Source organism: Triticum urartu, chromosome 1A (assembly GCF_056163025.1).
Source record: "Triticum urartu cultivar PI428250 chromosome 1A, HENAU_Tu73, whole genome shotgun sequence".
NCBI classification, from domain to species: Eukaryota; Viridiplantae; Streptophyta; class Magnoliopsida; order Poales; family Poaceae; genus Triticum; species Triticum urartu.
In genome coordinates, this window is record NC_141873.1 from 526,239,484 (window position 1) to 526,311,572 (window position 72,089).

The 72,089-nt window shown below is 45.6% G+C and overlaps 2 protein-coding genes across 5 annotated transcripts; one reads left to right on the forward strand and one right to left on the reverse strand.

Moving 5' to 3' along the window:
* Positions 1 to 11,021: 11,021 nt before the first annotated feature.
* LOC125537436 (protein IQ-domain 26-like) lies at positions 11,022 to 14,191 on the reverse strand. 4 transcript variants are annotated; one of them, XM_048700764.2, is made up of 5 exons: positions 13,197 to 13,707; positions 13,030 to 13,092; positions 12,622 to 12,926; positions 11,978 to 12,154; positions 11,022 to 11,851 (listed from the first exon to the last, which is right to left on the reverse strand). In XM_048700764.2, exons 3-5 carry the CDS (start codon positions 12,898 to 12,900, stop codon positions 11,258 to 11,260), a joined length of 1,050 nt encoding a protein of 349 aa, XP_048556721.2. In that variant the 5' UTR covers positions 12,901 to 12,926; positions 13,030 to 13,092; positions 13,197 to 13,707; the 3' UTR covers positions 11,022 to 11,257. The 4 variants fall into 4 exon arrangements, with proteins under 4 accessions (XP_048556721.2, XP_048556718.2, XP_048556719.2 ...); XM_048700761.2 differs by lacking the exons at positions 13,030 to 13,092; positions 13,197 to 13,707 and adding an exon at positions 13,748 to 14,191; XM_048700762.2 differs by lacking the exon at positions 13,030 to 13,092.
* Positions 14,192 to 16,525: 2,334 nt separating this feature from the next.
* Positions 16,526 to 17,185, forward strand: LOC147992202 (uncharacterized). The gene has a single exon (XM_087538963.1). It carries the CDS (start codon positions 16,526 to 16,528, stop codon positions 17,183 to 17,185), a length of 660 nt encoding a protein of 219 aa, XP_087395089.1.
* Positions 17,186 to 72,089: the final 54,904 nt, after the last annotated feature.

The following is a 72,089-nucleotide window of genomic DNA, read 5'->3' on the forward strand; positions in this document are numbered from 1 at the left end:
ATTTTTCAGTGATTCTTTTTTATTATGTTTAATATTAGTGTGTTTTATCATTATATTCAATTTGGTAATGCTTAGGTTATTTAAAAAATGAAATGCCTTTTGTAACGGATGAGTTTTCGTCCGAAACCCTGATACTTCGAAAGAGATTGTCCATTTTGTACACGAAGTGCATCTAGTTTTTGCGGTAACCCTCTCTACTTTTTTGCACATGCTATGTGGGTGAAATTATGATACCATGCCAACTTTCAACCTTTTCTGAGTTCATTTGAAATGCTTTTAAATTTTAGGGTCATTTAGCTTAAAAAAATCAGTAAAGGCATGAAAGAATTTGTTTGCACATAAAATTTCTTCGCGTTTCAAATGCCAAAACACATAACTACCCTAACTATTATAGAGATTCCCTCCTGGGTGTGAAACACAGAAGAAAGTGATGATAGTGAAGCCGATCACATCCCAGATCTTTGGGTGTGAAACTTTTTCTTCGCGTGTGTCCCTTTGTGCCGTAACCATGGAAAATCTTCATCATTTAACGGGATGCTCGGGTCAAAATTCACTGTGAATGGAGCAATTTCATCAAAAATTTCATAATCTTCTGACATGTCTGTCTTGTCATCTACTCCCACGATGTTTCTCTTCCCAGAAAGAACTATGTGCCACTTTGACTCATCATACGATGCATTCGCTTCCTTATCTTTTCTTTTTCTTGGCTTGGTAGACATGTCCTTCACATAGAAAACATGTGCCACATCATTGGCTAGGACGAATGGTTCGTCTGCATACGCAAGATTGTTGAGATCCACTGTTGTCATTCCTTACTGCGGGTCTTCCGTTACCCCGCCTCGTGTCATATTGACCCATTTGCACCGAAACAAAGGGACCTTCAAACCACGTCGATAGTCAAGTTCCCATATGTCCTGTATATAACCATAATATGTTTCCTTTCCTGTCTTGGTTTCTGCATCAAAGCGGACACCACTGTTTTGGTTGGTGCTCTTCTTATCTTGGGCGATCGTGTAAAATGTATTACCATTTATCTCGTACCCTTTGAAAGTCATTATATTCGAAGATGGTAACTGGGACAGCAAGTACAGGTCATCTTCAATAGAGGTGTCATGCATGGTACGTGTCTGCAACCAGCTGGCGAAACTCCTGGTTTGTTCACGTGTAATCCAGTCATCAGACCGCTCCGGGTGTTTGGAGCGTAGCAAATTCTTGTGTTCATCCATATACGGAGCCACCAAGGCAGAATTCTGTAGAACTGTGTAGTGTGCTTCATTGAGAGAATGTCCGTCCATACATATTATTTGTTCCCCTCCTAGCGTGCCTTTGTTGGGGAACGTAGCAGAATTTTAAAATTTTCTACGCATCATCAAGATCAATCTATGGAGTCATCTAGCAACGAGGGAGAGAGGAGTGCATCTACATACCCTTGTAGATCACGAGCGGAAGCGTTCAAGAGAACGGGGTTGATGGAGTCATACTCGTCGTGATCCAAATCACCGAAGATCCTAGCGCCGAACGGACGGCACCTCCGTGTTCAACACACGTACGGAGCGAGGACGTCTCCCGCGCCTTGATCCAGCAAGGAGGAGGGAGAGGTTGAGGAAGAAGGCTCCAACAGCAGCACGACGGCGTGGTGGTGATGAAGCTGCAGTACTCCGGCAGGGCTTCGCCAAGCACTTATGGAGGAGGAGAGGTGTTGGGGAGGGGAGGGGCTGCGCCTTGGATGTTGTGTGCAACCCTCCCCTCACCCCTCTATTTATAGGGGAAGGGGGAAGGGGGCTAGCCCCCTCTAGATGAGATCTAGAGGGGGGGGGGGGGGGGCGGCGGCCAAGGGGAGGGGGGCTTGCCCCCCAAGCAAGGGGGCGCCCCCCTTAGGGTTTCCCCCAAACCCTAGGCCCATGGGCCCTAGGGGGGTGGCGCCCCAGCCCATTTGGGCTGTTTCCCTTCTCCATACAGCCCATAAGGCCCTCCGGAAGAGGTGGCCCCTCCCGGTGGACCCCCGGAACCCCTCCGGTGGCCTCGGTACAATACCGATATGCCCCCAAACCTTTCCGGTGAACGTATGACAACTTCCCATATATAAATCTTTACCTACGGACCATTACGGAACTCCTCGCGACGTCCGGGATCTCATCCGGGACTCCGAACAACATTCGGTAATCACATACAAGTCTTCCTAACAGCCCTAGCGTCACCAAACCTTAAGTGTGTAGACCCTATGGGTTCGGGAGACATGCAGACATGACCGAGACGACTCTCCGGTCAATAACCAACAGCGGGATCTGGATACCCATGTTGGCTCCCACATGCTCCACGATGATCTCATCGGATGAACCACGATGTCGAGGATTCAATCAATCCGTATACAATTCCCTTTGTCAATCGGTACGTTACTTGCCCGAGACTCGATCGTCGGTATCCCAATACCTTGTTCAGTCTCGTTACCGGCAAGTCACTTTACTCGTACCGTAATGCATGATCCCGTGATCAACCACTTGATCACATTGAGCTCATTATGATGATGCATTACCGAGTGGGCCCAGAGATACCTCTCCGTCATACGGAGTGACAAATCCCAGTCTCGATTCGTGCCAACCCAACAGACACTTTTGGAGATACCTGTAATGTACCTTTATAGTCACCCAGTTACGTTGTGACGTTTGGCACACCCAAGGCACTCCTACGGTATCCGGGAGTTGCACAATCTCATGGTCTAAGGAAACGATACTTGACATTCAGAAAAGCTACAGCAAACGAACTACATGATCTTTGAGCTATGCTTAGGATTGGGTCTTGTCCATCACATCATTCTCCTAATGATGTGATCCCGTTATCAATGACATCCAGTGTCCATAGTCAGGAAACCATGTCTATCTTTTGATCAACAAGCTAGTCAACTAGAGGCTCACTAGGGACGTGTTGTGGTCTATGTATTCACACATGTATTACGATTTCGGGATAACACAATTATAGCATGAACAATAGACAATTATCATGAACAAAGAAATATAATAATAACCATTTTATTATTGCCTCTAGGGCATATTTCCAACAGCCTTTTCCATCCAGTCTGCCCTTATGCCGCGATTCAGGAACACCAATCGGCTTAAGGTCAGGAATAAAGTCAATACAAAACTCAATGACCTCCTCATTTTTATGGCCCTTGGAGATGCTTCCTTCTGGCCTAGCATGGTTATGAACATATTTCTTTAAGACTCCCATGAACCTCTCAAAGGGGAACATATTGTGTAGAAATACAGGACCCAAAACGTTAATCTCTTTGCATAGGTGAACTAGGACATGCGTCATGATGTTGAAGAAGGATGGTGGGAACACCAACTCGAAACTGACAAGACATTGCACCAAATCATTCTCTAACCTTGGTATGATTTCTGGATCGATTACCTTCTGAGAGATTGCATTGAGAAATGCACATAGCTTCACAATGGCTAATCGAACGTTTTCCGGTAGAAGCCCCCTCCATGCAACCGAAAGCAGTTGCGTCATAATCACGTGGCAGTCATGAGACTTTAGGTTCTGGAACTTTTTCTCCGCCATGTTTATTATTCCCTTTATATTCGACGAGAAGCCAGACGGTACCTTAATACTAAGCAGGCATTCAAAGAAGATTTCCTTCTCTTCTTTGGTAAGAGCGTAGCTTGCATGACCCTGATGTATGCCGTCTTTTCCGTGCATACGTTGCTGGTCCTCCCGTGCCTCAGGTGCATCTTTTGTCTTCCCATACACACCCAAGAAGCCAAGTAGGGTCACACAAAGATTCTTTGTCACGTGCATCACGTCGATTGCGGAGCGGACCTCTAGGTCTTTCCAATAGGGTAGGTCCTAAAATATAAATTTCTTCTTCCACATGGGTGCGCGTCCGTCAGCGTCATTCGGAACAGGTTGTCCACCAGGACCATTTCCAAAGACCACCTTCAAATCCTTGACCATATCATGTACATCAGCACCAGTACGGTAGCGAGGCTTCGTCCGGTGATCCGCATCACCTTTAAAATGCTTGCCTTTCTTTCTTACGGGATGCCTGCTCGAAAGAAACCGACGATGTCCCAGGTACACATTCTTCTTACAATTAGCCAAATATATACTGTCGGTATCGTCCAAATAGTGCGTGCATGCGCGGTATCCCTTGTTTGTCTGTCCTGAAAGGTTACTGAGAGCAGGCCAATCATTGATGGTCACGAACAGCAACGCCTTTAGGTCAAATTCTTCCCCCATGTGCTCATCCCACGCACGTACACCTGTTCCATTCCACAGTTGTAAGAGTTCTTCAACTAATGGCCTTAGGTACACAGCAATGTCGTTGCCGGGTTGCTTAGGGCCTTGGATGAACACTGGCATCATAATTAACTTCCGCTTCATGCACAACCAAGGAGGAAGGTTATACAAACATAGAGTCACAGGCCAGGTGCTATGGTTGCTGCTCTGCTCCCCAAAAGGATTAATGCCATCTGCGCTTAGACCAAACCATACGTTCCTTGCGTCATCTGCAAACTCCTTCCCGTACTTTCTTTCGATTTTTCTCCACTGCGACCCGTCAGCGGGTACTCTCAACTTTTCGTCTTTCTTACGGTCTTCTCTGTGCCATCGCATCGCCTTGGAATGCTCTTTGTTTTGGAACAAACGTTTCAACCATGGTATTATAGGAGCATACCACATCACATTGGCAGGAATCTTCTTCCTGCGGCGCTCGCCCTCGACATCACCAGGGTCATCGCGGCTGGTCTTATAGCGCAATGCACCGCATACCGGGCAAGCGTTCAAATCCTCGTACTCACCGCGGTAGAGGATGCAATCATTAGGACATGCATGTATCTTCTGCACCTCTAACCCTAGAGGGCAGACAGCCTTCTTTGCTTGGTACGTACTCTCGGGCAATTCGTTGTCCTTTGGAAGCATATCCTTTATCATTACCAACAACTTTCCAAATCCCTTGTCAGATACACCATTCTCTGCCTTCCATTGCAGCAATTCCAGTGTGGTGCCCAGCTTTTTCTTGTCACCTACGCAATTCGGGTACAACAATTTTTTGTGATCCTCTAACATGCGCTGCAACTTCTTCTTCTCCAAATCACTTGCGCAGTTTCTCTTTGCATCGGCAATGGCCCGACCTAGATCATCAACAGGCTCATCCGATGCCTCTTCTTCAGCTTCTTCCCGCATTGCCGGCTCAGCTTCTTCCCGCATTACCGGCTCAGCTTCTTCCCTCATTGTTGTATCATCGTATTCAGGGAACCCATGGCCAGGATACCTATCATCGTCCTCTTCTTCTTCATTGTCTTCCATCATAACCCCTCTTTCTCCATGCTTGGTCCAAACATTATAGTGGGGCATGAAACCGGACTCAAACAGGTGGACGTGAATGGTTCTTGACGTAGAGTAATTGCGACCGTTCTTACAGCCAGCACATGGACAATGCATAAAACCATCCGCTCGCTTGTTTGCCTCAGTCGCAAGCAGAAAAGTACGCATGCCATTAATGAACTCGGGAGAGCATCGGTCATCGTACATCCATTGCCGGCTCATCTTCAATACACAGCACCGAAAACATCAAATTAATACAATACATAAAGTTCATACATAAAGATCATACAACACTTAAATGCAACAAACAAATAACTCTCTAGCTAAAGAATTTAAATGCAACAACAAATGCGATCAAGATCGCAACTAAGGTAACAATTGATCCAACAGCATAATGATACCAAGCCTCACTATGAATGGCATATTTTCTAATCTTTCTAATCTTCAAGCGCATTTTCTCCATCTTAATCTTGTGATCATCGACGACATCGGCAACATGCAACTCCAATTCCATCTTCCCCCCTCAATTCTTTTCAATTTTTCCTTCAAATCCTCGTTTTCTCTTTCAACTAAATTTAACCTCTCGACAATAGGGTCAGTTGGAATTTCGGGTTCAACTACCTCCTACATACAAATATCTATGTCAACTTGATGGGCATAATTTGTCATAAACACGAAATGCAATGAATAGTTTAAAAAAAGAATATACCACATCCGAATCATAACCCGGACGAGGGCCGACGGGGACGGATATCAAAACCATGGCACTATGCATAACAAACAACGTATGGGTAAGATAATTATACGAGTAACTATATATCCAAATCACACAAACATCATTTTTTTTATATAAAACTTCATGAACAAGAGGCTCACCACAAGGTGGTGCCGGCGACGGGACGTTGCGAGCGATCGACGGTGGTTACGACGAAGATTTAGAAGGTACTAAGTAAACCACACCTACATATGCAAAACTAAGTGTTATTTTTGACCTCAAATTGCATATAAATCAAATACTAGCACATATATATAATTCCTCCCAAATTACTAAACTCAAAAATCAATCACTATATAAAGCATTGCATGAGCTAATCTAGCAATGAGAGATGAAAGGAAAAAGTTGCTAACCTTTGTGATCATTTGAATGGATGGGGGCCTTCAAATCTTGGGCAAAATGTGTGATGAGCTTGAGAGGAAGAGGGAAAAGAACAGAGAGGAGAGGGGAAAGGGGAAGAACAGAGCGAGCTCGGATGGACGAAGGGTCTATGTAGGACGACCTTTAGTACCGGTTCGTGATACGACCCGGTACTAAAGGTGCTGGAGGGGCCCCGGACTGACAACATCCTGCCACCACTCACTTTAGTACCGGTTCGTGGCACGAGCCGGTGCTAAAGGTTCGCCACGAACCGGTACTAATGAGAGCGGTCCGGCTAGCCGTTGGAACCGGCACTAATGTACAGATTAGTGCCGGCTCAAATTCAAACCGGCACTAATGTGCTTCACGTTTGACCCTTTTTCTACTAGTGACATTAAGCCCAAGCGGCAGTGTTAGCAGCAGCGGGTCCATCTCAGACCAGCCCAGCCCAGACGAACTAAGCCCATATAGACACCACATCTTTGTGGGCCTCGGTACATTGATTACAACCATCATGATTGCCGAGAGTGCGCACTTTGTTGTCATGTGATCGTGGAATCACTAATTGAGAAGTACTCCCTTTAAAGATCACTGCCACCTTCTCAGAATCTGACAAATGGCGGGTTGCATGTGCACTGGATATGCGCCACTTGTCGTAACCAGTGAGTTTTCTCTTTTGTCGTTGATCCATTTATTCAAAAAGTTTTATCTCTTAAACTGTCGTCCAAATCTCGAACTGTTTTCACCGTTGGATTCCTCGCATCGAGATCTTCAAAACTAGATCCTAGGTTGATAGGTTTTAACAAACCTTTTTTCATGAAAAAAATGGACCGGGAGCACGTTTTTCCCCTTTTTGAAAGTCGTTTCTCGAGAGACACGACCATGGCCGTGCCTTTTGCGGAAGCAAAATCGTGCCTCCCGCGGGAGCAAATCCGTGTCTCTCGCGGATGAAAAAAAAGAAAGCACATTTTTTCGTGAAAAAAAATCAATTTTTTTGTCTAAAAGCTATGAAAGACTGATGAGATATCAAAAAGCCGAAAAAAATCATCAAAAAGGCAAAAACGCGTGCGAAAAAATAAAATAAAAATAAAAATTGGAGGAATCGCCCAGAGAGCGACACATGGCGGTGGCTGAGAGCGCGCCAAGTGGTGCGCTCTCAACCCACCCGAAGTGACCCTTGGGGAGGCTGGAGTGCTCCCTGACCCATTTAGTTTTCACATTTTTCCCATGGTTCGCTCTATCGCATTTGGGAAAAAAAAGGAAAAAATGAAATAATTCACAAAAAAATGAAGAATATCATGAATTCAAAGAAGTTCACTGATTTTGAAAAAAAACCGTAAACTTGAAAAGGAGTTCAAAGAATTTTAAAAAGTTCATTTAATATTTAAAAAAATCATCTTATTTGAAAAAAGTTCGTCAAACTTTAAAAAAATCATCAAATTTGTAAAAATGTTTATCAATAGTAGAACAATTTCATCAAATTTGAAAAAAAATCATCTAACTAGAAAAAAATCATCGAATTTTAAACAAACTCCACCCCATAATAGTGTTAACTTTATGTTCTGCAAATCACATTTTTTATAATTTATCTAGGTATGTATCGGGCCCAACCATTGGTGCATTTTTTTATTTGAACCTAAAGGACATTGATCTTGGAATTGTGAGATAGTATGAAGTCTCTGTGTGTGTTTGCTTTATGCCCCAGCTAGCCCCACCAATTTATTGGCATGACCAAAGCTAGGGCATGACCAAAAAATTGGCAAGTTAACCTTGTTTGGTTTAGATCCATTGTACCTACCATTTTTTTTTGGCAAAATCAGTGAAGCCGCCATTTGATTTGCTACCAAGTAAACATAACAAAGTTTGGGACTTACGATTGATCCATGCTTCCTTTTATCCATAGCCGGTCAAAAAAATGTGACACATAACCTTTTTAATCAGCTACAATACACTGAATAAACGAAAATTGGCATGCAAAAGCTCAAATGTATGTTACATTTGTCACACAAAAGAATACTCTTTTTTGAGATAAAATTCCCGTTTTTCCAGGATTAGTTTTTTAAAGGGTTTCAGAAGTAGTTTTTATTTAGGACATTCAGGGTTAGTTTTTTTAAGGCAAATTCTGGATTAGTTTTTTAAAAGGGCTGCTCTGGGCCGTAATAATAATAAACAAATTAGGGTCGGGGTTTGCACCGGATTATAGTAGTCGATCTAAACAACCGATGCTAATTTGTTTGGTAAGTACTACATATGTTGCTGCATGCACCTGCCGGTTAGTTGAGCCAAAAAAAGGAGTATGTATCACCTAAAGATTAGGAAATTGGTGAGATATGCGGACCAATAAATATGTTTTGAGAGTAAATCGTTAGTTAATCGTTGCAATAATTAAGCGGGTCCCATGGAGAGAGCGGGCGAGGGAGTTGCCAATTTTTTCGCGCAGCTTTTCCGTGCCATCAACTCGCCCTCGCTTTGGCAAGAATCGTACTGGTCGGTCGTGGGCGCGTGGGACGAGCGAAAATTTTGGTTACCATCCAAACGGACACCAATTTCTGTGGGCTTTGCCAAATTTTTGGTATGGTTGCTATTGGTTGCAATCTAAACACATCCTCTCTGTAGCTCTCTGGATGCCCGCATGTGCAGAGTGTTCGCTGGTTCTTGAAGAGGATGAGGATCATGAGAATATCGGACGCCAGTGGTCTCGGTTAGATTCTTGTCTACCTCTTTACTACGAATGACAACTTATATAGATCATGGAAAAAATTTAAATGGCGTGGCAATTTTTATTATTTTATATCATGGTAATTTCTATGTGCGATTTTTAAGTCATGACATAGAAACACATAGAACACAACAATTTAATTATTAATATCATGGAATGATTTTATTTTAAATGGCATGGCAACTTTATTCTTTTATTTTTTATGATGACAATATTATTTACGTGTCTTTTTATAGAAAATTTTAAAAATATGACATGGCAAATTTCCTGACTTTTTCACTTAAAATATCTTCTTTGCACATTTTTTCTATTTTTATATATACAAAGAAAATGGCGAATGGGCCTGGAAGAATGGAAAAGGCCCGCCTGGAGAAAAAGCGGACCTGCAGTGAACCAAAAACTTTCACTCGAGGGGGACGCTCCCGAACTCAAATGCTCCTTGATGAACAGTAAAGCCAAAGAACTAGTAAAAAAATGGAAGCATTCTGAATATTTTCTTTGGCAAGCTTTGACAAATGTTTTGTTTGCTTGCAGCAAAAGAAGTAAGAGATACCACCACGGTACGGCGTATTTACTTGCTCTGCGTCGTCCGTCCATGCAGATGCAGAGCCAGCCACACTGACTGACTGACTGACCGACTGACAAGGTCAAGCGAAGCTGAAGCTTGCACGCTCACGCTACGTACGCAGGCAGTCCGCGAGACCGCGGGGGCACGGACAAAGAGATCCCCCTCCCTCCCAGCTCGTACACGCGGGCGAGTGCAGTATAATAACTACACATACATGCAAAGTACGTACGTACGCCAGAGGCAGAGAGAGACGACGCCCGTCTTGTGTCAAAAAGCGGCCTCGCAGATACAGATCCAGATCCGGCAGCGGCGAGTAAAAACAAATCCGCGAGCCCATCTGTCTCTCCGTCCGATCCATCGATCAATCTCTCTGGACTGGAGCCGTCTGCTCCGACCCAAAAACTGACAGCTGCGACCCGTGTCCTCTTCAACTTGAGCTTCAATCCATCAGGGGCTCAGCGCTCGGGCATCTCTGGAGATCCGAATCCGGCGAGGACGACAGGTAGTAAAAAATTTCGCAGCAGGTAAAGCTGCGAACAAGCGTTGTGGCCTCGGCCCTGCTTTACCTCGCGCGTAATCCGGCGCTGTAATCTGAACCTCCACACTCTGCCGAGATGCACGCAGCGCAACCGATCTGCAGCGACGTGATCAGTGATCAGCAATGAACATATACGTGTCAATGCTATTTTTTCTGCCTGCGATGGCCACCGAACGCGTGCTATTGTACGCACGTACTCCCCGTCTTGGGCAAGCTACGATGGTGGGAAACTGGCGCCCTGCACCGTATGTGTCCTTCCCGTCGGTCACATTGACGCCCGCAGAGAGAGATTCTGGGGACGAAAGGGACGCGCTGGATCGTCCGGAATTGCGCCAGCATTGATGCACCTCGCCAAGCTTCCTCTTCTCTACCACCCCACCACCTCAACATCAAGGGACAGCCCGGCCATCTGGTACTACTGCCATTTCCAGCAGAGGCACGGCACGGCAACATTTAAGCCAAAGCGGTGCGCTTCAGTGGCGCTGCAGTTCTCTAGTGCAGTGCAGTGCGTACTCCAAACAACCACAAGAAACCTTTGGCTTCACTGCCAGTATCCATTAACTCCCTTCGTCCCAGCTTCCATGTCTTCTGCACTACCCCCTCTGTTTTCTAGAGGGGGGGACGTCGGTGTCACCATTGATACATCGAGGCTGGCAGTGGCGGGACAGAGCAGAGCAGAGACGAGGGTGGTGGGGTTCATGAGCTTTGGCGCGGCCTCGTTTTCCCCCAAATGGTCTCGCGGAAGCAGAACGGATTTTATTCCCATTCTCTCTGGCATGCCATGCTCGCTCCACCGAGCTGCTACAATGGCGGTTAACATCGGATGACCATGACGATGATGATGTGCCGTGCCATCAACTACAACTACTGCTAAGCATTTTGTTAATCCTGAATGATACTCCTACTAACTATATACCGAGACGACGATGTTAATGGCTTCCACGCCCTGATTAGTAGCGCGCCGGGCGATCATCACCAGAGCTGGTCGAGGTAGTAGTCCCTGGTCACCTCGTCGCTCATCTCGGAGTAGTCCTCCACGCGGCTGCACGCCTCCGAGCTCTTGAAGCTGAAGCTGTCCTGCGACTGCGGCGCCGCCTTCCTCGACCCGCCGCGCGCCAGGCCCGGGGCCAAGGCGGCGGCGGGGTTGTTGTTGCCGTGCCGCTGCCTCGGCGCGCTCTGGCACCGGCCCCTCGCCACGGACGACGCCGTCTCCGCCATGTACCGCGGGCTGCTCGACTCCCGCCCGCCCCCGCACGAGGGCCGGCCTTTCGCCGGCGAGCCGCCGGGCACGATGGCCGGGAGGCGGGGCGTGTTCTGCGTCGTCTTGGGCTGCTGCGGCTCCAGCTCCCGCAGCTGCAGCCGCGACGGCGGCTTGCAGAAGTAGGCGAGCGGCGAGGACGGCGGCGGCGCCTGCGGGTCGGCGGCCGCGTACCGGCCCGCGATCCGGGACGACCGGCACCGCAGCTGGCACGTGTCCATCTCCACGATCCGGGGGCTGCGGTCGTCCCCGGCGCCGCCCTCCGACAGCCTCCGGCGGTGCACCACAGGCACCGACGTTTTCCGCTCCTACGCAACAACAACAAACAATCATCAAGCGTCAAATTTTCAGCTTCATTTTCATTCGCCAGACGAAATGCGGTTCATCACCAGAAGAAGAATCACGATGCGCGGCGGGAAGGGATTCTGACGGACCTGCTCGATGGACCTCCGGGAGGAGGAGAGGTTCTTGAGGGCCTGCGAGGAGGCCTGCAGCCTCATGAGCGCCTGCAGCCGGTGCAGCGTCGTGGCCGCCTGCTTCCGCACCAGGTAGCCGCGCACCAGCGCTTGCAGCTTCACCAGCGACTTGAGGGCGCGGAGAGCCTTCCTGGCCTGCCGGTCGCGGTAGTACAAATTTCAAATCTTTGACACATTTCTTTAGTGTTTGATAGGTTTAATAAGTGCGATGATGACGAGTGCACCGACTAGGCTTGTGTCACGACGTGCAGAACTGTGGGAATAAACATAAATAAATTCGAAGCGGCAGCAGGAGCAGCAGATTAATAAACAATGAGCAGTTGCTAACGAGAAGGCAGCAACCATCGGATGCAACGGGACGCACAGTGAAGTCAAATCTGCTGCCCAATGCAGATGCAGAGGAATCTACCAATATCCCTTTCACCTATTCATCTATGCATTCCATCGCCGTTTACAACTGTTAATCTTTCAAGAGATGATGCAGATGAAATGCCTGAAAATTGGCCTAGCTTCAAACGTGTGTTCATCACAAAATTCAGCTTGATGTTTGTGTGAGAGAAAAGGAAAAGAGAAATGCGAGAGAAGCATGGACAGGGTCGTACCAGGTAGCCCCTGAAGGCCTTCTGGATCAAGACGGCGGCTTCCGTCTCCGTCTCGCGCGCCTGGCCGCAGCCGCACGGCCTGGCCTGGGAGAGCTCGCCGGCGACGACGGCGGTGACGGAAGGCCTGCGGCTGGCGTCGGCGACGCTGCTCCTGGCCTTGGCGAAGCTCCACCTCCTCCTCTCGATCGGCGGCACGGCGGCGCTCGGCTCCTTGGCCCCTTCCTTCTTGCCGCCGCCGCCGGTGAGCACCTTCTTGAGCCACCGCATGGCCCGCCCCATGGCGCGACGACCGATCCTATTACTACCTGCGCGAAGAACGACGCGTCAAGAACTCAAGATTCGGCAAATAAAACACAAAATCGTACGACGAACTGCAAGAACAGAGGAGACGACAGCCATGGCGTCGACCTGCGGGTGAGTTGAGACAGCGTGCGTAAACAAGAAGCCGGAAGCTACGGGAGCAAGTTGAAACTGAAACGGGGAGAAGGTTGAGGAAGAAAGCAAAAGCATTCACCGAACCGCCCCAAAAGATAAGTTTCTGTCTCTTTCTCGTCGGAAGGTAAAAGAGGCGAAACCTTTTAGAGAGGCGCGCGGCGAGGAAGAGGAGGCCGAACAGAAAAGAGCCAGCGGCGTAGCGCCAAGGCAGCGGCAGCGGCAGCGGCGGAGTTTGTGGGTGGGTGGGAGATGGCAGTCGGATCAGTGAAAGGAAGCGAGGGGCAGCGTCGCCTGTGGCCACCTACGTGAAGCCCGGAAGAGGAAACCTTTTCCCCCGGACGAGCTTTTCAGGCAAGCAATGCCACCCACCCACCCCCAGCCCCAACGAACGAACAGTGAAAAAACAGGAAGCAGAGAAGGAGCGAAGAAGAGAAGCGCAGCGGCGTGCGGCGGGGAAGGTGGGTAGGAGAAGGGAACGCACGCGTGTTCTCGCTCGCCTCGCCTGTGGGCTGTGGCATGTGATGACCGCGCACAAGCAGCAACAGGGAGGGGCGTGAAAAAGATTCCCCCGGCTTGTCTACGACGAGGCCGGGCGCAAGGCAACAAGCTAGGCCAGCGTCCCACGGGCACGAGCAAAACGAGACGCGAGAAGAAACCAACGGCGGTGGGGAAATCATCACTTGTATCTCACCTCGCCTGCCTCAAAACTCTCGTCGCCGCTGCGGCGGTGGGGGTGGCAGCGGTCGTCGTCGTCGTCCCGCTCCCGCTCGCGGGGCTGGCTGGCGCGGCTTTTGGGGCGGGCGGGTGCGGCCAGCAGCTCACGCCAAGATCCCGATCCTGCGAATGATTATATTTCCGGCGGGGCTTGCCGCTAGAGTGGATGGGATAGGGTGGGTACACGGGACGAGATCGTGGAGCCGTATCGCCTAGCTAGTGCCTGCCGCCCTGCGCTGGTACCCAGACGAGAGGACGCGCGGGCTTTAGCTCGTCTCCAGTTCCCACTTCCAGCCCTCCCCGTGCCTATGCATATGCCTACGCCGGGAGGGCCCGCGGCGGGGAAAAGCGTGATGTGACGCCGACCGCTCACGGTGGCGCTCTCGCTCACCCGGCCGGCCGCCGGTACACTGACCGCGTACCGGTGGTACTGGAGTGCTACGGGTAGGAGGCACCGATCCGGTCAGATTAATGTTTTGGGGCTGGCTCCTTCCTTTTACTGTCGAGGACTAGCTGTAGCTACGCGCCTGGACCAGCTTGGGCTTGATGCTTGTCTAGCACAACCAACACGGCCCGTACGAGGAATATCTATACAAACTGTAGCTACTGCCTGCACAAGTAACAGTAGTAACCTTTTCTCAAAAAAAAGAAGTAACAGTAGTAACCCTTCTAAAAAAAAAGGTAACAGTAGTAACCCACCGTACTCAAATTTAACAATTGCCGTGGATATTGGCGTCGGTGGGAAACTGTCACGGGAACTACAGTGGCGGACCCCAAGGCCGGCTCCGCTACAGCCCAGCCCAGGCCCAAGCGGGAGAGGAGGCCCAGCTCGCGCGTCACCGGACCGACCTGGAGCAGGTGAACCATATATATATATATATATATATATATCAGGAGTGGGTGTGAGTTAGGGTATCGTTGGATCAGAAAACTGGCGGCGCCATTGGGCGATGTATCCTTCCTCCCCCCCCCCCCCCCCAGACTCTAAATCCCAATCCCCTTCTTGCTGATTCGACCTCTTAGCTACTTATCTGTACTCTGAACTTGGCAATTGAGAGATAGATCGAGAGATTTCTACCCAGGACCGTATCATCTGGTATTCAGAGCCTCAAATTCCCACCCAAAATTTTTTCTTCCGCCGCTGCCGATCTGGAGAAGAAGAAGACTCGCAGCCTCAAGCAGATCATGGCGGATCTAGACTTCCAGAAGCAGATGGAGGAGGCTGCCAAGGAGAGGAGCAGCATCGCGCAGGCGCTGCTCGGGATCCAGCGCTCCCTCGACAAGATTGAGCCAGCGGTGTGGCAGATGGAGCCGTTGCTGCAATCTCTCGAGCCGGTGGTCAACGATCTGTCGGCCTGGCATCCTGGGGTGGATGCGGCTGTCGGGCGTCTCCAAGAAGATCTGGGGAAATTCGCGCGCAGCTCGCCAAGATCGCGCTCGGTGCGAACGCATCGGGGAAGGCGCCGGGTCACTCATCCTCGACGACGGCAGACGCGCCGTTGCTCGACTCCGGCGCAGGTGGTGACGACCATGGGCAGATTGGCCGCCGCTATGCAACACCAAATCGGGTCCTGCCGCTTGGGGAACCAATCCTCCAGGCGCCGGTCCCGACCAATGGTACTTTTCGGACACCCTTTCCCTCCGTTCCTATTCCAAATCCATATGAACAGGGCAACACCAGTGGGTTCTCTGGTGGTAGATCGGGCACTACTAGGGTTGAATGCCCGGAGTTTAATGGGGACAATCCCACGGGGTGGAAAATTCGTTGTGAAGCATGTTTTAGGATAGGGGCAGTGGATCCTTCGGTCTGGGTAGATACAGCTGTGGTCAATTTAACTGGAGCAGCAGCCTTGTGGTTAGAGTGGTCTCAGGCTCATGTTAAATTCACTAGTTGGGATCCTTTTGTTGCATCTGTCTTAGACAAATTTGGCAGGTCTGAGTTCCAACAACTCCTTCGCAAATTTTCTCGGCTTAAGCAGCATGGGACGGTGTTAGAATATGCAGAGCAGTTCAATGTGGTGATGCATAGTTTACTGGCTCACCACGGGTCATGGGATCCGCTGTTTTTCACCACTCATTTCTTGGAAGGGTTGCAACATGATATTAAAATAGTTGTTATGCTTCATCGTCCGCGAGATTTGGATACTGCTGTCGCTCTTGCTGAATTACAGGAAGAGGTGGTGGAGCTAACGCGACAAGAGAATGAGGCAGTGGCAGCGGCTCGCGGAGCGGCTACAAGTGCTCGCACTGGGCGCTTTTCAGCGCGGCCTCCTCTGCCAGTGGTGTTGCCCTCGATCCCGAGCACTTCAAAAAGCGCAACCCTCTCGCCAGGGACACCTCCGACCGATGGAAGACGAAGTCCAGAATCGGCACGTATTCCCATCGCCAGCGCCTTAGTGGACGACAAACTCCGGACACTGCGGGCTTATCGCAAGGCACGCGGGCTCTGCTTCACGTGCGGTGAACGCTAGGGCCAGGTCATGTGTGCACCGTTACGGTTCCTTTGCATGTTGTGGAGGAACTGGTGGGTCTGCTGACACCACCAACAACGCCAGAGTCGCCGGGGTCTCAGGGAACTTCGGAAGATGATCTTTGCCTCTTGTCTGCGGCTGCCATTGCGGGGACAGAAGCACCTAAGGCTTTCAGAATGCTGGGCAAGATGAATGGCAAGACCTTGCTGATGCTGGTTGATTCGGGTTCTTCGCATAGCTTCATCAACTCAGAGATTGCCAGCGATTGGCCTGGAGTGTAGCCTATGGCCAAGAAACTGAGAGTGAAGGTGGCTGATGGTGCAGTGACCACTTGTGACGCTGAGTTACCAGATTGTGAGTACCAAATTCAAGGGCATCAGTTCCGATCAACTTTCAAACTATTTCCATTGGGTAGTTATGATGTGATTTTGGGAATGGACTGGCAGGAATCTCGAGGGCTCATGACTGTCAACTGGGGCAGCAAGTATATGGTTTTTCAACATCAGGGCCAGTTTATCCAGTTGCACGGAGTTTCAGCCTCGGTTCAGGAATGTCCACCGATCTCAACGGTTGAGTTGCAGCTTCTGCAGGCTCAGGAATCAGTGCTGCGAGTGGTGCAGTTGTGTTCAGTTAAAGAGGATGCTGAGGCTGCCGAAATTCCAAAGGCGGTGACAGCTTTATTGGAGGAATTTGCAGAACTGTTCGAAGATCCTCGAGGATTGCCACCCCAATGGTCCTTCGATCATACAATCGATTTGCTGCCTGGGGCGACACCGGTCAACATCAGACCCTATCGATACAACCCGACGCAAAAGGATGAGATCGAAGCGCAAGTGGCCGACATGTTGAAACAAGGGATCATTCAAGTCAGCCGTAGCCCCTTCGCATCCCCTGTGCTCTTGGTGCAGAAAAAAGATGGGGAGCATCGATTTCCGCCATCTTAATGCTATCACTATCAAGAATAGGTAGCCCCTACCCGTGATTGATGAGCTTTTGGATGAATTGCAAGGAGCCAAGTGGTTCACAAGTCTGGATTTGCGCTTAGGCTATCATCAGATCCACATGAGACCTTCGGATGAAGCAAAAACAGCCTTTCAAACGCATCACAGCCATTTTGAGTTCAAGGTGATGCCATACGGTGTGACAGGGGGACCAGCAACTTTCCAAGGTGGGATGAATATCATGTTGAAGCCGTACTTGCGAAAAGGGGTTCTAGTCTTCATTGACGACATTTTAATGTACAACATCACCTTGGAAGAACACATTCAGCTTATGCGATCAGTGTTTCAGACTCTGAAAGAGAACCAAATGAAAGTGAAGCGAAGCAAGTGTGTGTTTGCCTACAAGCAACTGCGGTACCTGGGGCATGTCATCAGTGAAGATGGGGTGAGAACAGACCCAACTAACGTCGATAAGGTGCGATATTGGCCAATCCCACAATCAGCCAAAGAGGTGCGCCAATTCCTTGGCTTGGCTGGGTATTACCGGAAGTTTGTGAGGCACTTTGGCATTATAAGTCGACCTCTAACGGAGTTGCTTAAGAAAGGGGTGGTCTTTCAATGGACACCACAACATGAAGAGTCCTTCCAAGCACTGAAAACGACACTGACTACTGCACCGGTCCTTGCACTGCCCAACTTTTCAAAACCCTTTGTGGTCGAAACTGATGCTTCGGACCGTGGAATTGGTGCAGTTCTAATGCAGGATCACCACTCAATTGCGTTCTTAAGCAAGACCCTGGGGCCAAAACTGCGATCTCTCTCCACCTATGAAAAAGAAAGTTTGGCAGTGCTCATGGCAGTTGAACGATGGCGACCATATCTGTTGACCAATGGGTTTGTCATTCGAACGGACCACCGCAGCCTTGCCTGCATGGATGAGCAGCGGCTGACTATCCCATGGCAACAAAAGGCGATGATGAAGTTACTTGGGCTGCACTACCGAATTGAGTATCGGAAAGGAGCTCTGAATTAGGCAACGGATGCACTATCACGTCATCCAGATGCACTTGCATGCGCCATCTCAGTCTGTGTGCCGCGGTGGCTAGATGAGGTAAAGCAGGGTTATGCCCAGGACTCAAAATGCACCAACATGTTATCTTCTGCAAAGGCAGGAACAACTCTGGTTGGCCCCTTTAAAGTGCAGGATGGCCTTATTCACTATAAAGGGCGTGTGTGGATAGGTAACAACACATCAGTCCAGCAGAGAATACTGCAGGAGCTCCACTCTGGTGCCTTGGGAGGGCATTCGGGAATACAAGCAACTTACAGCCGTGTCAAACAGCACTTCGCATGGCCGCAGTTCAAGAGGACGGTGAAGGCCTACATATCGGAGTGTTCAGTGTGTAAATAGGCAAAACCAGAGCATGTGAAATACCCGGGCTTACTGCAGCCGTTACCTGTACCTAACCAAGCATGGGAGATGGTCACCTTGGATTTTGTTGAAGGACTGCTGATACGTCTCTGTCGTATCTACTTTTCCAAACACTTCTACCCTTGTTTTGGACTCTAACTTGTATGATTTGAATGGAACTAACCCGGACTGACGCTGTTTTCAGTAGAATTGCCATGGTGTTGTTTTATGTGCAGAAAACAAATATTCTCGGAATGACCTGAAACTCCACGGAACATCTTAGAAAAAATAATAAAAAATCCTCGCCAAAGATGAAGACCAGGGGGCCCACACCCTGTCCATGAGGGTGGGGGGCGCCCCCCTACCTCATGGGCCCCCTGGATGCCCTCCGACGCCAACTCCAACTCTATATATTTGCTTTCGGAGAGAAAAAAATAAAGGGGAAGAATTCATCGCGTTTTACGATACGGAGCCGCCGCCAAGCCCTAAAACCTCTCGGGAGGGCTGATCTGGAGTTCGTTCGGGGCTCCGGAGAGGGGGATTCGTCGCCGTCGTCATCATCAACCATCCTCCATCACCAATTTCATGATGCTCACCGCCGTGCGTGAGTAATTCCATTGTAGGCTTGCTGGACGGTGATGGGTTGGATGAGATTTATCATGTAATCGAGTTAGTTTTGTTAGGGTTTGATCCCTAGTATCCATTATGTTCTGAGATTGATGTTGCTATGACTTTGCTATGCTTAATGCTTGTCACTAGGGCCCGAGTGCCATGATTTCAGATCTGAACCTATTATGTTTTCATGAATATATGTGAGTTCTTGATCCTATCTTGCAAGTCTATAGTCACCTACTATGTGTTATGATCCGGCAACCCCGAAGTGACAATAATCGGGACCACTCCCGGTGATGACCATAGTTTGAGGAGTTCATGTATTCACTATGTGCTAATGCTTTGTTTCGGTTCTCTATTAAAAGGAGGCCTTAATATCCCTTAGTTTTCAATAGGACCCCGCTGCCACAGGAGGGTAGGACAAAAGATGTCATGCAAGTTCTTTTCCATAAGCACGTATGACTATATACGGAATACATGCCTACATTATATTAATGAATTGGAGCTAGTTCTGTGTCACCCTATGTTATGACTGTTACATGATGAACCGCATCCTGCATAATTATCCATCACTGATCCGGTGCCTATGAGTTTTCCATATACTGGTTTACGCTTATTTACTTTCCCACTGCTACTGTTACAATCACTACAAAATACCCAAAACATTACTTTTGCTGTCTTTACTTTTGTTGCCGCTACCACCACTATCATATTACTTTGCTACTAAACACTTTGCTGCAGATACTAAGTTTCCAGGTGTGGTTGAATTGACAACTCAGCTGCTAATACTTGAGAATATTCTTTGGCTCCCCTTGTGTCGAATCAATAAATTTGGGTTGAATGCTCTACCCTCGAAAGCTGTTGCGATCCCCTATACTTGTGGGTTATCAAGACCAATTTCTGGCGCCGTTGCCGGGGAGCATAGCTCTATTCTTTGAGTCACTTGGGATTTATATCTGCTGGACACTATGCAGAACTTGAGAGATCCAAAAACTAAGATTTATCCCTCAACTACGAGGGGAGGTAAGGAACTGCCATCTAGCTCTGCACTTGATTCACCTTCTGTTATGAGTAAGTTTGCGACACCTACACCTGCTTCTGCTATTCGTTCTGATATGTCGCATGTTATTGATGATGCCACTTCTGCTATGCATGATACTTATGATGAAACTGCTTCTATGCCCGATACTACTGTGCCCCTTGATGAATTTCTTGATGAACAAATTGCTAGGGCTAGAGAAAAAGAAATTATTGAATCTGAATACGATGATGAAAGTGATGATGAAAATATGCCTGTTATTCCTGAGGGCTATCTTTTTGATATGGAATCTTCTGCCGCTATTTTAGCTTGCAAAGATAGATATGAGCTTAAGAGGTTATTAGTTAAATGGAACAAAGAATCACTTAGAGATAAAATGAAACCTGGCCCTGCTTTTGCCACTTCACCTATATGTGTTCCTGATAAGGATTATGAATTCTCTGTTGATCCTGATATAATTACTTTGGTGGAATCTGATCCGTTTTATGGCTATGAATCTGAAACTGTTGTGGCACATCTTACTAAGTTAAATGATATAGCTGCCCTATTCACTAATGATGAGAGATCGCGTTACTTCTATATACTCAAAATATTTCCGTTCTCATTAAAGGGTGATGCTAAGATATGGTTTAATTCTCTTGATCCTGGTTGTGTGCGTAGTCCCCAGGATATGATTTATTACTTCTCTGCTAAATATTTCCCTGCTCATAAGAAACAAGCTGCTTTGAGGGAAATATACAACTTCGTGCAAATTAAAGAAGAGAGTCTCCCACAAGCTTGGGGGAGGCTTCTCAAGTTACTTAATGCTTTGCCTGATCATCCTCTTAAGAAACCCAAAATACTTGATATCTTTTATAATGGACTAACCGATGCTTCCAGAGATTACCTGGATAGTTGTGCTGGTTCTCTTTTCAGGGAAAGAACACCGGATGAAGCTAAAATTCTATTGAATAATATGTTGACAAATGAAAATAATTGGGCACCTCCTGAGCCAACTCCTGCTCCAATTACTGAGTCTATTCCTAAACCAACTCCGAAGAAGAGAGGTGTTCTATTCCTCAGTCCCGAAGATATGCAAGAGGCAAACAAATCTATGAAAGAAAAAGGTATTAAAGCTGAAGATGTTAAGAATTTACCTCCTATTGAAGAAATACATGGTCTTAATATACAACCTGTTGAAGAAACATATGATCTCAATTCTTTATTTACTGAAGAACCTCCTGATCCCGATATCCCGACACAGGTAGTAAAGGTAAATTCTCTCTATAGATATGATAAAGCTGAAGTCCCTCCTACTAAAATTGCTAGTCAGTGCTTGGATGAGTTTGATAACTTTATGTTTAAGCAAGACGACTTCAATGCTTATTTTGGTAGACAATTAAAAGAAAATGCTTATATGATTAGACGCTTGGGTGATTATATGGCTAATATTAAAGGTGAACTTAAACTTGTTAGCAAACATGCTTCTATGGTTACCACTCAAGTAGAACAAGTACTTAAGGCTCAAAAAGAAGTGCTTGATGAAATGAATAGTAAGAAAAATGATTATGCTGTTAGAGTGGCTACTAGAACTGGTAGAATGACTCAGGAACCTTTGTATCCTGAAGGCCACCCTAAGAGAATCGAGCAAGATTCTCAAAGAAATAATATTGATGTTCCTAGTTCTTCTAAAAAGAAGAAAAAGAAAAATGATAGAACTGTGCAAAGTTCTAGTGAACCTATTGCTGAACCACCTGATAATCCAAATGATATCTCTATGTCTGATGCTGAAACATAATGTGGTAATGAACATGAACCTAATGAAAATATTAATGATGATGTTCATGATGATGCTCAACCTAGTAATGACAATGATGTAGAAATTGAACCTGCTGTTGATCTTGATAACCCACAATCAAAGAATCAACGTTATGATAAAAGAGACTTTGTTGCTAGGAAACATGGTAAAGAAAGGGAACCTTGGGTTCAGAAACCCATGCCTTTTCCTCCAAAACCATCCAAGAAAAAGGATGATGAGGATTTTGAGCGCTTTGCTGAAATGATTAGGCCTATCTTTTTGCGTATGCGTTTAACTGATGTGCTCAAAACAAATCCTTATGCTAAATATATGAAGGATATCATTACTAATAAAAGAAAGATGCCGAAAGCTGAGATTTCCGCCATGCTTGCTAATTATACTTTTAAGGGTGGAATACCAAAGAAACTTGGAGATCCCGGAGTACCTACTATACCTTGCTCCATTAAAAGAAATTATATTAAAACTGCTTTATGTGATCTTGGAGCCGGTGTTAGTGTTATGCCTCTCTCTTTATATCATAGACTTGACTTGAATAAGCTGACACCTACTGAAATATCTTTGCAAATGGCTGATAAATCAACTGCTATACCTGTCGGTATCTGTGAGGATGTGCCTGTTGTGGTTGCAAACGTTACTATTTTAACGGACTTTGTTATTCTTGATATTCCCGAGGATGATAGTATGTCTATTATTCTTGAAAGACCTTTTCTTAATATTGCAGGGGCTGTTATTGATTGCAACAAAGGCAATGTCACTTTTCATGTTAATGGTAATGAGCATACGGTACACTTTCCGAGGAAACAACCACAAGTTCATAGTATCAACTCCATTGGAAAAATTCCATCGATTATAATTGGAGGTTTTGAATTTCCTCTTCCTACTGTCAAAAAGAAATATGATATACTTATTATAGGGAATGTGCATATCCCCGTTGAGGTAACTTAGTATTATTCAAAATTTCTCCGGTTTCATGATTATCGGAATAAGTTTGTTAACAAGACTTGATCAACCTTGTTAGTGGATTCTTTTTGATGAGCATGAGATGGATGAAACTAGAAGCACAAACTTCTGTACCCTCTCTATACTTTCTGTTAATTAGTACAAATAAAGTAAAAATAGTTTTTTTTTCTGTCTGTTTCCTGACTTATCTGTGCAATATAAAAATATCCCGAAAATAAAAGTTCTCAGAATGCCATGCCAAATTAATATGATTTTTTCGGGAATATTTGAGGATTTACTGTGCAAAAATTACCGCGGGAGGAGCTGCCACCTGGCCACGAGGGTGGTGGGCGCGCCCCCTGATGTCTACTACACAACCTTCTTCTTGTGGACGTTGTTGGGCCTCCAAGTGCAGAGGTTTGTAGAACAGTAGCAAATTTCCCTCAAGTGGATGACCTAAGGTTTATCAATCCGTAGGAGGCGTAGGATGAAGATGGTCTCTCTCAAGCAACCCTGCAACCAAATAACAAAGAGTCTCTTGTGTCCCCAACACACCCAATACAATGGTAAATTGTATAGGTGCACTAGTTCGGCGAAGAGATGGTGAAACAAGTGGTATATGGATAGTAGATAATAGTATTTGTAATCTGAAATTATAAAAACAGCAAGGTAGCAAGTGATAAAAGTGAGCGTAAACGGTATTGCAATGCTAGGAAACAAGGCCTAGGGTTCATACTTTCGCTAGTGTAAGTTCCCTCAACAATACTAACATAATTGGATCACATAACTATCCCTAAACATGCAACAAAGAGTCACTCCAAAGTCATTAATAGCGGAGAACGAACGAAGAGATTATGGTAGGGTACAAAACCACCTCAAAGTTATTCTTTCCAATCAATCCGTTGGGCTATTCCTATAAGTGTCACAAACAGCCCTAGAGTTCGTACTAGAATAACACCTTAAGACACAAATCAACCAAAACCCTAATGTCACCTAGATACTCCAATGTCACCTCAAGTATCCATGGGTATGATTATACGATATGCATCACACAATCTCAGATTCATCTATTCAACCAGCACAAAGGACCTCAAAGAGTGCCCCATAGTTGTAACGGAGAATCACGACGAAAACATGTGCCAACCCCTATGCATAGGTTCCCAATGTCACGAAACCCGCAAGTTGATCACCTTAACATACATCAAGTGGCACGTGGTATCCCATTGTCACCACAGATATCCACGGCAAGACATACATCAAGTGTTCTCAAATCTTTAAAGACTCAATCCGATAAGATTACTTCAAAGGGGAAACTCAATTCATTACAAGAGAGAAGAGGGGGAGGAGAAACATAAGATCCAACTATAATAGCAAAGCTCGCGATACATCAAGATCGTATCATCTCAAGAACACGAGAGAGAGAGAGAGAGATCAAACACATAGCTACTGGTACATACCCTCAGCCCCGAGGGATAACTACTCCCTCCTCGTCATGGAGAGCGCCGGGATGATGAAGATGGCCATCGGTGAGGGATCCCCCCTCTGGCAGGGTGCCGGAACAGGGTCCCGATTGACTTTTGGTGGCTACGGAGGCTTCTAGCGGCGGAACTCCCGATCTATCTTGCGTTCCAGAAGTTTTAGGTCACGTAGGTATATATGGGTGCAGGAGGTACGTTAGGGGAGCCACGAGGGCCCCACGAGACAGGGGGGCGCGCCCTAGGGGGGGCGCCCCCCACCCTCGTGAGCACCTCGTTTCTTCCTTGACGTGGGGTCCAAGTCCATCAGGTGTGTTTCCTTCCAAAAATAACTTCTCCAGTTGATTTCGTTCCGTTTCGACTCCGTCTGATATTCCTTTTCTTCAAAACACTCAAATAGGCATAAAACAACAATTCTGGGCTGGGCCTCCAGTTAATAGGTTAATCCCAAAAGTAATATAAAAGTGGATAATAAAACCCAATATTGCCCAAAACAGTAGATAATATAGCATGGAGCAATAAAAAATTATAGATATGTTGGAGACGTATCAAGCATCTCCAAGCTTAATTCCTGCTCGTCTTCGAGTAGGTAAATGATAAAAAAATAATTTTTGATGTGGAATGCTAGTTGGCATAATTTCAATGTAATTCTTCTTACTTGTGATATGAATATTCAGATCCGAAAGATTCAAGATAAAATTTTAATATTGACATAAAAACAATAATACTTCAAGCATACTAACTAAGTAATTATGTTTTCTCAAAATAACATGGCCAAAGAAAGCTATCCCTACAAAATCATATAGTCTGGCTATGCTCCATTTTCACCACACAAAATATTTAAATCATGCACAACCCCGATGACAAGTCAAGCAATTGTTTCATACTTTTGATGTTCTCAAACTTTTTCAATCTTCACGCAATACATGAGCGTGAACCATGGACATAGCACTATAGGTGGAATAGAATGGTGGTTGTGGAGAGGACAAAAAGGGAGAAGATAGTCTCACATCAACTAGGCGTATCAACGGGCTATGGAGATGCCCATCAATAGATATCAATGTGAGTGAGTAGGGATTGCCATGCAACGGATGCACTAGAGCTATAAATGTATGAAAGCTCAACAAAAGAAACTAGTGGGTGTGCATCCAACTTGCTTGCTCACGAAGACCTAGGGCAATTTTGAGGAAGCCCATCATTGGTATATACAAGCCAAGTTCTATAATGTAATATTCCCACTAGTATATGAAAGTGACAACATATGAGACTCTCTATATGAAGAACATGGTGCTACTTTGAAGCACAATATATGAGACTCGCTATATCATGGTGCTACTTTGAAGCACACGTGTGGAAAAAGGATAGTAGCATTGCCCCTTTTAATTTTTTAATTTTTTTATTTGGCCTTCCTTTTTTTTGGCCTTCCTTTTTTTATTTGGGACAATGCTCTGTTGAATGATGATCATCACACTTTTATTTATTTACAACTCGATGATACAACTCGATACTAGAACAAAGATGACTCTATATGAATGCCTCCAGCGGTGTACCGGGATATGCAATGAATCAAGAGTGACAAGTATGAAAGAATTATGAACGGTGGCTTTGCCACAAATACAATGTCAACTACATGATCATGCTAAGCAATATGACAATGATGGAGTGTGTCATAATGAACTAGATGGTGGAAAGTTGCATGGCAATATATCTCGGAATGTCTATGGAAATGCCATAATAGGTAGGTATGGTGGCTGTTTTGAGGAAGGTATATGGTAGGTGTATGATACTGGCGAAAGGTGTGCGGTATTAGAGAGGCTAGCAAAGGTGGAAAGGTGAGAGCGCGTATAATCCATGGACTCAACATTAGTCATAAAGAACTCATATACTTATTGCAAAAATCTAGAAGTTATCAAAGCAAAGTATTACGCGCATGCTCCTAGGGGGATAGATTGGTAGAAAAAGACCATCGCTCGTCCCCGACCGCCACTCATAAGGAAGACAATCAATAAATAAATCATGCTCCGACTTCATCACATAACGGTTCACCATACGTGCATGCTACGGGAATCACAAACTTCAACACAAGTATCTCTCAAATTCACAACTACTCAACTAGCATGACTCTAATATCACCATCTCCATATCTCAAAACAATCATCAAGTATCAAACTTCTCTTAGTATTCAACACACTCATAAGAGAATTTTATTATTATTGAATACCTAGCATATTAGGATTTTAAGCAAATTACCATGCTATTTAAGACTCTCAAAATAATATAAGTGAAGCACTAGAGCAAATGACAAACTACTCCGAAGGATATAAGTGAAGATCAATGAGTAGTTGAATAATTATGCAACTATGTGAAGACTCTCTAACATTTAATAATTTCAGATCTTGGTATTTTATTCAAACAGCAAGCAAAGCAAAAGAAAATGACATCTAAGAATAGCAAACATCATGTGAAGAAGCAAAAACTTAGGATCAACCGAAACTAACCGATAGTTGTTGAAGAAGAAAGGTGGGATGCCAACCGGGGCATCCCCAAGCTTAGACGCTTGAGACTTTTTGAAATATTATATTGGGGTTCCTTGGGCATCCCCAAGCTTGAGCTTTTGTGTCTCCTTAATTCCTCTCATATCACGGTCTCCCTAAATCTCAAAAGCTTCATCCACACAAAACTCAACAAGGACTCGTGAGATAAGTTAGCATAAACCATTGCAAAAACCTTATCATACTCTACTGTAGCAAATCACTAAAATTATTATTCAACATTGCATACTAAATGCCTATGCAGATTTAATAGTCCTATCCTCAAATAGAATCATTAAAGAAGCAAACATATGCAAACAATGCAAACATAACAGCAATCTTCCTAAACAAGATAGTCTGTAAAGAATGCTGCAACATCCATACTTCCCTAGCTCCAAAAATTATGAAATAAAATTCCCACTGTAGTAAATTTATCAGATCTTAATATGCAAAATGTTTCAACATTTTATCACATTCTGACTTTTCTAGGGAATTATTGCAACAGCGGTAAACTTTCTGTTTTCAAACAGCAACATGTATACTTGTAACATAGGCATAGTAAAGGCTATCAATGCCACTTTTATTGAAATAAAAGACGCAAAACATTGTTCTAAATAACAGCAAGCAAATCCTAACAAAATAAATTGATGCTCCAAGCAAAACACATATCATGTGGTAAATAAAAATATAGCTCCAAGTAAAGTTACCGATGAACGAAGACGAAAGAGGGGATGCCTTCCGGGGGATCCCCAAGCTTAGGCTCTTGGCTATCCTTGAATATTTCCTTGGGGTTCCTTGGGTATCCTCAAGAATAGGCTCTTGCCACTCCTTATTCCATAGTCCATCGAATCCTTACCCAAAACTTGAAAACTTCACAACACAAAACTTAACTGAAAACTCATAAGCTCCGTTAGTATAAGAAAATAAATCACCACTTCAAGGTACTGTAATGAACCCATTATTTATTTATATTGGTGTTAAACCTACTGTATTCCAACTTCTCTATGGTTTATAAATTATTTTACTAGCCATAGATTCATCAAAATAAGTAAACAACACATGAAAAACAGAATCTGTCAAAAACAGAACATTCTGTAGTAATATGGATCAAACGTATACTTCTGGAACTCATAAAATTCTCAAATAAATTTATGGACCTGAGGAATTTATCTATTAATCATATACAAAAATAATTAACTAAATATCACTCTCCAAATAAAAATGGCAGCAATTCTCGTGAGCGCTAAAGTTTCTGTTTTTTACAGCATGATCAACAAGACTTTCCCCAAGTCTTCCCAAAGGTTCTACTTGGCACAAACACTAATTAAACAACTAAAACCACATCTAAACAGAGGCTAGATGAATTATTTATTACTAAACAGGAACAAAAAGCATGGGACGAAAATAAAATTGGGTTGCCTCCCAACAAGCGCTATCGTTTAAAGCCCCTAGCTAGGCATGGTGATTTCAACGATGCTCACATAAAAGATAAGAATTGTAACATAAAGAGAGCATCTTGAAGAATATGACTAGCACATTTAAGTCTAACCCACTTCCTATGCATAGGGATTTTGTGAGAAAACAACTTGTGGGAACAATAATCAACTTGCATAGGAAGGTAAAACAAGCATAACTTCAAAACTTTAAGCACATAGAGTGGAAACTTGATATTATTGCAATTCATACAAGCATATATTCCTACCTCATAATAATTTTCAGTAGCATCATAAATGAATTCAACAATATAACCAGCACCTAAAGCATTCTTTTCACTACAAGCATACAAAATTTACTACTCTCCACATAAGCAAAATTCTTCTCATGAATAGTAGTGGGAGCAAACTCAACAAAATAACTATCATGTGAGGCATAATCCAATTGAAAACTAAAATCATGACGACAAGTTTCATGGATATCATTATTCTTTATAGCATACAAGTCATCACAATAATCATCATAGATAGGGGGCATGCTCTCATCATAATAAATTTGCTCATCAACGCTTGGGGGACAAAAAAAATATCATCTTCATCAAACATAGCTTCCCCAAGCTTGTGGCTTTGCATATCATTAGCATCATAGATATTCAAGGAATTCATACTAACATCATTGCAATCATGCTCATCATTCAAATATTTAGTGCCAAATATTTTATAGATTTCTTCTTCTAGCACTTGAGCACAATTATCCTTTCCATCATACTCACGAAAGATATTAAAAAGATGAAGCGTATGAGACAAACTCAATTCCATTTTTATAGTTTTATTTTATAAACTAAACTAGTGATAAAACAAGAAACTAAAAGACTCGATTGCAAGATCTAAAGATATACCTGTTGGGTTTCGTAGTAATTTCAAAAAATTTCCTACGCTCAAGATCATGGTGATGTATAGCAACGAGAGGGGGGAGTATGATCTACGTACCTTGTAGATCGACAACAAAAGCGTTTGGTTGAAGTAGTCGTACGTCTCCACAGCCCGACCGATCAAGCACCGAAACTACGGCACCTCCGAGTTCTAGCACACGTTCAGCTCAATGACGATCCCCGGACTCCGATCCAGCAAAGTGTCGGGGAAGAGTTCCGTCAGCACGACGGCGTGGTGACGATCTTGATGTACTACTGCAGCAGGGCTTCGCCTAAACTCCGCTGCAATATTATCGAGGACTTTGGTGGAAGGGGGCACCGCACACGGCTAAGAATATGATCATGTGGATCAACTTGTGTCTCTCTGGGGTGCCCCTGCCTCCGTATATAAAGGCTCAAGAGGGGGAGGCCGGCCAGCCATCATAGGGCGCGCCAGGAGGAGTCCTACTCCCTCCGGGAGTAGGACTTCTCCCCCAATCCTAGTTTGAATAGGATTTTCTGTTGGAAATATGCCCTAGAGGCAATAATAAAAGCATTATTATTATATTTCCTTGATCATGATAATTGTCTTTTTTCATGCTATAATTGTGTTATCCGGAAATCGTAATACATGTGTGAATAATAGACACCAACATGTCCCTAGTAAGCCTCTAGTTGACTAGCTCGTTGATCAACAGATAGTCATGGTTTCCTGACTATGGACATTGGATGTCATTGATAACGAGATCACATCATTAGGAGAATGATGTGATGGACAAGACCCAATCCTAAACATAGCATAAGATCGTATAGTTCGTTTGCTAGAGTTTTCCAATGTCAAGTATCTTTTCCTTAGACCATGAGATTGTGTAACTCCCGGATACCGTAGGAGTGCTTTGGGTGTACCAAACGTCACAAGTAACTGGGTGACTATAAAGGTATACTACGGGTATCTCCGAAAGTGTCTGTTGGGTTGACACGGATCAAGACTGGGATTTGTCACTCCGTATGACGGAGAGGTATCACTGGGCCCACTCGATAATGCATCATCATTATGAGCTCAAAGTGACCAAGTGTCTGGTCACGGGATCATGCATTACCGTACGAGTAAAGTGACTTGCCGTTAACGAGATTGAACGAGGTATTGGGATACCGACGATCGAATCTCGGGCAAGTAACATACCGATTGACAAAGGGAATTGTATACGGGGTTGCTTGAATCCTCGACATCGTGGTTCATCCGATGAGATCATAGAGGAGTATGTGGGAGCCAACATGGGTATCCAGATCCCGCTGTTGGTTATTGACCGGAGAGCAATCTCGGTCATGTCTACATGTCTCCCGAACCCGTAGGGTCTACACACTTAAGGTTCGGTGACGCTAGGGTTGTAGGGATATGTATATGCAGTAACCCGAATGTTGTTCGGAGTCCCGGATGAGATCCCGGACGTCACGAGGAGTTCCGGAATGGTCCGGAGGTAAAGAATTATATATAGGAAGTACTATTTCGGGCATCGGGACAAGTTTCGGGGTCACCGGTATTGTACCGGGACCACCGGAAGGGTCCCGGGGGTCCACCGGGTGGGGCCACCTGCCCCCGGGGGCCACATGGGCTGTAGGGGGTGCGCCTTGGCCTATATGGGCCAAGGGCACCAGCCCCAAGAGGCCCATGCGCCTAGGGTTCAAGAAAGGAAGAGTCCCAAAGGGGGAAGGCACCTCCTAGGTGCCTTGGGGAGGAGGGATTCCTCCCCTTGGCCGCACCCCCCTAGGAGATTAGATCTCCTAGGGCCGCCGCCCCCTTGGCCCTCCTATATATAGTGGGGAGATGGAGGACTTCTTACCTTGCCTTTGGTGCCTCCCTCTCCCTCTCCAACACCTCCTCCTCCTCCATAGTGCTTGGCGAAGCCCTGCCGGAGTACTGCAGCTCCATCACCACCACGCCGTCGTGCTGCTGCTGGAGCCATCTTCCTCAACCTCTCCTTCCCCCTTGCTGGATCAAGAAGGAGGAGACGTTACGCTGACCGTACGTGTGTTGAACGCGGAGGTGCCGTCTGTTCGGCGCTAGGATCTCCGGTGATTTGGATCACGTCGAGTACGCCTTCCTCATCCCCGTTCTTTGAATGCTTCCGCGCTAGAATCTGACCGTACGTGAGTTCATCTAGCAACGAGTGATTGGATTGCATCTACATACCTTTGTATATCACGCGCGGAAGCATTCAAATAACGGGGATGAGGAAGGCGTCCTCGACGTGATCCAAATCACCGGAGATCCTAGCGCCGAACAGACGGCACCTCCGCGTTCAACACACGTACGGTCAGCGTAACATCTCCTCCTTCTTGATCCAGCAAGGGGGAAGGAGAGGTTGAGGAAGATGGCTCCAGCAGCAGCACGACGGCGTGGTGGTGATGGAGCTGCAGTACTCCGGCAGGGCTTCGCCAAGCACTATGGAGGAGGAGGAGGTGTTGGAGAGGGAGTGGGAGGCACCAAAGGCAAGGTAAGAAGTCCTCCATCTCCCCACTATATATAGGGAGTCCAAGGGGGGGCGCCGGCCCTAGGAGATCTAATCTCCTAGGGGGGTGCGGCCAAGGGGAGGAATCCCTCCTCCCCAAGGCACCTAGGAGGTGCCTTCCCCCTTTGGGACTCTTCCCTTCTTGAACCCTAGGCGCATGGGCCTCTTGGGGCAGGTGCCCTTGGCCCATATAGGCCAAGGCGCACCCCCTACAGCCCATGTGGCCCTCGGGGGCAGGTGGCCCCACCCGGTGGACCCCCGGGACCCTTCCGGTGGTCCCGGTACAATACCGGTGACCCCAAAACTTGTCCCGATGCCCGAAATAGTACTTCCTATATATAATTCTTTACCTCCGGACCATTCCGGAACTCCTCGTGACGTCCGGGATCTCATCCGGGACTCCGAACAACATTCGGGTTACTGCATATACATATCCCTACAACCCTAGCGTCACCGAACCTTAAGTGTGTAGACCCTACGGGTTCGGGACACATGTAGACATGACCGAGACGACTCTTCGGTTAATAACCAACAGCGGGATATGGATACCCATGTTGGCTCCCACATGCTCCTCGATGATCTCATCGGATGAACCATGATGTTGAGGATTCAAGCAACCCCGTATACAATTCCCTTTGTCAATCGGTATGTTACTTGCCCGAGATTCGATCGTCGGTATCCCAATACCTCGTTCAATCTCGTTACCGGCAAGTCACTTTACTCGTACCGTAGTGCATGATCCCGTGACCAGACACTTGGTCACTTTGAGCTCATTATGATGATGCATTACCGAGTGGGCCCAGTGATACCTCTCCGTCATACGGAGTGACAAATCCCAGTCTTGATCCATGTCAACCCAACAGACACTTTCTGAGATACCCGTAGTATACCTTTATAGTCACCCAGTTACGTTGTGACGTTTGGTACACCCAAAGCACTCCTACGGTATCCGGGAGTTACACGATCTCATGGTCTAAGGAAAGGATACTTGACATTGGAAAACTCTAGCAAACGAACTATATGATCTTGTGCTATGTTTAGGATTGGGTCTTGTCCATCACATCATTCTCCTAATGATGTGATCTCGTTATCAATGACATCCAATGTCCATAGTTAGGAAACCATGACTATCTGTTGATCAACGAGCTAGTCAACTAGAGGCTTACTAGGGACATGTTGGTGTCTATTATTCACACATGTATTATGATTTCCGGATAACACAATTATAGCATGAATAAAGACAATTATCATGAACAAGGAAATATAATAATAATGCTTTTATTATTGCCTCTTGGGCATATTTCCAACAGTCTCCCACTTGCACTAGAGTCAATAATCTAGTTACATTGTGATGAATCGAACACCCATGGAATTCTGGTGTTGATCATGTTTTGTTCTAGGGAGAGGTTTAGTCAACGGATCTGCTACATTCAGGTCCGTGTGTACTTTACAAATATCTATGTCTCCATCTTGAACATTTTCACGAATGGAGTTGAAGCGACGCTTGATGTGCCTTGTCTTCTTGTGAAACCTGGGCTCCTTGGCAAGAGCAATAGCTCCAGTGTTGTCATAGAAGAGCTTGATTGGCCCCGACGCATTGGGTGTGACTCCTAGGTCGGTGATGAACTCCTTCACCCAAATTGCTTCATGTGCTGCCTCCGAGGCTGCCATATACTCCGCTACACATGTAGATCCCGCCACGACGCTCTGCTTGCAACTGCACCAGCTTACTGCCCCACCATTCAAAATATACACGTATCCGGTTTGTGACTTAGAGTCATCCAGATCTGTGTCAAAGCTAGCGTCGACGTAACCCTTTACGACGAGCTCTTCGTCACCTCCATAAACGAGAAACATTTCCTTAGTCCTTTTCAGGTACTTCAGGATATTCTTGACCGCTGTCCAGTGTTCCTTGCCGGGATTACTTTGGTACCTTCCTACCAAACTCACGGCAAGGTTTACATCAGGTCTGGTACACAGCATGGCATACATAATAGAACCTATGGCTGAGGCATAGGGGATGACACTCATCTCTTCTATATCTTCTGCCGTGGTCGGACATTGAGCTGAGCTCAATTTCACACCTTGCAACACAGGCAAGAACCCCTTCTTAGACTGATCCATATTGAACTTCTTCAATATCTTATCAAGGTATGTGCTTTGTGAAAGACCTATGAGGCGTCTTGATCTATCTCTGTAGATCTTGATGCCTAATATATAAGCAGCTTCTCCAAGGTCCTTCATTGAAAAACTCTTATTCAAGTAGGCCTTTATGCTGTCCAAGAGTTCTATATCATTTCCCATCAAAAGTATGTCATCTACATATAATATGAGAAATGCTACAGAGCTCCCACTCACTTTCTTGTAAACACAGGCTTCTCCATAAGTCTGCGTAAACCCAAACGCTTTGATCATCTCATCAAAGCGAATGTTCCAACTCCGAGATGCTTGCACCAGCCCATAAATCGAGCGTTGGAGCTTGCACACCTTGTCAGCATTCTTAGGATCGACAAAACCTTCCGGCTGCATCATATACAATTCTTCCTTAAGGAAACCATTAAGGAATGCCGTTTTGACGTCCATTTGCCATATCTCATAATCATAGAATGCGGCAATCGCTAACATGATTCGGACGGACTTCAGCTTCGCTACCGGTGAGAAAGTCTCATCGTAGTCAACCCCTTGAACTTCGATAACCCTTAGCGACAAGCCGAGCTTTATAGATGGTCACATTACCATCCGCGTCTGTCTTCTTCTTAAAGATCCATTTATTTTCTATGGCTCGCCGCTCAACGGGCAAGTCAGTCAAAGTCCATACTTCATTTTCATACATGGATCCTATCTCGGATTTCATGGCTTCTAGCCATTTGTTGGAATCCGGGCCCGCCATCGCTTCTTCATAGTTCGAAGTTTCACCGTTATCTAACAACATGATTTCCAAGACAGGGTTGCCGTACCACTCTGGTGCGGAACGTGTCCTTGTGGACCTACGAATTTCAGTAGGAGCTTGATCAGAAGTATCTTGATCATCATCATTAACTTCCTCTCTAGTCGGTGCAGACACCTCAGGAACATTTTCTTGAGTTGTGCCCTTTTCCGGTTCAAGAGGTAATACTTCATCAAGTTCAACTTTCCTCCCACTTACTTCTTTCGAGAGAAACTCCTTCTCTAGAAAGGATCCATTCTTGGCAACAAATATCGTGCCTTCGGATCTGAGGTAGAAGGTATACCCAATAGTTTCTTTAGGGTATCCTATGAAGACGCATTTTTCCGACTTGGGTTCGAGCTTTTCAGGTTGAAGTTTCTTGACATAAGCATCGCATCCCCAAACTTTTAGAAACGACAGCTTAGATTTCTTCCCAAACCATAATTCATACGGTGTCGTCTCAACGGATTTCGACGGAGCCCTATTTAAAGTGAATGCGGCAGTCTCTAAAGCATACCCCCAAAAAGATAGCGGTAAATCGGCAAGAGACATCATAGATCAAACCATATCTAATAGAGTGCGATTACGACGTTCGGACACACCATTACGCTGAGGTGTTCCAGGCGGCGTGAGCTGTGAAACTATTCCACATTTTCTTAAGTGTGTGCCAAACTCATGACTCAAGTATTCTCCTCCACGATCTGATCGCAGGAACTTGATTTTCCTGTCACGTTGATTCTCAACCTCACTCTAAAATTCCTTGAACTTTTCAAAGGTCTCAGACTTGTGTTTCATTAAATAGATATACCCATATCTACTCAGGTCATCAGTGAGGGTGAGAACATAACGATAGCCACCGCGAGCCTCAACACTCATTGGACCGCACACATCAGTATGTATGATTTCCAATAAGTTGGTTGCTCGCTCCATTGTTCCTGAGAACGGAGTCTTGGTCATTTTACCCATGAGGCATGGTTCGCACGTGTCAAATGATTCGTAATCAAGAGACTCTAAAAGTCCATCAGCATGGAGCTTCTTCATGCGTTTGACACCTATGTGACCAAGGCGGCAGTGCCACAAGTATGTGGGACTATCATTATCAATCTTACATCTTTTGGTACTCACACTATGAATATGTGTAGCATTACGCTCGAGATTCATTAAGAATAAACCATTGACCATCGGAGCATGACCATAAAACATATCTCTCATATAAATAGAACAACCATTATTCTCGGATTTAAATGAGTAGCCATCTCGAATTAAACGAGATCCTGATACAATGTTCATGCTCAAACTTGGCACTAAATAACAACTATTGAGGTTCAAAACTAATCCCGTAGGTAAATGTAGAGGTAGCGTGCCGACGGCGATCACATCGACCTTGGAACCAGTCCCGACGCGCATCGTCACCTCGTCCTTCGCCAGTCTCCGCTTATTCCGCAGCTCCTGCTTTGAGTTACAAATGTGAGCAACTGCACCGGTATCAAATGCCCAGGAGCTACTACGAGTACTGGTAAGGTACACATCAATTACATGTATATCACATATACCTTTCGTTTTGCCGGCCTTCTTGTCCGCTAAGTATTTGGGGCAGTTCCGCTTCCAGTGACCACTTTCCTTGCAATAAAAGCACTCAGTCTCGGGCTTGGGTCCATTCTTTGGCTTCTTCCTGGCAGCTTGCTTGCCGGGCGCGGCAACTCCCTTGCCGTCCTTCTTGAAGGTTTTCTTACCCTTGCCTTTCTTGAACTTAGTGGTTTTATTCACCATCAACACTTGATGTTCCTTTTTGACTTCTACCTCTGCTGATTTCAGCATTGCAAATACTTCAGGAATGGTCTTTTGCATCCCTTGCATATTGAAGTTCATCACAAAGCTCTTGTAGCTCGGTGGAAGCGACTGAAGGATTCTGTCAATGACCGCGTCATTCGGGAGATTAACTCCCAGCTGAGTCAAGCGGTTATGCAACCCAGACATCGTGAGTATGTGCTCACTGACAGAACTGTTTTCCTCCATCTTACAGCTGAAGAACTTGTCGGAGACTTGATATCTCTCGACCCGGGCATGAGCTTGGAAAACCATTTTCAGCTCTTCGAACATCTCATATGCTCCATGTCTCTCAAAACGCTTTTGGAGCCCCGGCTCTAAGCTGTAAAGCATGCCGCACTGAACGAGGGAGTAGTCATCGGTACGTGCCTGCCAAGCGTTCATAACGTCTTGTTCTGCAGGGAGAACATGTGCGTCACCTAGCGGTGCTTGTAGGACATAATCTTTCTTGGCAGCTATGAGGATGATCCTTAGGTTCCGGACCCAGTCCGTGTAGTTGCTGCCATCGTCTTTCAGCTTGGTTTTCTCTAGGAATGCGTTGAAGTTGAGGACTACGTTGGCCATTTGATCTACAAGACATATTGTAAATATTTTAGACTAAGTTCATGATAATTAAGTTCATCTAATCAAATTATTCAATGAACTCCCACTTAGATAAACATCCCTCCTGTAATCTAAGTATAACATGATCCGAGTTAACTAGGCCGTGTCTGATCATCACGTGAGACGGACTAGCCAACATCGGTGAACATCTTCATGTTGATCGTATCTTCTATACGACTCATGCTCGACCTTTCGGTCTTCTGTGTTCCGAGGCCATGTCTGTACATGCTAGGCTCGTCAAGTCAACCTAAGTGTTTTGCATGTGTAAATCTGTCTTACACCCGTTGTATGTGAACATTAGAATCTATCACACCCGATCATCACGTGGTGCTTCGAAACAACGAACTGTCGCAACGGTGCACAGTTAGGGGGAACACTTTCTTGAAATTATTATGAGGGATCATCTTATTTACTACCGTCGTTCTAAGTAAACAAGATGCATAAATATGATAAACATCACATGCAATCAAATAATAAAAGTGACATGATATGGCCAATATCACATAGCTCCTTTGATCTCCATCTTGGGGCTCCATGATCATCTTGTCACCGGCATGACACCATGATCTCCATCATCGTGTCTCCATGAAGTTGCTCGCCAACTATTACTTCTACTACTATGGCTAACGCGTTTAACAATAAAGTAAAGTAATTTACATGGCGTTTCTCAATGACACGCAGGTCATACAAAAAATAAAGACAACTCCTATGGCTCCTGCCGGTTGTCATACTCATCGACATGCAAGTCGTGATTCCTATTACAATAGCATGAACATCTCATACATCACATATATATCATTCATCATTCATCACAACTTTGGCCATATCATATCACAAAGCACTTGCTGCAAAAACAAGTTAGACGTCCTCTAATTGTTGTTGCAAGTTTTACGTGGCTGAAGTAGCGTTCTAGCAAGAACGTTTTCTTACCTACGTGAAAGCCACAACGTGATTTGTCAACTTCTATTTACCCTTCATAAGGACCCTTTTCATCGAATCCACTCCAACTAAAGTGGGAGAGACAGACACCCGCCAGCCACCTTATGCAACTTGTGCATGTTAGTCGGTGGAACCGGTCTCACGTAAGCGTACGTGTAAGGTTGGTCTAGGCCACTTCATCCCACAATACCATTGAAGCAAGATAAGACTAGTAGCGGCAAGAAAGTTGACAACATCAACGCCCACAACAAATTGTGTTCTACTCGTGCAAGAGAAATACACATAGACCTAGCTCATGATGCCACTGTAGGGGAACGTTGCAGAAAACAAAAATTTTCCAACGGTTTCACCAAGATCCATCTAGGAGTTCATCTAGCAACGAGTGATCGGATTGCATCTACATACCTTTGTAGATCACGCGCGGAAGCGTTCAAAGAACGGGGATGAGGAAGGCGTACTCGACGTGATCCAAATCACCGAAGATCCTAGCGCCGAACGGACGGCACCTCCGCGTTCAACACATGTACGGTTAGCGTAACGTCTCCTCCTTCTTGATCCAGCAAGGGGGGAGGAGAGGTTGAGGAAGATGGCTCCAGCAGCAGCACGACGGCGTGGTGGTGATGGAGCTGCAGTACTCCGGCAGGGCTTCGCTAAGCACTATGGAGGAGGAGGATGTGTTGGAGAGGGAGAGGGAGGCACCAAAGATGTGTTATGAGAGGCCCTCATTCCCCACTATATATAGGGAGTCCAAGGGGGGGCGTCGGCCCTAGGAGATCCAATCTCCTAGGGGGGTGCGGCCAAGGGAGGAATCCTTCCTCCCCAAGGCACCTAGGAGGTGCCTTCCCCCTTTGGGACTCTTCCCTTCTTGAACCCTAGGCGCATGGGCCTCTTGGGGCTGGTGTCCTTGGCCCATATAGGCCAAGGCGCACCCCATACAGCCCATGTGGCCCCCCGGGGCAGGTGGCCCCACCCGGTGGACCCCCGGGACCCTTCCGGTGGTCCCGATACAATACCGGTGACCCCGAAACTTGTCCCGATGCCCGAAATAGCACTTCCTATATATAATTCTTTACCTCCGGACCATTCCCGAACTCCTTGTGACGTCCGGGATCTCATCTGGGACTCCGAACAACATTCGGGTTACTGCATATACATATCCCTACAACCCTTGCGTCACCGAACCTTAAGTGTGTAGACCCTACGGGTTCGGGAGACATGTAGACATGACCGAGACGACTCTCCGGTTAATAACCAACAGCGGGATCTGGATACCCATGTTGGCTCCCACATGCTCCTCGATGATCTCATCGGATGAACCACGATGTTGAGGATTCAAGCAACCCCGTATACAATTTCCTTTGTCAATCGGTATGTTACTTGCCCGAGATTCGATCGTCGGTATCCCAATACCTCGTTCAATCTCGTTACCAGCAAGTCACTTTACTCGTACCGTAGTGCATGATCCCGTGACCAGACACTTGGTCACTTTGAGCTCATTATGATGATGCATTACCGAGTGGGCCCAGTGATACCTCTCCGTCATACGAAGTGACAAATCCCAGTCTTGATCCATGTCAACCCAACAGACACTTTCTGAGATACCCGTAGTATACCTTTATAGTCACCCAGTTACGTTGTGACGTTTGGTACACCCAAAGCACTCCTACGGTATCCGGGAGTTACACGATCTCATGGTCTAAGGAAAGGATACTTGACATTGGAAAACTCTAGCAAACGAACTATACGATCTTGTGCTATGTTTAGGATTGGGTCTTGTCCATCACATCATTCTCCTAATGATGTGATCTTGTTATCAATGACATCCAATGTCCATAGTCAGGAAACCATGACTATCTATTGATCAACGAGCTAGTCAACTAGAGGCTTACTAGGGACATGTTGGTGTCTATTATTCACACATGTATTACGATTTCCGGATAACACAATTATAGCATGAATAAAGACAATTATCATGAACAAGGAAATATAATAATAATAATGCTTTTATTATTGCCTCTAGGGCATATTTCCAACAACTTATATCGCCCACAACTCACTTGTGTTCTACTCGTGCATATAACATCAACATATAAAACCTAGGCTCGGATGCCACTGTTGGGTTTCGTAGTAATTTCAAAAAAAAATCCTACGCTCAAGATCATGGTTATGTATAGCAACGAGAGGGGAGAGTATGATCTACGTACCTTGTAGATCGATAACGGAAGCGTTTGGTTGAAGTAGTCGTACGTCTCCACGGCCCGACCGATCAAGCACCGGAACTACGGCACCTCCGAGTTCTAGCACGCGTTCAGCTCGATGACGATCCCCAGACTCCGATCCAGCAAAGTGTCGGGGAAGAGTTCCGTCAGCACGACGGCGTGGTGACGATCTTGATGTACTACTGCAGCAGGGCTTCGCCTAAACTCCGCTGCAATATTATCGAGGACTTTGGTGGAAGGGGGCACCGCACACGGCTAAGAATATGATCGCGTGGATCAACTTGTGTCTCTCTGGGGTGCCCCTGCCTCCATATATAAAGGCTCAAGAGGGGGAGGCCGGCCGGCCATCATAGGGCGCGCCAGGAGGAGTCCTACTCCCTCCGGGAGTAGGACTTCTCCCCCAATCCTTGTTGGAATAGGATTCGCGAGGTGGGAAAAGAGAGAGAGAGAGAGAGAAGGAGGGGGGCGCCGGCCCCCTCTCTCCTTGTCCTATTCGGACTAGGGGGGAGGGGCGCGCGGCCCAACCCTGGCCGCCTATCCTCTTCTTCCACTAAGGCCCATTAAGGCCCATATAGCTCCCGGGGGGGGGGTTCCGGTAACCTCCCGGTACTCCGGTAAAATCCTGATTTCACCCGGAACACTTCCGATACCCAAACATAGGCTTCCAATATATCAATCTTTATGTCTCGACCATTTCGAGACTCCTCGTCATGTCCGTGATCACATCCGGGACTCCGAACAACCTTCGGTACATCAAAATGCATAAACTCATAATATAACTGTCATCGTAACCTTAAGCGTGCGGACCCTACGGGTTCGAGAACAATGTAGACATGACCGAGACACGTCTCCGGTCAATAACCGATAGTGGGACCTGGATGCCCATATTGGCTCCTACATATTCTACGAAAGTATTTATCGGTCAGACCGCATAAGAACATACGTTGTTCCCTTTGTCATCGGTATGTTACTTGCCCGAGATTCGATCCTCGGTATCCTATACCTAGTTCAATCTCGTTACCGGCAAGTCTCTTTACTCGTTCTGTAATACATCATCCCGCAACTAACTCATTAGTTGCAATGCTTGCAAGGCTTAAGTGATGTGCATTACCGAGAGGGCCCAGAGATACCTCTCCGACAATCGGAGTGACAAATCCTAATCTCGAAATACGCCAACCCAACATGTACCTTTGGAGACACCTGTAGAGCTCCTTTATAATCACCCAGTTACGTTGTGACGTTTGGTAGCACACAAAGTGTTCCTCTGGCAAACGGGAGTTGCATAATCTCATAGTCATAGGAACATGTATAAGTCATGAAGAAAGCAATAGCAACATAGTAAATGATCGGGTGCTAAGCTAATGGAATGGGTCATGTCAATCAGATCATTCAACTAATGATGTGATCCTGTTAATCAAATGACAACTCTTTGTCCATGGTTAGGAAACATAACCATCTTTGATTAACAAGCTAGTCTAGTAGAGGCATACTAGTGACACTTTGTTTGTCTATGTATTCACACATGTATTATGTTTCCGGTTAATACAATTCTAGCATGAATAATAAACTTTTATCATGATATAAGGAAATAAATAATAACTTTATTATTGCCTCTAGGGCATATTTCCTTCAATACCTTCAAGCACTAACCTTCCCGACAACGGCACCATAAAAAGAGCTTGATGTCTACTACACAACCTTCTTCTTGTAGACATTGTTGGGCCTCCAAGTGCAGAGGTTTGTAGGACAGTAGCAAATTTCCCTCAAGTGGATGACCTAAGGTTTATCAATCCGTAGGAGGCGTAGGATGAAGATGGTCTCTCTCAAGCAACCCTGCAACCAAATAATAAAGAGTCTCTTGTGTCCCCAACACACCCAATACAATGGTAAATTGTATAGGTGCACTAGTTCGGCGAAGAGATGGTGAAACAAGTGGTATATGGATAGTAGATAATAGTTTTTGTAATCTGAAATTATAAAAACAGCAAGGTAGCAAGTGATAAAAGTGAGCGCAAACGGTATTGCAATGCTAGGAAACAAGGCCTAGGGTTCATACTTTCGCTAGTGTAAGTTCCCTCAACAATACTAACATAATTGGATCACATAACTATCCCTCAACATGCAACAAAGAGTCACTCCAAAGTCACTAATAGCGGAGAACGAACGGAGAGATTATGGTAGGGTACGAAACCACCTCAAAGTTATTCTTTCCAATCAATCCGTTGGGCTATTCCTATAAGTGTCACAAACAGCCCTAGAGTTTGTACTAGAATAACACCTTAAGACACAAATCAACCAAAACCCTAATGTCACCTAAATACTCCAATGTCACCTCAAGTATCCGTGGGTATGATTATACGATATGCATAACACAATCTCAGATTCATCTATTCAACCAGCACAAAGGACCTCAAAGAGTGCCCCAAAGTTCTACCGGAGAATCACGACGAAAACGTGTGCCAACCCCTATGCATAGGTTCCCAATGTCACGAAACCCGCAAGTTGATCACCTTAACATACATCAAGTGGCACGTGGTATCCCATTGTCACCACAGATATCCACGACAAGACATACATCAAGTGTTCTCAAATCTTTAAAGACTCAATCCAATAAGATTACTTCAAAGGGGAAACTCGATTCATTACAAGAGAGAAGAGGGGGAGGAGAAACATAAGATCCAACTATAATAGCAAAGCTCGCGATACATCAAGATCGTATCATCTCAAGAACACGAGAGAGAGAGAGAGAGATCAAACACATAGCTACTGGTACATACCCTCAGCCCCGAGGGAGAACTACTCCCTCCTCGTCATGGAGAGCGCCGGGATGATGAAGATGGCCACCGGTGAGGGATCCCCCCTCCGGCAGGGTGCCGGAACAGGGTCCCGATTGACTTTTGGTGGCTACGGAGGCTTCTGGCGGCGGAACTCCCGATCTATCTTGGTTTCCGGAAGTTTTAGGTCACGTAGGTATATATGGGTGCAGGAGGTACATCAGGGGAGCCACGAGGGCCCCACGAGACAGGGGGGCGCGCCCTAGGGGGGGCGCCCCCACCCTCGTGAGCACCTCGTTTCTTCCTTGACGTGGGGTCCAAGTCCATCAGGTGTGTTTCCTTCCAAAAATAACTTCTCCAGTTGATTTCATTCTGTTTCGACTCCGTCTGATATTCCTTTTCTTCAAAACACTGAAATAGGCATAAAACAGCAAATCTGGGCTGGGCCTCCGGTCAATAGGTTAGTCCCAAAAGTAATATAGAAGTGGATAATAAAGCCCAATATTGCCCAAAATAGTAGATAATATAGCATGGAGCAATCAAAAATTATAGATACGTTGGAGACGTATCACCCCCCCTCTAGGGCGCGCCCCCTGCCTCGTGGGCCCACGGTGGCCCTCCTCCACTTATCCCAGCACCCATCTTCTTCCTCTGTCTCACACAAACCCGAAAAACCAACTCAAGCACGAGTACCAACTACTTTTGCTATGAGTTTCGATCTCGTTGCTCAAAGCACCTCTCGCAAAACTGCTTGGGGAGATTGTTCCTTGGTATGTGACTCCTTCATTGGTCCAATTAGTTTTTGTTCTAGTGCTTTATTATTTGCAAATTTTTGCTGCGTAGGTGACCCTGTTCTTGAGCTTGCATGTCAAATTTATATGGTTAAAGGTAGTTTTGATGCATGATATAGGCCCTAGGCACTTGTAGGAGTAGTTGCTATCAATATTATTGAGTTTGGTTTACTTTTATTTTGAAGTTACTAAAAATTTCAGAATTTTTCAGAGAAAAACAATATGCTTAGGAAGATGTTCCAAGGTGGTTCTTCTAAGAAGCAAGGACCCAGGATTGCTATGCGTGATGCTGACGAGGATCCACCAAGAGACGCTCCAGTACGGCCTTGCGAATGGTCGTCGGAAAACTTTATGGATCATGCGGGAATTAAAGAAGAATTCAAAGCATATTTGTGAAATGCCGGTCTTGAGGATTTTGAGGCTAACAAATGCCCCCAGTATCATGATCTCACAAGTTCATTTGTGAGGAGGTTTGAGTATTCATCTTCGCGTAATTCTCCTGCTGTCATGTTTGATCTCTATGACAAATCTTATACCATGGACTTAGAGGGTTTTACTTCTGCTTGCAAACTTCCATCATGGGGTAGTGTTAGGGATCCCCCTAAATCTGAATTTAGAAACTTTCTTGCTAGTATAACTGTGGGGGAATCTAGAGATATAACGCAGGCTACCATAGGGAGCATTCACTTTCCTGCTATACATTATTTTTCTCTCTTCATTGGTAGATGCATAAATGCTAAGGATGAAGCATGTCACATGTGTGTCCCTGATCTTAGCATTCTTAGGAGTGCTGTGTTAGGAGACCAATCTTATCATATGGGAGCCATTGTAGCTCGTAGGTTGCATCATAATAGACATAATGTAGATTTCTTTGGAGGAATTTATGCAACCCGCTTAGCTCATTTTCTTGAGATAGACATTCGCGAGGGTGATACGGAGTTGCCTCCTGCATATTTAGATTATAACTCTATGGCTTCACACCAGTTTGTCGAGAGGCCTGAATCACCTCTCTTATATCATTTAATTTTTGATAAACGACGTGTTTTCCGTATTACTCTCCCTGCTCCTGCCTTCTTTGATTCACAGACAAAAAGAAGATATGTTATTACCCGAGAGGAGGTAGAAGAGTATGAGAGGAGAGTGGAGGCAGCTCGACTCCACGCTGTACCTAAGCAGGCGATAACCACTGCACATCAGTATGATCCCAACTATTCTTCGTCGCAGTATGACCCCAGCTACACCTATGGGTATCCGCCAGGCTATCCCTGGCAATAGACCAACTTAGGCCAAAAGCCTAAGCTTGGGGGAGTACGTATTTCTCACCGACATTACATTTATGCTCACACACACTCATTACTAGATGTCGGTGCTCATACTCTTTCACTGTAATATCCATGCTAGTTTATTTTCTTTTTCCTGCTTTCTTCTTGTGTGTTTGTTAAACCTTAAGAAAAACCAAAAAAATTAGTAGTAGTTTATTTTTCTGCTGTAGTGGTAATAATTAAAAAAAACCAAAAATATTTCCCGTTCTTCTTCTGCTTGTTGGGAGCTTTCCCGTGTAAATAGTTTTATTTCTTTTTTCTTTTCTTTGGGGGTCAGTAGGAGAAGACCATAATTAAATTGTTGAAGTGGCTCTTATATGCATTATTGTTGATTTAACCAAGAGCCCATATTGCCTTGTCTTCTCCTGTTTATTGAATGCTCGCAGATTCCAGCTTAGTCCAATGCACGTACACTTTTATTATTATTCACACCGTTCGGTCGTGCAAGTGAAAGGCAATTATGATGATATATGATGGACTGACTGAGATGAGAAAAGCTGGTATGAACTCGACCTCTTTTATTTTTGTAAATATGATGAGTCCCTCGTTCTTGATTCAGCTTATTATGAATAAACATGTTTGCAATGACAATTAGAGATCATAGTTGCTTGTGCCATGCTTGATTAGCTATGAGTTATAATGATTTACCTTGTGTGCCAACATGCTATTGCGATGATTATGATGTGGTATGATGGGGTGATATCCTCCTTTGAATGATTTAAGTGACTTGACTTGGCACATGTTCATGCATGTAGTTGAAACAAAATCAACATAGCCTTCACGATATTTATGTTCATGGTGGATTATATCCTACTCATGCTTGCATCCAATATTTATTAATTTTAATGCATGTACATGGCTGTTGTTGCTCTCTAGTTGGTTGCTTCCCAGTCTTTTTCTTGCCTTCACTTGTACTAAGCGGGAATACTGCTTATGCATCCAATCCCTTAAACCCCAAAGTTATTCCAGATGAGTCCACTATACCTTCCTATATGCGGTATCTACCTGTCGTTCCAAGTAAATTTGTATGTGCCAAACTCTAAACATTCAAATAAACATTCTGTTTTGTATGCTCGAATAGCTCATGTATCAACCAAGGCTGTCCTTATCTTCCGTGTTAGGCGGGTTATTCTCAAGAGGAGTGGACTCCGCTCCTCACTCACGAGAAAATGGCTGGTCACCGGGATGCCCAGTCCCATGCTTTATGCAAATTAAATCAAAATTAATTGCAAACAAAACTCCCCCTGGGACCTGATGTATGTTGGAGGCACTCGTTGTTTCGAGCAAGCCATGGATTGATGCTTGTTGGTGGAGGGGGAGTATAAACTTTACCATTCTGCTTGGGAACCGCCTATAATGTGTTTAGCATGAAAGATATCGCCATCTCTTAGTTGTTACATTGACAATGAAAGTATACCACTCAAAATACAATTTATCTCTATTTCAAAACCGAGCTCTGGCACCTCTACAAATCCTTGCTTCCCTCTGCGAAGGGCCTTTCCATTTACTTTTATGTTGAGTCATCACCCTCTTATTAAAAAGCACTAGTTGGAGAGCACAGTCGTCATTTGCATTCATCACTGTTAATTTATATTGGGTGTGACTATGATTGGATATCTTTTACCATGAATTACAATGTCTAGTCAGTCCTTGATCTTTAAAGGTGCTCTGCATTTATGTTTTGCAGTCTCAGAAAGGGCTAGCGAGATACCATCTTGTTATATCATATTATGATTGTTTTGAGAAAGTGTTGTCATCCGAGATTTATTATTATGACTTGCTAGTTGATTATGCTATTGATGCGAGTAATTGTGAGACTGAGAGTTATTGCAAATGTGGTTAGTTATGATCTATGCTGAAAACTTGAATGCTGGCTTGACATAGTTACAACAACAAGAGCAAACAGAGTTTGTAAAAGTTTTTCTTTCTTTCTTTCAGTTTGTCAACTGAATTGCTTGAGGACAACCAATGGTTTAATCTTGGGGGAGTTGATACGTCTCCATCGTATCTACTTTTCCAAACACTTTTGCCCTTGTTTTGGAGTCTAACTTGTATGTTTTGATTGGAACTAACCCAGACTGACGCTGTTTTCAGCAGAATTGCCATGGTGTTGTTTTATGTGCAGAAAACAAATATTCTCGGAATGACCTGAAACTCCATGGAACATCTTAGAAAAAATAATAAAAAATCCTCGCCAAAGATGAAGACCAGGGGGCCCACACCCTGTCCACGAGGGTGGGGGGCGCGCCCCCCCTAGGGCGCCCCCCTACCTCGTGGGCCCCCTGGATGCCCTCCGACGCCAACTCCAACTCTATATATTTGCTTTCGGAGAGAAAAAAATAAAGGTGAAGAATTCATCGCGTTTTACGATATGGAGCTGCCGCCAAGCCCTAAAACCTCTCGGGAGGGCTGATCTAGAGTCCGTTCGGGTCTCCGGAGAGGGGGATTCATCGCCGTCATCATCATCAACCACCCCCCATCACCAATTTCATGATGCTCACCGCCGTGCGTGAGTAATTCCATTGTAGGCTTGCTGGACGGTGATGGGTTGGATGAGATTTATCATGTAATCGAGTTAGTTTTGTTAGGGTTTGATCCCTAGTATCCATTATGTTCTAAGATTGATGTTGCTATGACTTTGCTATGCTTAATGCTTGTCACTAGGGCCCGAGTGCCATGATTTCAGATCTGAACCTATTATTTTTTCATGAATATATGTGAGTTCTTGATCCTATCTTGCAAGTCTATAGTCACCTACTATGTGTTATGATCCGGCAACCCCGAAGTGACAATAATCGGGACCACTCCCGGTGATGACCATAGTTTGAGGAGTTCATGTATTCACTATGTGCTAATGCTTTGTTCCGGTTCTCTATTAAAAGGAGGCCTTAATATCCCTTAGTTTCCAATAGGACCCCGCTGCCACGGGAGGGTAGGACAAAATATGTCATGCAAGTTCTTTTCCATAAGCACGTATGACTATATACAGAATACATGCCTCAATTATACTGATGAATTGGAGCTAGTTCTGTGTCACCCTATGTTATGAGTGTTACATGATGAACCGCATCCGGCATAATTATCCATCACTGATCTGGTGCCTACGAGTTTTCCATATACTGGTTTACACTTATTTACTTTCCCGCCGCTACTGTTACAATCACTACAAAATACCAAAAACATTACTTTTGTTGTCTTTACTTTTGTTGCCACTACCACCACTATCATATTACTTTGCTACTAAACACTTTGCTGCAGATACTAAGTTTCCAGGTGTGGTTGAATTGACAACTCAGCTGCTAATACTTGAGAATATTCTTTGGCTCCCCTTGTGTCGAATCAATAAATTTGGATTGAATACTCTACCCTCGAAAGCTGTTGCGATCCCCTATACTTGTGGGTTATCAACTGCCAACCTCGAAAGGATTAAACTCTATCCTGGTGGTGGTGGACAAGCTCACCCGCTATGCCCATTTCATAGCACTTCGACATCCATTCTCAGCACTGCAAGTGGCTAAAGCCTATATGGATAACGTCTTCAAATTGCACGGACCCCCAGAGGCAATGGTTTTCGACCGTGATCGAATTTTCACCAGCAAGGTATGGCAAGAACTGTGCAAGCTCACTCACATCCAACTGAACATCTCCTCGGCTCAGCACCCGCAAACGGATGGCACAACAGAACGAGTGAACCAGTGTATGGACTTATACCTCAGGTGCTTCGTGCACAATTGCCCTAGCAAGTGGGCCGAGTGGATTTCCTTGGCAGAATTCTGGTACAATACCTCATATCACTCTACTCTCAAGTCGACTCCGTTCAAGGTATTGTATGGCCACAAGCCCCGATTCTTTGGTATCACTAATATGGCTGACTCAGTAGTGACAGACTTAGCCCAGTGGACTCGGGACAGGGCAGCCATGGTGGCTCTGTTACGGTAGCATCTCAACAGGGCACGGCAAAGTATGAAAGAGAAGGCTGATCAACATCGCTCGGACAGGGCTTTTGCAGTCCATGATTGGGTGTATTTGAAGCTGCAGCCGTATGCACAGTCCTCGGTGGCGGCAAGAGCTAATCATAAACTAGCCTTTCGTTACTTTGGACCGTTTCAGGTACTCCAACGGGTAGGCGAGGTGGCATACAGACTGGCATTGCCGGAGCAAGCTCAGATCCATCCGGTCATTCATGTCTCTCAGCTGCGGGCGGCAGTCCCCCCTTCAACAATGATCATGCCGGAGCTGCCAACGCTGGATGAAGATCTGCTACAATTCCAGGTGCCGACGGCTATTCTTCAACGACGCATGGTACAGCGGGGCGCACGACAAGTCGACCAAGTACTCGTATAGTGGTCTGGCTTTCCTCCGTCGCTGGCCTCCTGGGAAGATGAAATTCCCTTGCAGGCGCGTTTTCCTCGGGCATTGGCTTGGGGACAAGCCAAAACTAAAGGGGGGGATGTCACGGGAACTACAGTGGCGGACCCCAAGGCCGGCTCCGCTACAGCCCAGCCTAGGCCCAAGCGGGAGAGGAGGCCCAGCTCGCGCGTCACCGGACTGACCTGGAGCAGGTGAACCATATATATATATATATCAGGAGTGGGTGTGAGTTAGGGTATTGTTGGATCAGAAAACTGGCGGCGCCGTTGGGCGATGTATCCTTCCTCCCACCCCGACTCTAAATCCCAATCCCCTTCTTGCTGATTTGACCTCTTAGCTACTTATCTGTACTCTGAACTTGGAAATTGAGAGATAGATCGAGAGATTTCTACCCAGTACCATATCAGAAACAGTTAAAAAGAGAGGTGTTTGCTTGTAGAGGCAAACGTTTTGCCTAGTTCCAAACAAGTTGAATGGTGTGCTTGATTATCAGACAACCGGGCGGAAATGCCTTGTGGAGGTTGTCACCAATGATACATCATCATCATCACTCCTCTGCAAACCAATGGCGTTGGCTACACCATCATTGACATTTGACCCCCAGCGAAGCCCTCACCGCGACAGACGCCGGAACCCATCACGGCTCATGCGAAACGGTCGACCAATCACGTGGATGACCCCGAATCAAGCGATAAACCGAGCAGGGAGAAAAGCTCTCAGACAATGCCGACCAAGCCTCTACAAACCGAATGCCCATCTCGTGCCATCACCACCGCCCTTCAAAGGTGAAGCACAGTGACTCCTTGGACACGCTCGGGTGATACTACCAAGCCCCAACTGCAAAGCAGCTCCGCACGAAGCTGTCAATGTGGCCAAACAAAAGGTCATGCCACACCGACTTAAGACCGACGCCCCAGCATCGCCACATTAAACACAATGACACAACTCGCTAATCAAACTCAAATTGATGCCTTCGAGAAAGGACTACAACGCAAGAGCGCCGCCAACAGCTATTTCAAGACCTGGAAGGAGGGTTTCCTTTCGAGACTGAGAGGAGGGCGAAAATTACACGAATCGTCCGCAAAGTTGTTGGCGCATAAGTGAAACACCATGGTACTTTAGAAACACTACAATATGATATGTATACATGAAAACAAGTTATATCTATGGTCACGCATACAGTCTTGCCTATGGTAGAGTTGCGCGTTGCCGCCACGTGGCTTCTCCTTTTTGCGGAAAGGCACCTCGCTTTGATAGGAATCAACTCGCGCCCCACACCATTCGCTGGTCAAATGCGGCATGCGGCGCCTCAAAGTTCCGCACATCTTAAATCCCTCCACTATTGCACGTCTGGAGAAACCCTTCTCCCTGTTCATCTCCCACTATTCATCTCAAGTTCATCTCTAAATCCCTAACCCTAGTGCATTGGACGATGAAGATCACTCCAACGCTAGCCACCATTCTTTGTTCAGGTGGCGGACGATGACGCGGAGAAGCTCGCGAGGCTCCATGAGCTATGCAACTGGTTCCTGAACAGGGTGATGCTCTACGAGGAGTCAGTGCGGATTTCCATGGCAGCCACAATGGAGGAGAAGAATCAGATGGTGGAGACCGATGAGCCCTTCCAATCGAGATATTGTACTAGGCGGTGATGGAGGAGGGGAATGATCCAGCGTAGAGAGATCGTTGGAAGGCGTACCGGTCATACGTCGTTCACCCGCCGGCTCCCGGGGAGAGGAGGACACCGCGGCGGTAGTCACACTGACACTAGTAAATCCGTTGCTAGACGATGAACTGACACCGTCGATGACCACAACGAGGAGGAGGTTTGATACGCACATTTTGCATCACTAGATGACCCGTTCTGCCAATTGACGCAAAAACCAACTACAACCTGCAAGTTAAGCGGGCTATATGAAACACAAAATGGAAACCAAGTGAACGCTTTGAAGATACCAACTACCCAACTACAATCCAGAAATTAAATGAACTATTTGAAACATAAAATGAAAGTTAAGTGAATTGATCAACTACAAACCGGACGTTAAACGAACTACTTGAGGGGTTTTTCCTCAACTACTTACAAAAAATTAAGGTCATATTGTGTTTTTATTTGCCTTGATGAAGATCATTGCCCATAGCTTTTTCTTGGCAATTTTCTTTTGATGACATGAAACTCTATTTGTGATGGATTTTTTCCCAACCATTTGCCAGTGTGCAAAGACGAACTACAACTAGACGTTAAGCAAGCGACCCATTGCGCCATTAGCGTAGAGACCAACGGCAACCCGTAAGTTCAGTAAACTACTTGAAACATAAAATGGAAGTTAAGTGAACCATTTGAAAAGGCCAACTACACCCATCGACTTAATGGCCAAACAACCAAAATTGGTGATTTATTCAAAGGATGTTTCTCGTGAATGATGTGAAAGTCCATATATTTGTATTGCATTTGTATTTGGCATGTATATTTATATGCTAATAATTTCTTCAGATTTTTCGTGTCATAGCACAAGAGAGGGACCTCCTCATGTTCCACAATGCCCTCGAAAGTTTGAGCCTTCAATTGCGAGAGGGGCCTGGACTCAGTTCAAATATAATGTAGCAAGTCAAATAAAAATTCACAATCAGCAGCAAGAACCCTAACCCTAGCTTGTGAGAAAGAAGAGAGATGTGGCTTAAATTTGAATCAAATTCCTCCATGGAGTCATCATTGTTCTCACTGTCGTTCTAGGACACCATGACGCCAACAGGTCGGCGGCGATGACGGTGAGCAATAGTGGGGCGAGGGGGGCGTAAGGGAGAATGACAAGAGCGAGAGAGTGAGGACGGTTGTTTGGCCTACTGGATTTACCCTGACACGTGGGACCCACGGTGGAGTACGAGGCGTGGGATGCGGGTTGATTCCTGACAAAACGAGGGGCCTTTCGGCAAAAAGAAGTCATGTGGCGGCACCACAAAACTCTATAGTAGACAGGACCGTATACATGATCATAGATGTAACATGTTTTCATGTATATATATATCATATTGTAGTTTTTCTCAAGTATGATGGTCTTTTAGTTATGCGCCAACAATTTTATCATAATAGTAGGGTGTTAGTGCCCGTTAATCTTCATGATGTGGTTAGGTCTCAGTCGACTGAGATTTAACCAAATCTCAGCCAAGTGACATAACATATAAGAGACAAAAAGAAGAAACTAAAAAAATACACGAATCTTAACATAAGATCTCACGAATATAGTATCAACCGAGACTTAAGACGAGATGTGTTTCGGTGGAACCTCACTACATCTCGGTCCTTCATAGTCGAGTCTATGTACCGTGTGCTCACACATTCAGAGGTTCCAATGGATAATAACAAGAAATTTTCGAAGTTAAAAATTCCACTAAAAGTTAAGATCTTCATGTTCTATCTTCGAAAGGGAGTGGTGCTAACCAAAGATAACCTCACGCGTCGCAATTGGCAAGGAAGCAAGAGGTCTAGCTTTTGTACTCATGACGAGACAATAATACACCTCTTTTTCCAGTGCAAGTTTGCGCGTTCTACGTGGTCAATCATCCAAATAGCATCTAATATGTATCTGCCCACCGGTGTTGCCAATATTTTTGATCATTGGTTGGACGACATTCGTTTTAGATTCAAAACACTATTAAGGGTGGGAGTGCATGCCTTATTATGGTCGTTTTGGTTATGTAGAAATGATTTGGTTTTTAATGACAAAAACTCTCCTTCTTTGCATGTTATTTTCCGTTGCACGCACTCGCTTCATACGCGGTCTATGCTTCACCGTACGGAGTACCAACTGCTGTTCAAGGCGGCATGTACGCGATTGGAGCGGCTAGCCATGGAGGGTTTTTCTCAACATGGGTGGCAACATAACCTCCGCATTAATCCATCACCTCGTTCGACATAGGCATAGCGACGGTCCTATTTGACTCTACTGGTGCCAATATGTCCATTTTTTATGTTTTTGTCTTTTCAGACTGTTTGTGTTTGGTTGTGTGCATCCTAACTATGAAGAGATTGGTGTTGCTCATCATAAATTGTGTCCACTTGATGCTACATTTTAAGTTAATAAAAACACTCTTTATCGAAAGAAAAGCAAGACTGCAATCTTTAACCATGGATTAAGGAGACGCGGCCGGGAAGAGCACGTCGGGCTCCCCTCACAGGCACCAGGCAAGGTTGGCGCTGATGGCCGGCGGCCACCGGGCATGCAGCGCATGCCGAAAGGTGTTGGGGTCGATGGACGTCTCCAGCGGTCATAGCTTTCCCTGGTACCGGATGCGGCGACAAAGAGCCACAAACGCCAACAAAAACTCCTCTGAAACACAGGCATTGGGCGGCTATGGCGAGGGGTGGTCGTGGTTTGGGCGGTCAGGCTAGATAGCGAGGATGCGGCCGGGAAAATGGGTGGCGGCGGCTATGGAGGGGGAGGGGCATGCCGCATAGGGGAAGAGAAAATGGGGGAGGAGGGGTCCCCGACGGGCGGGCGAGGGAAGGACCAGGGCACGCTTCCTGCCTGTCTGCGCGTTGTCTGTTTCGATGCAAATGCGGCCCAAATCTGAGCCGGGAATGGGTCGAAAGCGGACAAAAAATGAACGTTTGTCCGTTTGTTCACGCGCTTGTGCCGATATTTCTGTCTGTTTAACCCCAAACGGACGCGATCGGACCATTTGAGGTCGTGCGTTGGAGTTGGCCTTATTCTTGCTACTAAGAGCAAGTACAATAGGATGAGGGAGTGTTTGTTTACAGGAACTTATTGGTGTAGGGACTTAAAAAAGTCTTTTTTTAATTCCATCTAAACCAAACATGAGGGACTTATAGGGACTTAGGCTTCTTTTGGTTCATAGAATAGGATTATCATAGGAATAGGAATCTTGTAGGAAATGAGATGACATGTATCTCAAATCCTATGAGTAGGAATAGGAAACAAGATGTCATTTGGTTGATACCAAAGGAATTTTTTCATTGAGTCTAGGCTCTTGTTTATTTTTCTATGAAATGTGGAGGATAGGAACCAATCCTATGTAGGAATAGGAATCCATTCCTATGAACCAAAGGGCTTTAAATGAAAAAAATCCTATAAGAATCCTATCCTCTAGAATTCCTATGAAATTCCTCTAAACCAAAGGAGGCCTAAATTGGGCATTTGAGACTTATGAAAGAAGACCCTCAAGGAGAGTCTTTTTGGGACTTTTAGTTGTAACATGGTCTTTTAGTCCATGTTTAGTCTCAGTAACCAAACAGGTAGGAACTTTTTGGGGACTAGCGACTTTTTAGTTGGGACTAAAAAAAAGTCATAAAACTTATGAACCAAACAGGGCATGAGTTAGGCGGATTGTAAGACTTTTAATATTATATTTTTGATGAGTTAAAGAAGAGAGGAGAGAGAGAAGAGAAACGGACTACTGATTAATAGCCGGTTATAACACGTGCTCCTAAACAATTTTGTGAGAGAGGGTGATGAGCTATGTATCAACAAAGTAGTACTCCCTCTGTCCCAAAATTCTTGTCTTAAATTTGTCTAAATACGGATGTATCCAGTTATATTTGCCGGCTATAGACAAATCTAAGATAAGAATTTTGGGACGAATGAAGTATATATTTAACCTACCCCTATGAGCACCTCCGAGAGACCGAGCCGGCATATCATCTTGAGATTTACGAAGTCACCGTAGACGCCTCGTCGTCGACGGGAACGTCTCCTCCCACTAAAAGCGCATCGCCGGAAATCCTGAAATAAATCCAGAAATACTGCGAGCACCAAGATTTAAACCCTGGTGGATTGATGATACCACTGTCCACCTAACCAACTCAACCACAGGTTGATTCGCAACGTGACTATTATACTTGCCGGCTATAACTAGCTATAGATGAAGTGACAAGGTCATAGAGCGAGCAGTTGGCTAATCTATTAACCAACCATGGTGTAACATCGGGACCGAACAAAGTGGCGTCACCCCTGCCCCTGCGCCCTAGGTGACTAGACTACGCCGCGAGCCCGGCAAAGCGCGCAGTAATAAAACTCTACAGCATAGCTGGGTCCAAGCTGGTCTCACGACATACTCCTTGTCGCCATTAAGCTCATCATACCACCTTGCAGCTGCACCGCCGCTCGCGTCGTGTAGATTGCGTAGCGCGCGCCCCACGCACGCACCCCATGCATGGTCGCTCGTACCACGAAATTAACGGTCGCAGAACTGAGCAAATTGACGCGTTCGCATATACAGTATACTCTACGTCCGCATATACCCCGAGACGAAGGGGCCCCCAGGTAAGTGTGCTTCTCTAAATCAAGCATGCAGTTATAAAGTAAAAACAAAAAAGCGATGTTGCATCGCATGTTCTGCCGTGCGTGGCCTGGCCCGAGTTGCAACTACTTGATCGCTCAGCACACAACGAGGACTCCTGCAATCTAAAGCGACGCAATCACCGGCCGCCAATCACGCACGAGGCTCACGCCGACGAATTGCACGGATCTGGCACCCGGCACGGGACGGTCTAATTGCTATTTTGCCTAATCGCTTCATCGCCTTAGGACGCCGTCGCCTTGCCGGATTGCCTCACCATCGGTTCACCTCCTTGCAGCGGATCCAACCACAGCGGCCGCCAGGAACAGGCTACGCGAACAGGATCCATGAGGCCACAGGGAAGTTCGGTGGCAGTCGACGGTCTTCCGCTATCCGCGCGGCCACGTTACGAATGGCAGAGAAAGTTAGCTTAATAGCCTATAAGTGCCTTGATGATATACAAAAATTCATAGATGACGTCGATATTGCGTCTTTTTTATTGCGACAGGACAATGATGATCGACTGGACGGACATTGTTGAGTGGTATATAAACTATTCAGCTTGGGGCATTTGCATCTTGCGAGTTTGACTTAATGTTCGGTAAGGTATTTTTGCTTAGATAGCTCACCACTTATGCCGAATGGTTAGACTATATTTTGTTGATTGAGTACTTTTGTAGATTTTTACTAGTTTCAAATTACCAGTTGTTTCTTTAAATTTCAGCATGTTCATCTAATCTATAAAGTATGCATCCTCCAATTTTATCTATTGAGAAGAAATTGCTGGATGAGGATTAATTAGTAATGATGCATCTCAGAATGTTATGATTTTAAGGTAATATGTATAAATTGCTCAATGCAATATTGATGCGTTTGAAATGTTTTTTCGTAATATATAAGGATATCGCCTATTATGTCATCATTATATTAAAGGGCCCCTAATTTTAGTTTCGCCCCGGGCCCCCAAAATGTCAGAACCGGCCCTGCTCTACGTAGGAGTAAATGATAGCCGGGGCGGAGGCATTTCAACGCGGCTTGAGGCAGTACGTCCGTTCGGTTCGATCATGGGATGCTCATGCATGCATGGCCTTCCATTTATTTCCCGCCATGCTGCGCTGCGCTGGGTCGATGGTCTCGATCATCACCACGCACCCAACCAGGCCTAGACGAGCCAAGAGGGGTAGGGGGCTCCGGGCTCGATCGATCGATCGAGCAAGGTGGCAGCGGTGGGGGACCGAGCCCTCCGGCCAGCCCCGTTCCGGCGGCAGGTCTAGGGCTCCTTTGATTCAAAGGAATTCTATAGGATTTCTGGAGGATTGAAACCCTTAAGAATTTTTCCTATGTTGGTCCTTTGATTAATAGGATTGAATCTCATAGGAATTTTTTCTATGGAATCTTTTGTATTACATTTTATAGGAAATCTAACATCTACTCCAACCTCTTTTTACAATTCCTTTGCTTTTTCTGTGCCATCAAACACTCCATGCTAATCCTGTAAGATTCATGTGTGCATGCCACTTCAATCCTATACTTTTTCTATTCCTACATTTTGAAAATCCTGCGAATCAAAGAGGGCCCTAGAAGGCTAGAACTGAGCAGGATGGGAAACGGCGCAGCACAGATGGCATGACGGCGAGTTGCATTGCATGCAGGGGCAGCGCAAAGTGTTTGACCCGGCCATGCCGGTGACGCCGGCCGTTGGGTCTGCCTGGGTCGGCCATAATGGCGAAACCGGAACCGGCAGGGATCTCGTAGGTGTACGATGTCTCGCCTTGATTGCGCCTAACTTCCCCGATCGCCGCCGGAGTAGTAGCTAGCTGGTAGTAGTACGCATGCATGCACGGGCTCCCTCCCGGCATCAATTCTCTCCCGCAGCGAGCGAGCGAGGGCCTGCGTCTGCGCTGCGCGCGTCATGTGTTGGGCGCGGCGGTTCTCCCGTCCCGGACTGTCGGCCGGCCGGCCGCTGCATGCGCGCCCAGCTCGTTCGTCCGTGCGGCGAGCAGTAATTAGAATCGTCGCCGGTGCCGGAGTGCCTGTACCGGCGCACCGCTTTGATTCCCTTGGCCGCTACGCGTCCAAAAGGTGGCGACGCGCGCGCCCGAGAGAGAGAGAGATCCAGGAGTACTACGGCACCAGATCTTGGAGACAGACCATGCTCTCGCCGCGAGGAATCGGCGTATAGAAGGGGCTGTTTGGATCCTAGCCACACATTGCCACACTTTGCCATATCTAATCTTAGGCAAATTTGACCAAATTAGGTAGGTGTTTGGTTCTACCCACACTTGAGGCAAGCAATTTTTTACGAGCAGTGAACCCCACATGTCATAGACACAAAAAGTGTGGCAAGATTCCCTTAGGCAAGCCAAAGTGTGGCTAACAATTTAAACAACTCAAATAAGGCAAGTATGGCAAATGTAGCAAAAATCATGTCGCAACATATGGCAAAGATAGTCACAATCCAAACAGACCCGAAGCCCTCTACCCCACACCCTCCTCACCGGTGTGTAAAGTGTATTTGTCGTAGGTTTCAAGAAAGAACCATGCTGTACACAACACAACTTTTCGTACGCTGTGGTGGTGGGGTCCACTGGCCACTACCGGTGAGAGATCTCCTCCCGTTTGAAAACTTCATTATTCATTATTCGTCCACGACGACGGCTCGACGGCGATGGCGTCATCGTGGCCGTGTTGGGAGCCGGGCACAGGCAGGGCGTTGCGCCCGCGTTGAAATTTGGCGCAGCTTGCGTCACGCGCGCGTCCGCGTCGCTCCCTCCCCAAGAGTGGGGCCCAGGTGTTTTTGTTTTCGCGTACTAGTATTTTTTTAGGTTTGTTATATCGCGTACCGGAGTGAAGTCTATTTTAAACCTTGAGATTGTAGACCTAGTCAGATATGAACCCTCATCTTAAAATCCCTAAAGTCTATACCCTATACTCATGATCCCGGTCTTATCCCGACCCTCTGATTAGTTAAGACCTGTTTGACATACCCGAAAAAAGGCAATCCTACGGGATAACTTTCTCTCTCGCTGAGTAAGTGGACCCACCCGTCATATTCATCTTCTCGCTTGATATATTCTTCCCGAATCCCACCTCATCCGCTCATGCCCAGCCGTTCCCGGACTGGACAGCGGCGGCTGCGGATTCAGGCACCCCTACCTCAAACCTAGGTGCGGTGACCAGAAGCGGAAGAAGGGTGTTCCATGGACGGAGAGGAGCATAAGGTAAGCCGATTGAACCAGAGCTCGCCTCAACCTGAACGACTCGCTCCTCCAGCAGACGCAATGCGGCCAGCTGTGGCGGGAAAACCCATCGACGCACCATCCAGTTTACATAGCTCAGCCACATTTATACGGCCAAGAACCAGACTATACCGATAATCTGAATAAACAGTTCATGAAGCTTGTATTTTTTTGCCAAAGTGTCGCCGGCCGTTGGCTCGAAACAGAAGCTAGCACCGGTCTGAAAATTGATTCGAACGTTTATCTGTCTATTGTTACTAGCTATGTACTAGAAAGTAGAATTAGATTTCGTGCTAAGAACTCTTCGGGCACAGAGTTTATCCATAAACTAGTCCGCATCGTGCTCCTTGCTCCTGCTGCCCGCTGGCGCTCATGTGCATGGGGCTCCGCTCTCGTGATTTATTTTGCGCCATCTCTAGCTTCAGTTCGCCTAGGTCCTGGCATGGACTGCAACGCATGACGTTGTTGACAACGGACGGCACGACGGCGCACGACGCCAGCAGCACGGCACAGGCGCGGCTGCGTTCTGCAGAGCTTCGCGAACACCGGAGTATGGCCGTGGTGGGCGAATCGGAGAACTCGAAGGCGGGTATGCGTTGCCATTTGACCCCGTCAGTGGCGTCGAGTCGCCTGCGCTGATTCCAGGAGAGGGAGAAGGGGATGGGGATAGATGATAGACATGACATGTGGGGCACGGATGTAAGTGAGATAGACTTAATTCCTGGGCGGGGTGGATCTTTTCCCAGTGCGCCAAACAGGTTCAGGGTCGGGAAAAGACCTGGATTGTAAGTATAGGGTACCTATTTCAGGGATTTTGAGGTGAGGATTCATATCCGACGAGCTCTACAACGTCAAGGTTTAAAACAGACTTCACTCTCGCGTACTGTAGTGAAATCGTGGTCGGTTGCGCCGGGCACGTGGTCGCGGTGGTTAAGATGATGGAGGTCCAGGTGCGTGTTGATTAATACTGCTGCCCTCACAGCGGTGTGCATATAATGCGTGTGTGCATTTATATGGGTGAGTGTATGCGCGTGTACAAGGACGGAGCTCCATGTATTCACTGGTGTCAATTGACACCAGTGCCTTCTGGCTTTTCAGCTAATAGTATTAACAAAATCTGCGTATGACCCTAGCCCAAAAATTCCATTGACCCCAGCCCAGCAGCAGACCGCTAATCCCTAAAGTCTTAGCCCATAAAATCCATTAAGTTCTAAAAGAAATCAACAGCCTGCGGCAGCAAACAACGATACAAGGCCAGGCCCAATGCGTACGCACTATGTATCAATTAATCGATGTACGCTACCCGGCTGCTGTACGCGTACGCGAACAGACAGACGCCCTCGTCTCTTCGCCTCCTCATCTCGAACCCTAATTCCGCGGCCGCCGCAGCGAATCGGTGACGAACGACGGCGAACTCGACATCGTTTCATCGGATGACGGCTGACCTTTCGTCAGTGCATAATCTTTAATTTGCAAGTGTTGGCTCTTCCAATTCCAGATAATTTGCACCTTCTCTCTCGCCTCTTGATCTCTAGATTGTCTACAGACTACGATTCTACATGTGCATTGATTTCATGATGGCTATTGGCTAAGTAAAATTTTTAGTTTATTTTCTTTGATTTTCAAGATATGGATAAATTATTGTTGAAAGGGAAACGACCAGCACTAGATAGTAACGTGGCAGGGCCTTCAAGGCCAGTTAGACCAGCACTTGATTTGCTATATGGAGAAAGACATATTTTCTACAATAACGAATGACGAAGTGATTGATCTATTTAAGAAGATGAAAGATCGAGAAGGGAAGTTATGAAATGTGAGTCTCGTATCACTTTATTTTTTCCTTAACGATACTTATTTTTCGCACTATTTCTTTCTTATTATATATGTTCTTTTGTTCATCCTTTACAAAAAGTTACAAATGAAACGTTCCAAAGTCATCCTTTTGCCTATTATTTCCCGAATATGTAAAGAAGTGTTATTTTATGACTTTGCTCGGCCAATACTTGCTACTCGGTATGATTTTTTTAGATGTACTAATAATATCACTTGCATATTGTTGCTTTTTATATCGCTCTCGGCCATTATCTATGTTGTTGCACCATTATAATTTCTGCTAGCGGCTTAGCGTGGGAAGCGGTTGACACCAGTGCCCATTTTTTCTAGCTTCGTCCCTGCGCGTGTATATAAGCGCTTGCGTCTGTACTGTGTTAAAAAAAACTGACCCACTCTATTGATTCCGTAAAACAATATCCGTGCATATAGCATTGCTCGGCAAAGAGTATCTACACTTCAGCTCACAGAGGGCATGGAGGATGCGCTATAATGGGCTTGGGAGGGGGATGGGTGTTCCTTTTCGCTCGGCTTATGCGGCAATGTTCATGGGACTTGAGTCCTCACCGACAGCGCCCTTCACCTGGCAGTCGCGAGCCCCCCTCAAGTGACGCCTCTTCGCTTGGCTTGCCATCAAGAATCGTTGATGGATGTCCGATAGACTGGCACGGCGAGGGCTCCCACATCAAGTTGCATGCCCACTTTGAGATCAGAAGGAGGAGACCATACATCTACTAATCAACTGTGTGTTTGCAAGGCAAGTATGGCACTGGTTCATGGTGGGTACTGGTCGACAAGGGTTCGATCCGAGGATTGACGAACCCTTGGAGGAGTGGTGCATCAGACATGATCAGGAATGGAAGCACAGTTGATCCACACGCGCCAAGTGTCACCTGGGAATGTGGACGGTACGAAAACATTGAAATGACATCGTCTGCAGCGGAGCAACGCCATCTGTGTCTGCCTGCATCAACCAGATAAAAGAGCAGGGCGGACTATGGGTGAAGGCTGGCCTAATAAGGAGGCGGATGGCTCACCGTGGGTTGTTTGTGAGTAGGTAGTTCGCGTGAGTTTGGTGGTGTTGGGCAAAGCTCAATTGTAAATATTTGTACAGCCGTACACTTTGGGGAGTCTTTCCCCCTCTTCCCTAATGAATGATACACATGCTTGTGTGTATTTGAGAAAAAAAATACTACTGCCCGTGCCTCACGTACTCCCTGTATGAAGCATCAAATCCATGGTTTTTTTGCGAGAAAATTTCCGATCTATTCATCAACTGTCAAGGTAGTACAAAGAACTCTAGAGGTAAAAATTGCATCCATGTTCGTAGACCACCTAGCGACGATTACAATGACTAGAGCGAGCCGAAGGTGCGCCGCCGTCATCGCCCCTTCATTATCGGAGCCGTGCAAACCTTGTTGTAGTAGACAATCAGGAAGTGGTCGTGCTAAGGCCCAAGAGGACCAGCGCACCAAAACAGCAGGCGCCGCTGATCAAGAGAAGTGTAGACCAGAAAGATCTAACCTGAAGACACACGAACACATACGAACGAAGACCGGATCCAAGTGGATCCACCAAGGACAAAAGCCGACCGAATCCCACGAGACCCGTCGGAGACAAATCTTCACACACCCTCTGATAATGCTAAACGCATCACCAAAACACTATTAAGGTGTTCGACACTTTGCTCATAAGGTACCATGAATAGCAGGGACATGTATTTCACTACTGGGAAAGGCCTTATAGGTGAACTCAATAGAGTGGCGGGCGGGCAGGCCAAGGCACCCGCCACAGCTAGTCAGGAGAAGCAGCAGTGGCCGTAACATAACGCGACCGCCAGAGCTAGGGGCACTCCAGTGGCGGGCGATATACGTCACCCGCCACAAACAAGCACTGTTGAGTGTGGCTATGTTATGAATTTTTTTATGGCAGATGACCAGACTTACCCGCCACTGTTGTTACATACAGCAGTGGCGGGCAAGACAGTCCCCGCCATAGCTAAAAGCCTCCAACAGGCTATGTATATATCTGGCCGTGCCCACAACACATAGGCTAGCGGCAGACTGTTCAAATTCAACTGAAGTATTGTCGCCCGCCACCCTAAATTAGCAGTGGCGGGTCGTGTGGTGCGCCCGTCGCAGGTGACGAGCACTATCTGCACGCGCGCCCCCTCCCCTCTCTATTCTATCACTCTCACTCTCACACTCTCCCTCATCTCGCTCTCGTCGCCGCCCTCGCCCTCCACCGCGGTGCTGCCCACGTCCTCGCCCTCGCCGTCGCTGTCCTCTACCCTCATCCTGGTCGTCACCGTCCACTATCCGCTGCCACCCTTGCCCTCGCCATCGCCGTCCGCTGCCGACGTCGTCCTCGCCCTCCACCGCGTCGCCCTCTCCCTTGATCTGCCACCCCGTCGCCCTCCACTCCAGCAGGTATAAGGTCGTCGTCCCTGCTTGTATTTCCGGCCGTCCTCGTCACCACCCGCCACTGCAGCCACCACACATACAGACATCCGCATCAGCACCCACGTTTGACTAGGGTTAGGGTTTCATAGTTGTACTTTTAGTTTTTAGTTTGTAGGTACTTATAGTATCTAGCTAGTTTTAGTGTGATAGTAGTAGTTTCTAGTTGTATAGTTTTTAATGTACACATTAAAACAAAATGTAGTTGTACTTTGATATTTCTAGTTGTATTTGGATAAGTTGTAGTTTATAGTTGTAGCAATCAAAACTAGCCAAATTGCTTCGATAGTTGTAGTTTATAATTTCGGCTCTTAATGTGTGCATTTTTATGAAGTGGTCATGCCAAATTGCTTTGTTTATTTTTTATTCATATTGTGTTGTAGTAGATGTCTTCACTTCTTTACAGGGATTCATAATATAAGCGCTAAAGTTTTGGCGAAACGTTGATGTATTTCCGCTTCGCCAAATTTCTAGCTCTCGATTGTCCATTTTTATGCAGAGGTCATGCCGAATTTTGTTTGTTTGTTTTCAATTCATATTTTGTTGTAGTACTTGTCTTCATTTCTTTACAGGGATTCATAGTATAGGCACTAATTTTTTGGCTTCGTTTCGCCAAATTTCTAGCTCTTAATGTGCCAATTTTTATGCACAGCTCATGCCAAATTTTTTTGTTTGTTTTATTGTGATGTAGTAGATTTCTTCAGTTATTTTGCAAAAATTATCTATCTGCATGTTCTATGTCATTTTTCCCGAAATGGCGGACAACGACAGGTACCGTAGTGTTTTCCAGTGGCCCTAGGGAAGTGGGGCGCCCAAATCGAAAACCCTGTCACTGTCAAGAAACAATGGCTCGGCTCGTTCATCTTCGCCGAGGATGCGGCACATGCTTACGATGCCATGGCGCTCGAGTACCAGGGGCGAAGGGCCCAACTCAACTTTCCTCAGGATACTTGGCGTGCGAGTGAGATAGCGCCTCCTGACATGAGGATAGTCTCCAAGACCAAGGAACAGGAGCACCTGAAGGCCAAGGCACTCATTAGGGTCCATGAACGCCAGAGCACCGATCTCTTGGTGGAACGGTATGTTCGGAGGGATCCACATTTGTACTTCTTTAACGAGGCGTTGTTGATGACCGCATGCAATCTGAAGGATGCCGAGGATGACCCGATAGACTGGGACAATCTCGCCAAGGAGTCCGACGAGGATGACGATGACGACTCAGAGGTGGCCTCCTCTGGTATTTCTTTTCTCCAATATTTATTATATTTTTCAAAATAATTATCTGTGAAATTTCAACTCATTTGGAGATGTGCAGAATAGGTATCTCTGACATAGCTTTTTCAGGTCCAGAATTCCAGCTGCCGGCATTCTCCCTCTTTGTGTAAACCTTGCACATTATGAAAGAAAAGGTATTAGAATTACTCCATAAAGTGTTAAAATGCATAAAAACACTATAAATAATAGTAGGAAAACATGATGCGAAATGGACGTATCACCCGCACCCTCCAATTTTTCCCACGCATGAACCCTCACTGTCCTTCACCCTTGCTCCCAATCCTCACACCGGTCCCGATGCACCGCCGGAGATGTTGTCCAGCTCGACCCACACCGCCGCGACGGAGACGCAGTCCGCCTCGTCCGTCGGCGGGGTCAGTTCGTCGACTGTGACTTGCAATGCGGAGAACGTTACCCGGAAGTTGTGGCGACGCCGGCAGCGAGAGAGTGAGGCGGCGGCGGCATCACAGGGAGGTTCGGACATGGTGGAGCAGCTGTCTCCTCCGCCGTGCCCGGATCCCCTCACCCCTTTCCCCCGGGTGCCGACGCGGATTACGTCGTCCAACCCCATTGGGGTAGAGGATGATTCGATAGCCGGTTGGGCCATTTTGGAGAGCTTTCCGCCCACGCAGATGCCAGCGGTCGACGTATGTGACTCACCGCAGCTCGTTCGAGCGCGGATGAGCACGGGCCGGCAGTGCCCGGGCTGCCCTTGACATGTTCGACGAAATAACCGAACAAGAGTCGGTGCGTTTTCTTTGCTCCTATTCGATCAGATTTTAGCATAGACCACTAGTTCATTTCACACATGATGAGTGCTTGCAAACCATAATCGTGTAGGAGGTGTTCTTGTGGAACATGATCAATGAGAATGAAGATCCGACCGAAATGGAGCATCAATTCGAGGCCACCACATCCGATCCCAATTCGAGCAAGAAGAAGAAGAAGAAGAAGAAGAAGAAGAAGAAGAAGAAGAAGAAGAAGAAGAAGAACCCACCGGACGTACGAGCTTGGAGCTGGACGCTTTGGGTCCGCATGCAGCGGCCGGCCGACAGTCCGGGTGGGGAGAAGTGCGCCCAAACCATAAAGAGCTCGCACGCAGGCAGGCGATCGCTGGCCGCAGGCGAGAATTGGTGCCGCAAGGGAGCCCGTAGCAGCGATCGAAGACGGACCAAGGCGCAATCAAGGCGAGGCTTGGTACACTTGATGGCTGGCAGAACGGCCGGCGTCACGGAGCGTCAGCGGCATGGCCCTGGCCGGGTCAACACCTGTTCTGCCGCGGCGCGGTGCAACTCGTCGTCATGTGTGCTGCGCACCTCCCATTCCTGTTCAGCTCTAGACCCACCGCCGCAGGCCTCGCCGGAACAGTGCCGGGCGGGTGCTACACCCCTACTGCGATCGAGCCGCCCCTACACCCCTTGGTTCGTCTAGGCCCGGCGGGGTGATCGGCTGATCGCAGCGCAGCGTGCCGGGAAATAAATGGAAGGCGATGCATGCATGCGCATCTCACATGAACCAAACGGACGTACTACTACGTGCTACTTGGAGCCGCATTGAAGTGGGTACGAGTGAGTGGAGTGCCTCCGCCCCGGCTAGCTACATGCATAGGCCTCATTTATATGCGGCCACGTTAATTTACTCAGTTCTGCGGCCGTTCATGTCGTACAGTACTGTGCGAGCGACCATGAGTGCGTGGGCGTGGGGGTGTGTTGTGTACCACGCAATCTATGGCGACGCGAGCGGTGTTGCAGCTGCAGGGTATGATGAGGTTAATGGCGACAAGGAGTATGTCGTGGGACGGGCTTGGACCCAGCTATGCTATGGAGTTAATACTTGTGCGTTTTGCTGGGCTCGCGACGTCGAGTCACCGAGGCTACCACTTTGCTCGGTCCCGGTGCTACAACTATGACGAAAATAGTGGATCGTCTGTCGAGTGGGGGTTGGCCGTGCCGCCATGGCCCGCGCTATTTTCCTTCTTTCATGGGCCTCGTTTCTTCCCAACGTGGAGGAATGGGAGTAAGGCTGGTCACAATGGTCAAGAAGTTACACACTTTTCTAGACTATGTTACTACCTCCACAGTGGGTAGGAACATCTATGTAGTGTCATGCAACAATGTATTTATTAGGTTATAAACTCATTGTTTCTTGGAGTGTGTGATGTTCCGGTAACTTAGCTAGTTACCACAAGCACCTCTCTCTTCATTAAATATGTGACACATAAGCAAAGTTGTATTGAAGTGTGTGCTGTTACTCCTAAGTTCCTCCCCATTGTGACCAGCCTAACTAACTAAAAAGAACCCCTTCGATGCTTCCCAAGGGCCATATTTTTGGTCCGAGAGCGCGTTAAATGATGCGTCCAGCCACCGCCATGTGTCGCCTATTGAACGCCCCCTCCGAATTTTTTTATATTTTAATTTATGCCTATTTGGTCTTACATGTTTTTTTTTGTTTTGCCTAGTTTTTCCTAGGTCGCGGAGGAATTTTTTTTATCGGGAAGCGGTGCTTTTCCGTAAGAGGTACAACATGTGCTTCAGCGAGAAGTACAACTATGCTTCCTCAAAAGGAAAAAGCACGCGCACACAGTTGTGTTTCTCATTGCTTTCATGAGAAGCACAGTTACGCATCTCAAAAAGAGGAAAAAACACAGTCGTGCTTTCGTGGAAGCATCGGTTTACTTCCGCAAAAAGCACAACCGTGCTTTGCGAAAAGAGACAATACATACTTTCGCGAGAAACACAACTTTGTGCTTTTATGAAACAAATAGAAAAGCTCAACATGTGCTTCCAAAAAAAAGAAAACCACAACCATGCTTCCGGGCTTCAGTTTTCGGGTTTTTTCAGTAGCTGTTTTTGTTTGTTTTTTCAGATTTTTTTGTTTGTTTTGGTTTCCATTTTTTGTGAAAAAAAACATTTTGTCGAAACGCAGTAGCATGGGACCTAGTTTCAAAGATCTTGACAAGAGAAATCCAGTGGTAAAAGTCGTTCGGTATTTGTACACGGTTTAGGAGATAAAACTTTTGAATAAACGAATCTACGAAAAATGAGGAAAATTCTCAGGTTGTGATAAAAAACGACGCATAACTTGTCAGCATGTGAGAAGGCGAGGAGTGACTTTTGCAAAGCATAACACTTAACTGGCGATTTTCGGAAATTAGGTGAGTCCCACATCCATCAAACCCAAGTACTCCTATACATGACGGGCGGTGATATGTATCGCTCACTTTGATACCTATCAAACCAGCTCGCGCCTCGGGAGCTCCTATACAGCGCCTTCTGCACCTTGAAACCAACTGGCGCTCACGCGCGCCCGAGTGGGTCGCGGCCCAGCAACATGCTTTGCTCCCCCCTCCCGCCGCTCGCTCCAGCTGCCCGCCTGCTCGGTTTGCTCGCAGTGCCGCAGGCTAGTTTATTTTTCCCTTTTTGTGTTGTTGTCCTGGTAGACAAAAAAATTGACCGGTTATTTAATACTTATGAGAAAATGGGAAATCAAAAAAAAGGTTTAGAAAATTTATGAAAGTAGTTCATCCATTTGGACAAAATTTTTATCCTTGATTTTTTTAAAAGTTCATCAGTTAATTTTTTTTGCAAAAACTTCATCGTTTTGAAAAAAATCACCAATTTTGAAAAATAAATCCATTGATTATGAAAATATAACAAATTCAAAAAAGTTCATGGATTTTTAAAACAATGTTCACTAATTTGATTTTTTAAATTTTTGAAAAAGAAGGTCATCGATTTTGTAAAAAGTTCATCAAATCGGAAAAAAGTCCACAAACATTAAAAGGATCATCGACTTTGGAAAACATTTCATAGATTTCAAAAAGGTTCATGGATTTTAAAAGAATACGAATATGAGAAATAAAAAGAAAGAAAAAGGGAAGACATAAAAAAGTAGAAAAGAAAAAGAGAAAAGAAAGCGGAAAGAAAGAAAGAACAAAAAGAAGAAAACCGTGATAGTAATAACAACATGTGTGGTGTGTCTGGTTGTTACTGTAGCTAATCAAGAACAAAGAGATCGTGTGTTCGAATCAGCTCACGCTAGCATTTTTTGCGCTTTAATAGAACAAAAACTACACGGGAAGGCCCAGTGCGGAGGGGAGGGTGTGTGCCCTTGTAATCACGCCTCTCCCGTATGTCAGCGTAGCTAATGTCGGGATGGGCAAGTCCATTGGAACGTGACACGCACACAACAAGTAAACCGAGCGAGCCCATCGGACTTGTGAAGCTCCAAGCCCTAATAGTGAGAGAAGTGCTCGCACTCGCCGATGACCTATATATTTAGAAAATTTATATCACTTCATATTGCAAAAGTGGTGGTGGATGATATCGAGAAAGGATCTTCAGCCAGTCACGGGGCCGTTATTCATAAAATCATAGAACGTTGCAAGGCCTTCAGTACTTGTAATATTGTTCATCTGTTTAGGATTTTGAATCTTAAAGCTCATAATCCCGCAAGAATGCACTCCCTTTAGGGGGTTGCCATGTTTCGTTAGTTCAGCCAGAAGATCTTTTATTCGTCCCTGTAAACAGTGTCACGGGTCAATAAAGCTTTCCAAGTTTGCCTAAAGAACAGAGCTAGCCGCACATTACTAATAATGTCTGTTCCCACCATTTTTTCACATATTTTTTTTGTTTCTTCTCTGTTTCCAAGAATGCTTATAAAACTATCTTCATATTTCATTTCTTGGTCCAACTAGAAAACTATCCATGAGTTTAATTTTTTTCACGATTTCATTTTTTTGGAAATTCAAAACCAAATTATTTATCAATTCAAAAAATTTATATGTTTTTTAACAAATTCGGAAAAGGTTCATGAATTTTAAAAATATTTACAAGTTTAAAAATGTTGTGAACTCAAAAAGGGTTATGAGATTAAAAAATATTCACAATTCAAAATTGGTTGGTACCTCAAAGGTGTTCTTGAATTGGAAAAATGGTCATGAATCCAAATAAACTTCAGGATTTTTTTTGAAAGTTCACGGTAGATAAATATTCGTGAATTCATTTAAAATATTGAAAATTAAAGAAAGTTCGTGAACTTAGAAAAACTATAAAATAAAAAAATGGAGAAATAAAAGCAAAAAAGAAATATAAATGAAAAGGGAAGAAAAAGAAAATGGAAAGGAAAAAAGAAAAATATAATACCGCAATAAACCCAGAAAAACTGGGTAAGAAAAAGAAGAAAGAATAAATAAAGAAAAAATCTGGATGCAGGGTTCTGGAACCTTCCCAAAACTGGATGGAAGGTTCCGGAAGCTTCACAAAACCGCTTAAAAGCTTCTTTATGAAGCCCCGTTAATGGGCCACCCCACGCATGCGACCGCAGAGAGCGATGCATAAAGAATGGAAATAAATGAAAACCTATTAAGAAACATACGAAAGAAAAATAAAGAGAAGGAAAAAAGGCGCAAACCAAAAAAGAAACAAAAATAAAACAAAGAAAAGAAAGAAAAAGACAATGAAAAACAGATAAAGAAATGAAGAATACCGGGAAAGCACAAAGGAAAAAAAAGGAAAACCGATGAAAACTGGAGAAAAACTAGTGCAAATTAGAAAAGAATAAACTTAGAAAGAATAAAAAACCCGAAGTATAATGAACAAAAAAGAAAAACCAAAGTAACTGGAATGGAAATGAAAAAACAGAAAAAAATTGTTGATCATGTATATAAAAAAATTAATCGTATATACAAAATTGTTGATCATGTGTTCAACGTTTTTTACACACAATGTGTATTTTTTGTATACAACAGAATTTTTTTATATACGTGGTTAACATTTTTTAAATACTAAACTATATTATTTTAATATACTCGCTCTGTCCCAAATTAAATGTATCAACTTTAGTAAAGCTTTTATTGAAGCTAGTATAAAGCTGGGACACTTATTTTGAGACAGAGGGAGTATGATTTTTGAAATTTACATTTACTTAATGTACATTTGACATTTTTTTGGTACATGATCAATTTTTTATATAAATGGAAACAAGAAAACCGGGGAAAGCCAAGAAATAAACAATCAAAATGCGGAACTATAATGAAAAAAACAGGTTTAAAAAAATAGAAGAAAAATGAAAAGAAAATGAAAATGGATAGAAATGAAAAGAAACATGCAGCGATATGAAACGAACGTACGAGAAAATAAGTTATAGTTGGCCGGGTCAGTCGCGCAGCACTGCTGAAAGCGTCAGGCGGGAGGAGCTACCATCTCGCTTTAAGCAGGATATAGTTCCCACGATACATATCATTATCATCGTTCGCACTATATGACGCGTTCTGTTTCAAACAACAACGCGACGCATAGGCGTGACCGCGTGAGCCATTGGGCGAACCCATTAAGCTACTGATTCATGCACTCGCCACAGTTCGGCACTGTAGCAACTAGGGTGTACTGTAGCATGTGGTTTTTTGGTCGGTTTTAATTCTTTTTAAGAAGTGCAAACATTTTTAAAAATCTTGAACCTTTTATTAACGTTGGAATTTCTTAAAAACCTGAACATTGTTGAATTTGTGAACAACATTTGAAATTACAAACATATTTTTAAAACAGGAGAATTTGGTTTTTAAACAGGAACATTCTTTCAAATTCCATTTTTTTAAACAAGAACATTTTTTGAATATGTCCCATTTTTAAAAAACCACCATTTTTTGAAATTCATGAACATGTTTTAAAATTTCTGAATTTATTAAAAGACTTTTGAAAAGGAAACCGAAGTAAATCCGTAAATGAAACAACAGGAAAAACAAAAAAAATGAGAAAAAAGCGGAAAGGTCAGGAAGAAGGTTTATAAAACCCGAACATTGTGTACACCGCTGCAATTAAATGGGTCGATGCGTGTACAGACTTGCCGCTAAATTGACGCAATGTGGCCCAATATAGCTTGCCATCCAATCCCCCAACCATGGATTCCACAAGTGACAAGTTCTCAAAAAAAGTTCATTTGACCCAGAAACCGGTATCTCGGCATCCTTAGCAATGACGGATGACTCCATCTGCCCGCATGATGTAGTATGCACGCACAAACCGCAACTGCACGAGTAGTTAGGCCTTCCACTACGTGCTTGGTGCCACATTAGTAAAAAGGCAGCCAGGTACACAGACCATATAGCATGCAAGATTAGGCATCGACCCCAGCTCGGCCCCACGTGCACATAAATTAGTAATATAGTGGAAGAACGGCGGCGCCCAGAATATAGCTCGGGGCTGCTTCACATGACAAAGGACGGGCAACGCGCTTAGTTTATTCGCTCAACGAATTTGGCATCGGAGCACGAAGAAGCATCGGCGTCCAGAATTTTTTATTTGGCACCTGCTGGGCAATGTAAGGCACCGATGCCAAATGTTCAGAAAGCAAATTTGGCATCGCTTTTGGCCCACATA

Bases quoted from the DNA above. Each gene is read 5' to 3' on its own strand.
- LOC125537436 (XM_048700761.2), bottom strand. From the start codon at position 12,900: ATGGGGCGGGCCATGCGGTGGCTCAAGAAGGTGCTCACCGGCGGCGGC. The intron at 12,155-12,621 runs GTACGACCCTGT...CGCGACCGGCAG, and splicing joins AGGCCTTCAGGGGCTACCTG to GCCAGGAAGGCTCTCCGCGC. The intron at 11,852-11,977 runs GTCCGTCAGAAT...GTTGTTGCGTAG, and splicing joins CCCGGAGGTCCATCGAGCAG to GAGCGGAAAACGTCGGTGCC.
- LOC147992202 (XM_087538963.1), top strand. From the start codon at position 16,526: ATGGCCAAGAAACTGAGAGTGAAGGTGGCTGATGGTGCAGTGACCACT.